This window comes from Delphinus delphis, chromosome 1, assembly GCF_949987515.2.
Source record: "Delphinus delphis chromosome 1, mDelDel1.2, whole genome shotgun sequence".
NCBI classification, from domain to species: domain Eukaryota; kingdom Metazoa; phylum Chordata; class Mammalia; order Artiodactyla; family Delphinidae; genus Delphinus; species Delphinus delphis.
Window position 1 is genome coordinate 95,845,306 of NC_082683.1, and position 69,263 is coordinate 95,914,568.

Genomic DNA, 69,263 nt, shown 5'->3' on the forward strand with positions numbered 1-69,263 from the left:
AGCATGAAGCACTTTTCTGAAGCAAACTCTTCTTTTCTCCTTCCATTCTCATTAGAAGGAAGGGAATCAATGCATCGTTGCGTCTACTTTGTGTCAGGCTCTATACAAGCTCCAAATCAAAAAAAAAAAATTGGCTTAAGTCACAGTCCCTGTTCTCAGGCAATGTACAGTTTACCGGCAGAGACAGACATTTAAACCAGCAATTAGAGTTCAGTGTGGAAAGTGCTGATGGAGGAGAACACTGAATCCTGTAGGAACAGGGATTTTAAAAGTCAGTACATTTAAATTAGCTGGGGGGAGGTGGAGGAATGTCCGGCAGGATAAACCAAACCCCAGTGGCTTAATGCATATTTATTTCTTGCTTATGCTTCACGTCCACTGTGGTCAACAGGCCCTGGTTTTCATGGTCTGTCAGAGACCCAAACTGATGGAGGCTTCTGCCTGGCACCTGCTCTCAGTCATGACAGCAGTTGGAAGCAGATATGGCCACTCCCACACTGGCTTTTAAAGCTTCTGCCTAGAAAACGTGTATAATTTCCACTGCATTTAATTGGCCAAAGCAAGTCAGAATGTTACACGTAAGTTCAAGAAGGTAATGAAGCTTCCCTAAAAGGAAAACAACCAGAAATCTTTGGTGACCATCACTAATGCTTCCCACAAGGGTTATCAGCTGTGGCTCCTCTAGGCAGGGGCTTCTCAGCTTACCTTACACAATGAATAGGCATCAGGCAGGCTTAGTTGGCCAGAGCAAAAGCATTCCAGGCAGGGGCACAGCAAGTCCAAAAGCGTTAAGATAAAAGAGAACATGGTGCTTCTGGATAATTTATATTTACAAATTTATATAGCATCCAGCCATCCTAAATGTTTTAAGAACACTGGCTTACTCCTTACAAGGTCCCGGTGAGGGAGGGTTCATTTGTCAGAGAAAGTACAGAGGCACAGGAGGCCAGGGTTTACTGTAGCAGAGCCAGGACCCGAACCCAGGTAGCCTGACTCTAGAGTCTAGGGAATTCAGAAAAGCTAGAACCCAGTGCTCCGGGGCAGGGAAAGAGGCGGGCGCCTGCCAAGAGATGTAGCTGGAAAGGAAGCAGAGGTCAGATTATGAAGAATTTTGTAAACTGGAGGAGATTGTCTTTTTCCCGAGGCCTAAGAAGCCATTAGCCATATTCAAGTAGGGGAGTGACATGAGCAAGCCTGCACATTAGCAAAATCACTGGCTAAATGTCACTTCCTTCCCTCTCCCCTACCATCCACCTGAACTCCTTAAATCCCTTTGTATCCACATGGCTCATTGTGCCACCTAGTCCTGCAGCTGAAGGATAAGGAAAATGCAATTTCTGTACCAAGTCCAGGTGTTTTCATAAGCCCTTAAACTGTCTTTAAAGGCAGATCCATGCCCATACACATCAGAGTCCCTCACTCCACCCATCCCATCAATGAAATAACTCTACAAATTTTTCTTGAATCACATAAGTTATTTCCTTCTGAACTGGAAATGCCTTAATCCAGTTGCTCAACAATGAATACAAATGAATTTCCCTAATACTTTTTGGGGACCTCCTCCACCAACTTCAAGTCAGCGATCACAAGTTTTTTGTTTTAAAAAGTTCTTATTGACGCTACTTGCACAAACCCATCACTAGTCTACTAGTTTCACACTTGTGCGATCTCTGTGCCTCTGGGATGATAGGGCATCCACTTCCCTTCTTTCCTTGCAGGGAACCACCGTGAGAGTGTTCTCTTCTTGTCCGTCTTAGAATTAGAGTTAGGGGCAGTTGGGACCTGGGGGAGCCACATCTCCTGTGGAATGGATCTGTTCCTCAGTGACCTTCCCTGCTTTCTTGGTTTTGGATAACCGTTAAGTGGATTTTCCCTAACAAACATAATGACTAGAAAAATTTGGAACATGTGATTTTTCTACAGTCTATCTGGAATTCAGGTGCAATATGGACCTATGCTTTTAAAACCTCTCCTTTACAATTGCCATGGTGCTCTCTTCTGTCATCACTTTTTCCCAGGATTCTTTTCTCAGGGGACTGCAAGGCCAATTTCCCATTTCCTTGCCTCTTCCCTGTGGTGAACAGACTCTAAAATGGCCCTCATAATTCCACCTTCTGGTACTCAACGATCTTGTGAAATCCTCTCCCCCTGAGTGTAGGCAGGACCTATGATTTCTTCTAATAAACTGCAGCAGAAGTAATGGGATGTCATTTCCTTGATTATATTACATAGGACTGTAGTGTCCCTCTTGCCAGGAGACTCTTTCTACCTTACTGGGTTTGGGGAAGCAAGGTCATCTTTGTTGGGTCACAGGATATGATTTGAATTTTAGAAGATATTGACAAATTGTCCTCCAAAGTAGCTATACCAATTCACAAGTTCACCAGCAAGAAATCCTTATCAATTTCCCAAGCTTTGCCAACATTCACAAACTTTAAGTTTGTTCCTCTGAAAAATGGTCCTCTTACTGGTATAATTTGCAGTTTCTTGGATTATAAACATTTTTAAAACTTTCTTTGGCTATTAATAGTTCTATTTCCATAAATCATCTGTTCATAGATTTTTGTCCTTTTTAAAAAAAAAGAGTTGCCTCCACAATGAGGTATCACTTCACACCAGTCATAATGGCCATCATCAAAAAGTCTACAAATAATAAATGTTGGCGAGGATGTGGAGAAGAGGGAACCCTCCTACACTGAAGGTGGGAACGTAAATTGGTGCAGCCTCTATGGAGAACAGTACGAAGGTTCCGCAAAAAACTAAAAATAAAGTTACCATATGATCCAGCAATCCCACTCCTGGGTATATATCCAGAAAAGACAAAAACTCTAATTCAAAAAGATACATGCACCCCAATGTTCATAGCAGCACTATTTACAATAGCTAAGACATGGAAGCAACCTAAATGTCCACTGAAAGGTGAATGGATAAAGAAGACGTGGTATATAGACACAATAGAATATTACTCAGCCATAAAAAAGAATGAAATAATACCATTTGCAGGAACATGGATGGACCTAGAGATTATCATACGAAGTGAAGTAAGTCAGACAAAGACATATATATCACTTATATGTGGAATCTAAAAAATATACAAATGAACATATTTACAAAACAGAAACAGACTCACAGACATAGAAAATAAACTTATGGTTACCAAAGGGGAAAGGCAGTGGCAGGGGATAAATTAGGAGTTTGGGATTAACAGACACTCACTAGTATATATAAAATAAACAGTAAGGACTTACTGTATAGCATAGGGAACTATATTCAATTAAAAAAAAAAACCTGGGCTTCCCTGGTGGCACAATGGTTGAGAGTCCGCCTGCCGATGCAGGGGACACAGGTTCGTGCCCCGGTCCGGGAAGATCCCACATGCCGCGGAGCGGCTAGGCCCGTGAGCCATGGCCGCTGAGCCTGCGCGTCCGGAGCCTGTGCTCCACAATGGGAGAGGCCACAACAGTGAGAGGCCCGTGTACCGCAAAAAAAAAAACCCCAAAAATCCCAAGTTGCCTTAATGAGAGTTCTTTACATGGTCTCTATACTGGTCCTTTATCTCACTTGTCATTTCGTCACAAAAAATTTTTATGTGGAATAATGTTGAATTTGTAAATCTTTCCATTTATAGCTTTTTAAAATGTCTTAGAGAAATGTTTCCTACCCTATGATTCCAAACATTCATACGTTTTCATTAATACTTTATGTTTAACACTGGGCCTTAAACTCCAGATGACTTAATTTTAGTGAATGGTATGAAGTATGGGTCTATTATTATTATTTTTAATAAATTTATTTATTTCTATTTATTTATTATTTTTGGCTGTGTTGGGTCTTCGTCGCTGCGCGCGACCTTTCTCTAGTTGTGGTGAGTGGGGGCTACTCTTTGTTGTGGTGCGCAGGCTTCTCATTGCGGTGGCTTCTCTTGTTGTGGAGCACAGGCACTAGAATGCATGGGCTTCAATAGATGCAGCGTGTGGCTCACGGGCTCTAGAGCACAGGCTCAGTAGTTGTGGCACACGGGCTTAGCTGCTCCGCGGAACGTGGGATCTTCCCGGACCAGGGCTTGGATGCATGTCCCCTGCATTGGCAGGCGGATTCTTAACCACTGCGCCACCAGGGAAGCCCAGGGTCTATTATTTTAATGCTAAGTAACTGTCCCACTCCTATATGTTGGTTAGTCTACCAGTTTAAAATATCATCTTTATCACATATATAAGGGTCTGTTTCTGAACGCTAGTTCTGTTGAGTTCATAGTACCACACAGTTTTACTTATCTTCACCAGGTCTTCACAGGGGCTCTAGTCTCATTTAATACACTTGTCATCTACAGCCGTGCAATCTCACCTTTATTTCTAGTACTCTGAAGGGCTGGGCGAGAACCTCTAGCCCTCGAACTCAGGTGTGGGGTGGGGGAATGTCAACGTTGCAGTGATTGAAATAACATGTCCTTACTCTCCTTTGGCCTTTACTCCCAAGAGACATCCAGCTGGACACCAGTAACTGCAGTGCTATTTATTGAAAAGAGCAGAGAAAGTACAGGCCCCCCTAGGGACAGGATGGAACAAAACAAGCAGTGCAAGTATGCCTCCTGCTCAGCATATTCTCTTGTTGCCCCACTGGGCCATCTTGTTGTTGATGGGCATCTTAAGGAAGCGGTCAGACTGCATGTAGGCAGCTATTTTCTCCAAGGCCTGAAGGGAAAGCACACCAAACCTTATAAAGACTCTAGCCCAGCCCAAAGCCCCATTCCAAAACAGCAACACTCACATGCTGCCTGACTCCACCCCCAAGGCCCTCACCCCTGCCATTTCTTGTAGACAGTGCCTTCAAGGTATAGAAGCCAGGGCCTTCCCAAGACTTAAAGGCTTAGAGGTGTCCAACCTTGATCCCTTTAGGCAAAAGCTGGTGTTGGGCAAGAATCTACCACAATGGGGTCCCTTGGGGCCCGGGGAGAGTCTGTTTTTGTAAGAGAAAGGTGCAGGGAGCATCACCTCAAAACGGCGCATGAAAGCCTTCAGATTTGGAAATTCATCCAGGCACGTGGGCTCAAAGATATGGTTCTGATCTAACACATCATAGGTGAGGAAATCCACAAAGGTGAGCTAGAGGAACGATAAGATCATCAGGTCTGGGGAGTTCATTAACACCTGCAGAGATAGAAAGGGATCCCCTCCTTTTCCTTTCTTCCTACCTTTTCCCCTGCAAACCATGAGTATTTCCCCAGGAACAAGGAGAACTGTTTCAGTTGTCCAGGTAGCTGTTCCAAGTACTGAGGCTTCAGTTTTTCCTGGGAGAGAAGTAAAAGGGAAAGTGAGAATAGCTGTCATCATCTGCATGCGAATGGAGCAGAAATAACACTTGGGTTCCTCAATGCTCCTTTTTCTTGATGCCTTCCTGCTGAGGAAACTCACGTGGTCAGCGTTGTAGCAGAGTTGTATCAGTTGCATGCGAAAATCCATTATTTGGTTCTCCATCATGTCCACTCGAATCTTTTCTTCTTCAGTCTCACCACCTGTAGGCCAAACTGTCATTTGGCCTTATCCACCCCCAGGTGAGCAGCCCTCACCTCACCAGCCCTACCCCACTCACACATATTGTGCTTGCGGGCGATATAGCGCAAGATGGCGTTGCTCTGGGTGATCTTGTTCTTACCGTCCATGAGATAGGGCAGCTGGAAGGAAAAGGAAAGGCCAAATGAACAACCCGACTCTCTCTTGCCTACCTGCCTCTCTCTCCTGGGAAAGATAAGACTTGCAGGGAAGTGAACAGTAGAGAGAAGATGCTGTGTCAGGAGAAAGAAGAGAGTAAGTAAAAGTTAGTAACTGAGTCCACACCTGATTCTAGACAGGGGTGCTTAATCTGTGTGTGTGTGTGTGTGTGTGTGTGTGTATGCGTATGTGCACGCCATGGACGCTTTTTTTTTTTCTTAATTATTTTTGGCTGCATTGGGTCTTCGTTGCTGCACGCAGGCTTTCCTTAGTTGTGTCTAGCGGGGACTACTGTTCGTTGCAGTGTGTGGGCTTCTCATTGTGGTGGCTTCTCTGTTGTGGAGCACAGGCTCTAGGCGTGTGGGCTTCGATAGTTGTGGCACATGGGCTCTAGAGCACAGGTTCAGTAGTTGTGGCCCACGGGCTTAGTTGCTCCGTGGCATGTGGGATCTTCCCAGACCAGGGCTCGAACCCATGTCCCCTGAATTGACAGGCGGATTCTTAACCACTGCGCCACCTGGGAAGCCCTGGACCCTTTCTTAGAATAAGGTTTTTAAATGCATAAAGCAAATTACATATATTTACACGATTTATATAATATTAAAAGAACAAAATTGTAAGAGTAATATGTGCCTATGAATGCATTAAATAACAAGAGGTAATAACTATCATACTTTCAAAATATGATAAGTGTAAATAATATTTATTTATAATATCTGCAACACATTAATATAATACAAAAATATCCATTTTCTACTAGTGACAAAGTCACAGGCATGGCTAATAATCAAGGTCACTGACTGCCTATACTCACAACAGAAGGAATTGTTAACTTTTAGTTAGTGGAAATGAAAATGTAATTTTTTCTCCATCTAAGTTCAAGGACCCCTGAATTCTACCTATTCTATCCAGGTTAAGAGCCCATATTCTAGATCCCCCTAGAATAGAGAGGAAAGGAGCAAGGATATACTTGAAGACCTTCCCTTCTGTCCCCTATTCTCCTAAAGCCACTTACGTTAGGAAAGTCCAGGTCTAGTTTGAATTTCATATCCAGCCACTGGCTTTTATCATAGTCAGGAGCTGTAAGAGAGAGAATGAAGTGGGATCCAACCTCCTTAATATCCGACCTGAGGAGAGTGGAAAGATCTAAAGACACACCCTAATTCCAATACCTCACATACCTAGACCCCCAAAGCTTAACTATTACTCATAAAGTGTTAAGACAGGGTTGGGCTATGGCAGAGAGAGAATCCCCAGATCACTCCCCACACTGGACGCGGCAGAGAGCTCCCAGGTGACTGGGGCAGAAGTCCCACCCGACCTCGTCGTGATGCCACCCTCAGGGCAGAAGAAGACAGGGACATTTGGAGGGCCTGCTCGGCTTAGCGCGGCGTCGCACTGCCACCCAGAGGGGCATTACCTTCCCCGCACGTGTATCTTTTCTCTTCATAGGCTGTCTCCGTGAACTCCAGGAGCATGCGGATGGCATGCGCCAGCTGGGGAGTAAAAAAGTTCCCCGTCAGCATCTGCACAGCTCCCAACGGCACCCCCAATCCACGCCCGCCAATGCCCCGCCCCCTTCCGGCCCACGGTTGCCCAGACGCTGCATCCCGCCGAGCGGGTAGTTAAACGGCTCCTGAGACCTACCACGTTGGGCTTGCTGCCCTCAGCCCCTCTCCCCCAGGCCAGCGTGTCCAGAGGCGGGGCAGGGGTCGGCCTCAGCGGCCCGGGAGCTCGGCTGGGGCCGGCCGCGCTGCGTTAAGCGTCGCGGCGTAGGAAGTTTGGCCCCCGAGTAAAACCCCTTCTCTCGGAGACCACTGACCGTGAGCCCCCGGCCACCTCCGCGTCCGTCTACCAGACCGAGCGGCTTGTCAATTGAGACGGCACTCACCCCGCGAATATCCCAGTAACCCAAAATCATGGTTGACTTCGACGACATTTCGTTACTGCGTGCCTGCCTTCGCGGACTGGGGATAGTTGGCTAACGGGAGGGGCTTTATACCCGACGTAAGTAGGTGTCACCAACGTGCGCGCCTGACTCCGCCCCCATCGTCGTCTTCCCCTCCCCCCCCCCGAGTGTCCGCGTGGCCACGCGCAGGCGCGACTGCTGCAGTCCCTGGGGTTGGGGGCGGACCGTCCCCGGGCTAGGCAGGGGAGGAGAGTGACCCGGACCTGGGTTTGGGTCTCTGCATTCTCCACGCGTGAAGCGGAATTGTGTTTGTTTACTAGTGCCAATTAGGGTGGGAGGAGCCCTAACAGCCTAGGCGGTGAGGGCCCTGGTTACCCCCGGAGAGTGCGATTCATGCCATAAATATTTATCTAGCGGGTGTGGGGGGTTTGGGGGGAGGTGGGCAAGAACCAGGAGGCGACTGAGACTGACCACCAGGGAATCTCTGTCTTTGGCGTGTGCATTGAGGATGGATGGAGAGGAGTTCGGAGCTGCTCGTTAGGTGTCTGGCCTGGCCTCTACAGCACAGCTACTTAGAACACAGAGCCCCTGTGTTCTAAGACCCCCTAGCCGGGGTTCGGGAACTCACATTTCCCCCTTAGTTTGGCTGAAGCAAAGATGAGACTTTTTTTTTTTTTTTTTTTTTTTTTGCGGTACGCGGGCCTCTCACAATTGTGGTCTCTCCCGTTGAGGAGGGCAGGCTCCCGGATGCGCAGGCTCAGCGGCCATGGCTCACGGGCCCAGCCGCTCTGCGGCATGTGGGATCTTCCCGGACCGGGGCACGAACCCGTGTCCCCTGCATCGGCAGGCGAACTCTCAACCACTGTGCCACCAGGGAAGCCCAGATGAGACTTTTTAAAAGGACAGTTCACTAAAAGAAGAAAGGAAAAAAGTACAAACACATTGGGACAGATGCATTTATAATGCCTGATTTCTCCTCCTAAGATAACAGGCCAGTTACAAATTAACTTGGGTATAAGACTAACACTTAAGGAACACCTATGATATGCTAGTCAATAGTCTAGGTATTTCACGTATGTTACTAATTTATTGCAATTTAAGCTTCACAACAACTTTGTGAAGTAGGTTTTATGCCCATTAAGATTATTGAGGCCTGGAGAGGTTGGGTGAGTTGCCTTCCTAGGTTCAAGTTTCCATGGGTGGCCTGGGATTCAAACCTAGGTCTGTCAGCCCAATTTGTGTTAGTTCCTTTGCACTTGGATATCCAGACAGTCTCACCTCATCTCAGTCCTTGCTGGGAAATCTGGGGAGCATACTTTTTTTTATCTGGTTCTGGAGGGTTTCCCTGTTTCTAGGACTCCTTCAGCTCCATGAAGCCCCAGAAGGCAATGTGTCAATATCTCCTCTCCCTGTTCCCGCAAATTAACTTTTCTGGTTAACTTTTGCCCTTGAAAGTCAAACCTTAAGGGTCTCACTTTTGTTCTATTTTGTGAGGGAAGATGTTTGCTTTCTTATTCAGTGTCATCAGCTAAGAGAGATGATTTTCGGAGGCCAGGAACTTGAGGGGATGACATAGGCAGTCGAAAAATACAATATTCTGGCAGTGTTAGGGTCATGGACAAATTCAATTAAGAGAGACTAAGGGAAAATCTTAAGGACCCTTAATCCATAAGTACATCAAGCCTTATCTGTAGACTAAATCAATGAAAGTACAACCGGTTTTGTAGGGAGGGCAGTCTGTGACAGTTCTGAGATTAAAGAAGGCTATGTATACTAAATATCAGAAGCCACAGACAGTACAGGCTCTTCACTTAACGTTTGAGAGAAAAGGAAGCCAGAGAGTGAAATGACTTGCCAGAGTTCACACAGGCAGTCCAGTGTTCCAGTCCAGCGTTCCCTACGCTCTGCCACTAAAGAGACAAGCTGGGGAGGGGGCTCAAATTTAGCTCACCCAACAGGAGGGGACAAAAGTATTAGAAGAGAAAGTTGCCAAGTAGAGCGTGGACCACCTGACACGCTTTTTCAGTGCGTCTCTGGATCATCAGCCAGTATGGCTGATCAAAACCTACCACTGTCAGCCCCGGTACTCCTTGCTCCTGTGAAGTGTTGTGTCCTCAGCTGTGCTGGGTGCCTTGGAATATACTGGAAGAAGTGTACACAGAAGGATAAAGATGTCAAGGATAGCCTTATTTTGGAGTTTGTTTATAAAGTAAGGAGAGCTTGGACCATAATTCTCAAATTCTGGCTCAGCTCCAGTGAATTCCCGCTCACATTCAAACAGTCTGGCCCAGTGATGGATGTAGGGCTGCTGCTGTTTCATGCCCAGTGTCCCAGCTCTTCCTGACTCTCTGCCTTTGGCCCCCATCAGGGCCAGAGGAAGCTGCAAGAGAGGCGCATGACAAGCTTGAAGATACTTTTATTGGGGAGGAGGGGGGCTAAACAGAGTCCTGACAAACCTAGGCTTAAGTGCTCCAGGCTCAGGAAAGAGATGCAATAAATAGGTGGCAACTGGGGAGAGCTCTCAACACAGCGAGAAGCGGCACCATTTGTCTCAACCTCTGGGCTTGCTCATCTTCTTTGCTGTGTGAGCTGGGGTGTGGGGTTCGCTGCAACCTGGGGGCCTGAAAGAAGAATTCTCGGGGCTCTAAAGAGTTATCATATCCGCCATCTTGCTTGTGAGAAAGTCTTGGTCTTGGAGGTGTTTGAGTTGCTGCCTAAGGGTTCATCTGAGGAAAGAAAAGGTTGAGGTGAGGCTGGTGGCAGGTGAGGGACCCCAGAGCTGATGCCAACAATCAGCTAGGAGCTTCAAGGCATGCCTGAGCACATGAAATCAAGCCCCTGGGGGACTGTCCTGTGGCCAGACCTGACACATTGAGTGCCACCCCAGGGTTGGGGCTGCTGGCTTGTCCACCTGACACTCTCACTCAGGGATCATCCCACATTTCCAGCGGGGGTCAGGATCCCAGGGTGGCCTCACCCCCAGCATCCTTCTGACAGCCTCCAGCCGTGCCAGGACCTTTGGGGCCTCCTGGGGACACAGCATCTGTAGCTCCCCAGGTCTCATGTGAAGCAGCTGGCGCCCCGTCATGGACCCGAGAGTCTTCACTGTGCTGGGAACAGAAACAGCAGAAACTGTCAGTGGTGGGGCGGAAGGACTGGGCCTGGGTGTCTGTGTGGAGAAGGGGCTGTTTGGGCTTGGAGACTGGGGTGACAGAAGAATTCACAGAAAGGGTATCTGGAGGCCAGGGAGTAAGATAAACATATTGGCTGAAACTAATTTCATAGCTCCTGAGGTTGAAGGGAGAAGCGCCCTGGAAGAGACTCTTGTGATGGGGAGGGGTGCCTGATTATTATCTGAGCCCTTTACAGAGGTAAAGCCGTGGGACTTGGCACTCACACAGTGGAGAAGTTCTCTGCCTGCAACCAGGCTGTGACCTCCTCAGGCCTTGAGCTAAGTCGAAGCCCTGGAGCCTAGAATCAGGGGAAGTGGGGGTCAGAGGCCATCTCATCTCAGAGCCACCTACAGCCACCATCATCTGGGTCCCTTCTCTGGGCTTCCGTCAGATCATTTGTCTCACTCCATGGTTCGCTTGTCTGATAGGCACAAGGCTTGTTCTCTGCTCTGGTCCCATGAATAAACTCAGGATACAGTAAGCGTGTGATAATACTGATTAAGTTGAACCGGGACCATCTCCTCCACTTGTCACTGGATCCTCCCTGCCCCCACCTTTGACTCAGGCTTTATAGCTTCTGAATAGTCTAGGCTGGGTAGTACCGGAGGGAACGACTTGCTCTGGCTTCCAGGGAACCCCGACTGCAGGGGCTCCAGGATGTTGCTGGGGATGTAGCCGCTCCGTCCCATTTCATTCTTCACCAGCCACCACCGTTTACTCTGGTCCAGAACCTGCCAAGAGTCACTCCAGCGGTGACCCAAGCCTCTGTCCGACCAGCCTTGCCCCTCCCCCCCCCCAGGCTTTCTCCCTTCTGGCCCTTCCCCACCTTCCCTCTCCCTCTCTAGGCCACCCACGCCATGCTCCCAGTAGCTCCCACCAACCACCACCTCCTTTTATCAGCTCAAGCCCATGCCTCACCTCCAGTACCTCTCCCTGGACCACAGTCAGTTCCCGTGGGTTCCTAGCTTCAAACTCATATAGGACTTGCATCTTCACGGCTGGCTTGACAGGTCCGGGTCTGGAGGGCCCAGGGTGGCGTCCGTGGTTGTGTGTCTCCTCTTGAGCCAAGTGCGAGTTGCTCCCTAACCTAGGGCTTCCCCCGCTACCCCCGGAGACAGTCAGGATGGCCGGAGAGTGGGGCCTCAGAGACTGGGCCCCTGTCTCAGCCCCAGATACCTCCCCGTTGGAGTCTTAACGGTGACTTTTGGGCTTCCACAGATTTTGAGGGCAGGTCCTTCTTAGGTGGGCTTGGGGTGTGGGCTTCTATAAGCAGAAGGGGTCTGAAATGTTGATTTCTCAGGACTCTTCCAGCAGTGGAATTTTCTGCATCTCCTTTGAGCACTTAATACTCAAGCTCTGGGAAATCAGAGGTACGTGTGGAGAGTATTGAAAGAAGAAGGGATCGGAGCCTAGGAAGGTGAAAAACTGCCTCTTCACCCAAGGTAGGGGAGAGATGTGCCTGTACATGTATGTGCCTGGCTAGAAGAGAGCCCGGACGTCAGTGACATGTAGGATCCACAGATCCACAGATCAGCCCTGTCCCTCCCTCCCTGGGACCCTACGGTCCTGACTAAACCCAGGGCGTACCGGGGGGAAGTAGAGTCTTGGTATCTTGAAGGCTCCTGTAGGGGTAGAACAGAGTACGAGCAGGATGTCAGCCAGCGTGGTGGTAGGGAGGTGGGGTGTGAGACCACAGACCCCCTTGCACACAGCTGCCTCATATCCCCTCACCTGTCTGCCCACCACACAGAACCCACCTACCACTTAGGTGTCACGTGACCATGGTTTGGACTGAGATAGTGGACTGAGAAAGCCCAGCCAGAGACTAGGGCTTTGAATAGGACTCTGTGCTAAGCTCCCCTTACCTCGTAGGAAGGTTCTGGAAGCTGCCAACCGTCATAGAATGTGGGTTGGTAGGGCAGGGGCTCACTGCCTGTCCATTTGGACCTGGGGAAAGAACAAGGCTGAGTCCACTCTGTGCCAGGCTGTGGGATGTGGAGAGGGCGGAGATGACAGGGCCTAGCCTGGGGAATCTTCTAGGTAGTGGAGGACGTGGCCCACGTGCACTGATCAAAGGCCCCGGGACACCCACATAGGAGCGAACAGCTAAGCATGTGCAAATCCCACAGTGCAGGTATCCATGGGCCAGCCTCACCTCTGCCCGTGAAAGTGCAGACATATCAACACCAGAAGAGATGAGTACTTTATCTCACTGATGGGGGGTTTGACTGAGAGTGGTAGAACCGCAGAGCGTTAGGGCTGGAAGACCCCCGCGGGGTCTAACTGGTTAGAGTTCCCAGCAGCAGATCCCTTTCTAGCGGGTTAGTACGTGGAACTCCGCCTTGTGATCCCAGCACAGCACTCTGGCCGGCTCTAGGGTGGGAGCTGGTACTTGCCACTCAGCCTCCCCTTCACCCATTGCCTAGCACGCAGGAGGAGCAGCACACTGTTGGTGGTCTCCAGTCATGCTCTGCTTGCCGGCCTGGGGAATGCCAAGTCCCCTCTTCGAGGAAGTCCCCTCCCTACCTCTCGGAGGCAGAGGTGAATGCTTCCTCTTTGCACTGCTGCTGAACTCCAGACACCCTGGATTATTGCTCCTCTCACGCTGAATGGCACATGATTCTCACATGTCTGTGTCTCTTACTTACGTTGAACTCCTTGAGAGCTGTATCCATAGTACAGTGCATGGGACACAGGAGGCAGCTAATTTATTCAACGGGGACAAGTAAGTGATTCCCCCTTCTGAATCGTTTTTATCGGCTCCTTTTCTTTGCCCTAAAAACATACTCAGGTCTTCCCTTGACTCTGTTACTGTGCCCTTTAAGCTGTCATTCTATTCCCTTATCTTCGTCCAGTTTTTTGAGGACGTGTCCACATGCCCTGCCTGCATTTTCTTACCTCTGGTTCTTTCATTATGCCTTGCAACCTGACTTTTACCTTTGCCATTGCTCTGTTGAAACTAGTTCTTCTAAAGTCCTGATAATCTGACTGCCAGATCCAGTGGCCTTGTATGGTCTATATCCTTCTGGATTACCACAGAATTTAGTGTTATTTATAGTTTTGGGTCAATTTGCCTAAAATCAAATAACCTGAATAAAATTTACCTGAAATTTAACTATTTTGAGAGTTTTTACAACTCTTTAGTTATTCTATTTTCTGTGTTTCTGTCTTTCATCTCATTCATTCGTTCATTTTTGGTTACTTTAAGAAATGAGAAAACATCTTAGGCCACATCTGACTTAATTTTATATTTAAAATAATAAACAGAGTCAGAAAATAGAATTGAGGTTACCAGGGGGCTGGGAAAAGAGAGGAGTGGGTACAGAGTTTTGGTTGATTGTGTAATGGGTACAGAGTTTCTGTTTGGGATGCTGAAAAATTTCTGGAAATGGATAGTGGAGATGGTTGTACAACACTGTTAATGTACTTAATGGCATTGAATTATACACTTAAAAATAGTTTAACTAACTTTTATCCTATGTATATTCTACCACAATAAAAGAAATTGATTACATTAAGTTATAATTTATGTCTTTAGATGAATTGGACACAAAAATCCTTTAATGGGGCTGAATTGGAAAAAAAAACCCTGCTCATTAGGCAAAAAGAATCCTAGAACCACTGGTTTTTTTCCCAGTTGATTTCTCTTTCTAAAACCCTCTTCTTGGACTTCCCTGTTGGCACAGTGGTTAAGAATCCGCCTGCCAATGCAGGGGACATGGGTTCGATCCCTGGTCCGGAAAGATTCCACATGCCACGGAGCAACTAAGCCTGTGCGCCACAACTACTGAGCCTGCGCTCTAGAGCCCGCGAGCCACAACTACTGAGCCCGCGTGCCACAACTACTGAAGCCCGCACGCCTAGAGCCCGTGCTCCGCAACAAGAGAAGCCACCGCAATGAGAAGCCTGTGCACCGCAACGAAGAGTATCCCCTGCTCGCCGCAACTAGAGAAAGCCTGCATGAAGCAACGAAGACCCAACACAGCCAAAAAGAAATAAATAAATTTATATAAAAAACCCCAACCCTCGTCTCTCTTGGTTTTCATGTTCTGCTTTTTTGTTTCTCCTTTTAACTCTCTGGAATTTCTCTTTGCCTCCTTAACCATGTTTCCTTTCACCACCTTGAAGTTTCCCCAGGCCCTTCTCTCATGGGGAGAGCAGACCATGCTTGTTAAAGTGAGCTCTGGGGCTCCCACCACAGTGCTTACCTCCAGGTGGCCCCAAATATCACTTCTGTACTGACTGTTCTCAAACTCTTGTAGCCAGGTCGGACCTCTCCCCCAAAGCCCAGGCCACCCTGTCTCTGCGCAGGTTCCATTGACACCTCAGCTCAGCATATCCAAGCTGGTTTCATCCTCCCCTCCCCACAGCTGTCATCAATTTGGCCTTGCCGCCCAACTGCCCATCTCACGGTTCCACCCGCGTGGAATATCTCTTTCTCTCTTAGCTCCTTGGCTGCTGGGTTGCAACTCTTATTGATGTTACATTTGCAGCATCTCTTACATCAGTAATTGTTAAAATCTGGGCAGGAATTGAGACAGAGTTTTCACTTTGTCCTTGACAAAAATGAGAAAAATTTTACTAGAAGTTTGCCAACTCTCCTTCCTTGGGAAGAATTGTTCTTTTTTCTGAAATAATGCTTTCCTTCAGTGGTGGGTGATGGTAAGTGGTGGTTTTGTTTTGTTTTCATTGTTTGTACTTAGCCTAATTAAAAGTTGGACACTCCAGGTAGAGTCCTTCAATTTGTTTTGAGATATTTCATAGAATAGAGGTTACCAGGGCCTGGGGAGTGGGAAGAATGGGTACAGAGTTTTGTTTAATTGTTTAATGGGTACAGAATTTCTGTTTGTTTTAAGACACAATGTAGAGCCTGCCACCTTCTGCCCTGTGTGTCCTGCCCTATGCCCCCACGTCCCTTGCCTCTGATTCAGTTAGGCTTTGTCGTCACTTACTGGCTGGTGGTCCAGGCTATGCCCAGCCCCTTCCAGAGGTTACTCTCAGGTGGGCTTAGACAGGACTGCAGCAGATCAACGGCCTTGGTGGTGAGGAGGGGTGAGATCACTTGGACTGCTAGGCCAGGCTCAGGGCACTGCTCCAGGATCTGGGGAGGGACAGAAGGTTTCAGGAAGCCTGGGCTCTTGCAGGGCCAGACAGGAGTGGGGAAGGGCCTGGGGTCCCTGGCTTCCCACTTTTGCAATACCGCGTTGCCCCAGGCCTGCTCCTTCCTGCCCCCACTGGTGTCCTTGGGGTTAAGGACAGTGCATAGTGGGGATGGCATCTTGGGGTCAAGGAGAAGAATGTGCTGAGGTGAGCAAAGGGCAGATCCACAGACTCCCTCTGCCCCCTACCTCCCACCCAGGCCTCTGTCTCATCTTAACTTCAGCATGTCCCTCTGCACCACCCTGTCCTCCCCCGACTCACGGAGTTCAGAGTTTGGAAGAGGAGGTGTACGAACACAGGGGCGCCTGTATCCTGCAGCATCGTGGCCAGGTTTCCCTGAGGATACAGGGCGAAGCCTGTTACCACCCTTCCTCCCACCCTACTTTCACCAGGACCCCAGGGCCCCATTGTTCTGGGCCTTGATGGGGAGCCTGGCATTTCTCCAAAAGTCCCAAGAGTGGGAAGAAGCTGGAGAAGCTTGGGATGTCCATAAGACAAGAGAGGAGGGGACTGCTGAGGTGGGGTGGGGGGAAGGGCTGGGGAACTTGTGGGGAGCCACATACCAGGAGGTTGAAGCTGTACTTGATCTTCTGGAAGCAGTCGATGTAATGTGCCTCTGTTATCCCTGTAGAAAGAAGTGGGAAGGTGGTGGGTCACAGATCATCCCAAGACTCTCCCCCCACTCCTCTCCCCTGGCCCTCAACACTCACCCCCCTGATGCTTTATCTGTTTCTTCCTCTGTCTCTTCTTCTTATGACTGGTGTTTGACTGGTCCTCCTTCAGCTTTTCCATGAATAGCTCGATGTCTCTTAGGACGTGGCTCAGCACCTCCTGGACCCCAAACAACCCATGGTCTGAGTGGGCAGTTAGGCCCACCCTGGAACTCCCAACCCTGACCCCCCGCCCCCTCCTACCACAAGCCTGAGCCTCAGGCCCAGCCCAGGGTCTGACCAAGGCTCCGTGTCCCTCCTCAGCCCAGGCCCTGCCTTGGTCATCCTGGCACCTGGCTCCTTGGGGTGATGGAGACGACTGGTGTCCTCCCTTGGGCCAGGACCAAAAATCCTCAAGGAGCCCAAGACAGTCTGCAGTTACCTGATCCCGTCCTGGGTCCCCGGGGGATGGGGACCTCCTCGAAGGAGGCAAAGTGAAGGCACTTGAGTTTTGGATGATGGAGTGGTGTGGCAGGGGCCTTGGGGATCGTGGTGTGTCTGCAATGGAAGGGAACCATGGCCCAGAACTTCTTTGACCTTTGACGGGAATCCTCTCCTCCCACTGGCCCCCACGCCCAAGCTTACTGTGCTCTGGGGTCATCCAGTGGTGCTGCTCTGGAGGGGGTCTGCACTCCAGAGGAGGTACCTGCTCCTTAGGGATCGGCCTTTCCAGAAGAGGCCCCCTGCATCTGTCCTGACCTGGGAGAAGGGCTCCGAATCGGGGCCTGTGAGCACATGGTGGGGACACAGCTTTGACAGGGTTCTTGGGACAGAGGCACTGCCCACCCTTCTGCCCTAGGACCCAAGGGTACCACTCCCTCTCTCCAGGAGCCCGACCAGCCCTGCTCCCTGGTCTCCATCTGAAGCCTTCCCTGACTCTCCCCTGCCTCATCTGCCTGCTCTCTGGGGCCAGCCCCTCCCACGTCAGCCTCTGAGGCCAGCCTCCAGTGTTCACTGGGCCCCGCCCCAGCCCCTTCCCCATGCCCATCTGTGCCCTATTTCAGCCTGGCCCCTCCCCAGGTCTATGCCTATGTTATTGGGCCACAGGCTCCTGGGCTCCCCCAGATGTGGGGCAGACCTGAGCTCTGAGGTCCTGCAGGTGGGCTGGGGCAGAGGCTGCCTACCTTTGCTCTAGCTCCTCCTCCAGAGCCTTCTGCAGGCTGGTCTTCAGTTGCTCTGCCTGCAGGAAGCAGCAGTCAGACAGGCTGGGGATGGGGGGTCGGGGAGGAGTGGGGGGGTGATGGCTGTTGGATTCCACACCTACTCACCCCCACTTCCTGGCACTGGAAAAGCAGAGTGTTAGTGGCTGGCAGGCCTGAATCCTGCACAGTGATGGACAGGACAGAGTTGTAGGAGCAGGTGTTGAGTGCCACGTCCATGTCCTTGATGCCGTCCAGGCGGTAAGATTCCAGTTCCTCCTGGGCCAGGCAGAGAGGTCAGCTGTGAGGTCACTGAGAGCCAGGCTGACTCCTGGGAGCTCCTGACCTGGGTTGCTCCACCCTTCTAGTGGTCTGGGATGGGGCGTCGTCTCCCCTGATCCCTGTGTCTCTGTCCCCCGTTTCTTCCTAGTCCTGGGTATGTATTGTGTATGGGGAGGGGTGGTTGCCATGTGGGACATGCATCGATGGTGTTCACGCCTGGTGCTCGCTTTCCCACGGCCTGGGTCAGCTATGATCCCTTGCGGGGAATGGTGGGAGGCTGACCTTTGTCTCGATGTCCAGCAGCTGGAGCCGGCCATCCCTGACCTGCAGGAGCAAGTCCTGGCTCCACACCTGGCCCTGAGCGTCCATTTCCTGCAGCTTTTGCAGGGTATCCTTGGGCTCCTGGACTCTCTGCGTCCCCAGCTTACATGTCAGCAGGTGCTGAGGGGAGAGGAGAAGATGCAGGACTGGGAGAAGGTTTGGAGAAGGGGATCACAGGTGGGAATGCGCAGGGCTGGGGGGTGGGGGAAAGGCAGCAGAGGGGGAAGACATGTCCCTGGCCTCCCTGTTGGGGAGTGCCAGGCCATCCCTATAAAGAAAACTTCAGGGGCCTGTGTGATGGCCAGAGGCAGTCAGGCTAGGAGGGGGCTCCCAAGTCAGGGTCTGAGGGGCTGTAGGAGGGGGTTTAGGACTCTGGAGGAAGGACAGTCATGGCCTTTAACAGTCCAGGCCAGCTGAGGTGGCTAGATCGTGGTAGATGTGGGCTTCAGCTACCCAACAAATAAGTCTGAACTCCTCTGGGTGGGATATATATAGGATGCTCAAATTCTGTCCCCGGCTTCCTTTGCCCTCTTTGGAATCACCATCCCAGCCTGGTCCATCTCCTCCCTGACCTGGCGTACCTGTCTCCGTGCCTTTTCTCATGCTGTTCCCCCTGCCCAGAAGGCGCGTTCCACCTCTGCTAACCCACCACCTCCCAGTCTCTCAGGAAGAAGTCAAGCACCCCTTCTCCCTGATTCTTGCCCAGAGAAGTCCATACTGACCTCTCTCTCCACTCAGGCCCTTGCCCCCCGCTAGTCTGATCATTCCAGCAGTGTTTTTATCCTTGAGGAGACCCCTCCCTTCTCCTATCCAAACGTTGCCTTCACAAGTGACAGTCCTGCCCCTCACCCTCCCCTCCAGGCCCTGGTTGGGGGGAGGTTGTCTGCCTCCTGCCCCTTGATCCCACAACGCCGCCCTCTGCATAGCTCCCAGCTCCTCTCCCAGTTCACATGGCTGGCATATTCAGGAGCTCTGACAACATGACCAAGTGCCCTGGCATCCTGGACATGCCTCTTCTTGCTCTTGCCTGCTAAACCTAACCGAAGCCGGTTCCTAACCCCTATCCCTCCATGAAGCCCAGTGCTCCTGGGCCCAGCCCAGATGGCTGGGGGGCCCTGACCTCTGCCGCCCTCTGGAGCCCCCAGACGGTTGCTCCAGCATCCCTCGCTGCTTCTTCTGCTTCTCCGGGAGGGCCCTAGATCTGCTGCTGCCCAGGGGCGGTTTCTACCCCAGACCTTCAACCTGACCTGGTGTCTTCTCTTCTCCGCCACACCCTTCCAGTCTGAGCTTTCTCTGTGGTGTCAGCAACTCTCCAGGCAACTAGAGGTGGCAGAGCCAGTGTTGTCTTCCCACGCAGGGCCAGAGCTTCCATTGTAGGCTCTAAGCTGCGCAGGCCTGCCCCGGGGAGCTCAAGCCCAGAAAGCTCCGCTCTCAGACAGTGGTCCTTTCAAGTCCTCAAACAGGGACCGCTAACCTCACACAGTCCTTCCTCCAGCTGTGGCAGATCCTGGGGCAGGGGGTGGACTGGGAGACAGGCGGGGATGGGGTGGTGGCAGGTGCCTCCTGACCCATCCCTCTGCTGCTTGTTCCTGCCCGGGGATAGGACGTCCACCACCTCAACCTCTAGCCTGGTCTTCCCTGCCCATCTTCCTTCCCCACATTCAGCAGATGCTCAGTTAGGCTTGCTGGACCCAAGCCCACCTGCTCTGACTGGGTCAGGCCATTGGCTTCTGTGGCAGAGACTTATCTCAGATGTCTGTTTTTTTGTCAGGGCGGTGGACACACGGGAAAACTTGGGTTGAATCAGGAAACTGTCTGGGGCCCCCGGGTTACTCACCTCCACCCTGAACTGCAGGTGGGTGGGCTCTGAGGTGAGATTCTGCAAGTACTCCTTCCGGTGCACTGCCGTGGCCCAAAGCAAGGGAGTGGGGGCAGAAGAAGGAGGTGAGACATATACAGCAATAGGGGTTGGTCAACTTGGCGAGGGAGGGAATGGAGGGCAGGGGGTTCAGGGAGCTCAGTGGGAGGGAACGGGAGAGGGCACTGCAGGGACAGCTTACAGTAAATGGCTCTGCTGCTGGGCCGGGACATGTTGACACTGCTGAGATGACTCCCTAGAAGCTGAAATGAATGGAAGAGACAGCAATCAGGGCTGGGGAGAGGGATACTGGGGCAGAGCTGGGCAGGACAGCTGTTGCAGCCCATCCCTGACCCGGGTCTGAGGCTTGGACCACAGGTCTTTCTGGATCCTTCTCCAGACATACCCTCTGCTGAGGAGCCCTCCGTCTTGGCTGGGCCTTGGAGGCCCCCAGGCAGGCTCCCAGCTTCCCATTATTTGGCCAGTAAAGCTCATTCCAATGGGCTCAGGAAAGCTGGGTGGACAGGAACTTGGGACCAGATCCCATCCTGGGGCTGAGTGTAAAATATGCCAGATGGGTGTGCCTAGCTTCTGGAGGGAAGGAATTAGGGTCTGCAGCCTTCCCTGCCAAAGCAAGCCTCTTGTCCAAGCCTGTTTCAATTCCTCAAATTAGGAGGAGGCCAATGCTGGCTCTTATGCTGGGGACCCGCTCAGGAGGGGTGTGTGTGTGTGTGTGTATGCACATGCATTTGTATGCACGTTGATGATGGGCTCTGTAGGATGTGTCAGTGATCTGCACTTTCCTGAATGTCTTACTAAATCTTCTGTCTCTTTGCCTTTCCATTCTCTGAACCCTCTTCTCAGAGTCCCTCCCCACACAACCCTTTAAATTCCAGCTCAAGGGAATAGACATTTTTCCAAAGAAGATATACAGTTGGCCAATAGGCATATGAAAAGATGTTTAACATCACTAATTATTAGAGAAAAGCAAGTCAAAGTCAAAATCACAATGAAGTATCACCTCACTCCTGTCAGAATGGCTATTAACAAAAAGGCAAGAGAGAAAAAAAAGTTGGTAAAGAAGTGAAGAAAAGGGAACCCTTGTGCACTGTTGGTAGGAATGTAAAATAGTGCAGCCACTGTGTAAAACGATATGGAGACTCCTCAAAAAATGAAGAATAGAACTACCATATGATCTAGCAATCCCACTTCTGGGTATTTATCCAAGGAATATGAAATACACACCCCTGTGTTCATCATGGAATTTATAATAGCCAAGATATGGAAACAACCTGAGTGACCATCAACAGATGCAGGATAAAGGAGATGTTGTATATACAATGGAATTAACCATAAAAAAGATAAAATCTTGCCATTTGCATGGACCTTGAGGGTGTTATGCTAAATGAAATACGACAGAGAGAGAAAGATAAATAACGTATGATTCCACTCTTTTGTGGAATATAAGAAACAAACAAACGAAACAAAATATATAAACAGACCAAACCAAACGAAAATGTAGATGCAGGGGACACAGTAGTGGTTACCAGAGGAGAAGGGGCAGGAGGGAGGGGGAAATGGGTAAACGGAATCACTGTGTGGCGATGGATAGAAATTAAATTTTTGGTGATGAGCATGCTATAGTGTACACAGAAGTAGAAACATAATGTTGTGCACATGAAACATATAATGTTATAAACCAAGGTTAACTCAATAATTAAAAAAATCTAAATAAATAAATAGATTCCAGGTTAAGGATCACCTCCTCAGTGAAGCCCTCCTTGACCACCCCACTCCACCCTTCCCATCATCCTAATGCCACACCAAACCTTGTACGTTCCTCTCTAACAAGAGCAGCCACCCTGGTTAGTGCTGTGAGCCTAATGCTAAGTGCCTTATGAACCTTATATCATTTAATTTTCACTACCATCGCTTATACTTCCTTGGCCCTATGTGCTGAGCACTGTTCTACAGATGTTACCCCCATCAACTCATTTAATCCTCAGAACAACCTTGCTGGGTGGGTTCTGTTATTATGCCATTTACCAGATGAGGATGCTGAGGTTCAAAGAGGGTAACAGGCCTGAAATCTCAAGTAAGTATTTGATAGAGAATGAACCCAGCCGTGTCTGACTGCAAACTCCATGCTTTAACTGTCTATATATGTGCCTCTGTCACTGGGCTGTGACCTCCTGAGGACGGACTTATCTTGCCACTGCTGTCCACACAGCGCCCTCCTGGCATAGAGGGGGTCTAGAATATGTATATGTTGAAACGGAATGGAAGTAAATGAGGTGCGTGTGTATGTGCAGGGTGGGGCGGGAGTTAGCTGAGTGTGTGGGTCAAGGTAATGTGTCACTTTAATGATGTAGGTATGCATCATGAATAGGGTGTCAGTTCCGTGGGTGTCCGTGCATCTGCGTGGTGCCTCTGAGTTGTCCAGAAACCTTGGAATATCCTGGGCAAAGTGTCAGAGAGCAGCCCACGCCCCTGTTACTAGGACTGTTATGAAAGTAGCAGAAGATCTGATAAGATGACTCAGTGCTGGGGAAATGGTTGCTAGTAAACAATTAAGGGATTGTGGCTGGGTCTCTGTTTTCCTTTTTTGGGAGGAACCCTTTCCCCACCAAGGGTAAGGGGGTACTAAAAGTCTGCTCTCCCTCTCCCCAGCTGCACCTCTCAGGCTGCAACACTTCCTGCTTCTAGATCCAGAAGACAAAGAAGAGAAAATGAACGGTGTTTCGGTTAGCTCCCCGCCAGCCGCCTCGCACAAGGATGGTCCCTGTGGGTCTCTGTGAGCAGGTTCAGGGAAACATCTGCTGCTCAAGATCCTGATGACACAGGCAGGGGGTGGGGGGGATCCTCAAGGTGGGGCGTGGGGATGGGGGGATGAAAGGTGGGGGGTGGAGGAGCGGGGGCCTCCTTGCCCCTGGGAAGGGGGGATCTCTGGCAGCCCAGTTTCCCCATTTAACCCCCACATTTAGGGACCTGGAGTGGGGAAGGAGTTCGGGTCTGCATCACGGACCCTGGGAGAAGCAGCCCAGGATGCGACTGGAGCCCTGCTTCCTGGCTGGCTAGCTTGGCCGAGTCCCAAGCTCTTCTTAGGCTGCTCGTCCTGGCTACATCTGACAATGGGCAGGAGGCCCTGGCCTGGAAGCCTCACTGAGTTGCATCCGGCATCCCCCGCGGCTTGGGTGGGCCCTGATCTCACCGAGGGCCAGTCCCTTACCTGGGTCCCAGTGAGGCCTGGTGGCTGGTCCCCCCGAAGGCGCAGTTGTTTGAGCTGCTGGTCTGATGCTGGTGGTGGGAAGGCAGTGGCTTCTCTGCTAGAGGCGCAGCCACAGGCAGAGGCCCTGTGATCAGGTGAGCCCTGACGGCGCAGACAGGTCTTAACGCTGGTGAGGCCATGAGGCAGCCACACCTGTGCTCTTTGGACTCTGATGGGTGGGAAGGCCTCCTAGGCCACCACCTGCCCAGCACCAAAGCCTGGGCCTGTGGCAATGCCTGCGCCGACATGTGTCCCAAGCTTAGCCAGACTCCTGCTTCCCAGCTTCCTCCTCTGCTTGCCTCTGCCATTAGTGTGTGGCCCCCTCTTGCCTCCCCCTTTGGGTACCTCCTCTCAGGCCCCAGGTCAGCAACAGGCACCAGGGTTGGGACCAGAAGGAGAGGGCACCCATGGTTCGGGAGAGTCTGGCTTCTGTGGTCAGGGCACAGGCGGCTGGAGGTGGGCCCCGGCCTTGGGGGCAGCTGTGGGCTGGCACGTGTGCCTGTGTGCGCTGCGCACGTGGGTTCGTGACCGTGTGTGCCCAGGTGGTACCTGCGAGCAGGATGCGGAGTTTGTGAGAGCAGATGAAGGCTGGGGGCCGGGACCACCATGAGCATTAGGTGGAGGGATAAGACTTCTTCCTAGCAGGGCCCACCTCATTCTGCCCTTTCTTCTTTCCCCTCTGACCCAGCAGGGAGCCCTCTCCCCCATCCGCTCTTTCCTGCCCTACCCTACCCCATGCCCTCAGACCTCTGGTTGAGCCTGGGTGGCTTCAGCAGAGATAGGAAACTGAGGTCTGCCTCTGTGCCTATTCGTGAACTTACCCAGTCCTCGTGCTTCATGGTGTTTAAAAGCCTTCCTTGGCACCCAGGCTGCCTGCCCTCTGGGGGCTCACAGTCTAACAAGGGAGGTAGGGTGTAAACAGGGAGCGAGGCAGGAGGGGAGAGGAGGGAGGGAAATGCCCGTGTCCATGCGGTGGTGGGTCTCGTGGGCAGAGACCCGGGACCCGTCGGGTTAGGATCTGTGCTGGAGAGCCCTGTGGTCTGGGGGCAGAGCCAGCATGCCCACCCTTCGCTTCCTTGGGTCCATTCCAGGAGATCTCAGCCTCCTTCCCTGCCCCCACTCCAGCCAACACCTCCCTGGATGGCCTGGAGTCCAGGAAGGGGGTGCTGGCTGGGGGCCTTCCCCACCTAAGAGAGTCCACTGGGCAGCCAGCTTTAGGGGCCCAGGGATCAGGTGGCTGCTGAGCCAGCCCCCAGCCGTGGCCACATGGGACCAGCTCTCCTGACCTCCCTGGCTGTTCTGTTCCCTGGGTCTCAGCCTCTTGGTCCTTCAGCTTCTTTCCAGAAAGGACAGCCTGTCCCTTCGTTGCCTCCTCCAGTCCCGGCCCCAGCCCCGGCCCAGGTGCCCAGCCAAGACTATGTCTCTTATCTTACTCAGCTCAGGCCAGGCCCTGCCCTTCCCACAGGCTTCTCTCCATTTTCGCATTCAGGGGCCAGCACAGCTGGCACTCTCATGGAGGATGGGGGAGGGGGCTGGGGGAGGGGCGCAGCCCACTGCAGAAATCCACGTGAAATCTTCAGGTGGAGAAACCAAGAGCTCCATCTGCATCCTCAGCGTCTTGCATCTGCAGGGGCCTGTAGGAGTGCCCTTGGGAGCAGTGTGGGTATCCTCAGACAGGAGCCCTTTGCAGCTTGGGTGGGGCTGGGCCTGGGGCTTCTTCAGTGCCAGGCATTGTGGAACCACTCCGGTAAAGAGGGGCATTAGGAGAGATGGAGAGGCCAGGCCCCTCATCCCTGGGGACTGGGGGACCAAACTGATGCTTCTGCACAAAGAAAGCTCCAAGTGTCAAAGCAATTCTTTGGCAAAGTAATCCTGGCTGGGGCACCAGGAGCCAGGACACAGGTGGGAGGGGAAGAGATTAGGGACTCATTTCATTCATTCACTCATTCATTCATTCATTCACTTATACATGCACTCCACAGCTATATACTGAGGGCTTCCTCTCTGCCAGGCACTGTGCTACATGCTAGGGACACCTTGGAACTCAGCTTGAGTTCAGTGTCTCCCTCCAAACCGCCCAGCCTCTCCTCCCATGTTCCCAGCTCAGCAAAGGCACCAACACCAGCCAAGCATGCAAGCAGGGCACTGGGGCCACCCCAAGTCCTCCCTCAGCCCCTGTACCTGGCCCATCACCCATCCTGTGGGTCCCATCTCCTTAGCAAGTTCGTACAGATCCATCTTCCTCCCACCCCACCGCCGGGGCCTGAGTGTCCCCCACTTGTCAAATTGTCTGTCTGTGACGGTGCTGGAGTCTCCTACCCTCCCAGCCTCCAGTCTTGTTATTAGTTCCCCTCCTCCTTGCAGACAGGGGATCTCCCTTAACTGGGAATCTGATCATTCACTCCTCTGTCTAAAACCCATCACTAACTCCCCGCTCATCTCAGGATAAAATCCAAATGCCTTATCGTGGCACTTAAAAAAGATGCACAAATTTATTAAAACTTGAAGATATCTAACAATTCATTGGATAAATTCTTATTAATTGTAGGAAACCTAGAAGATCCAGGAATTCAATTTCAAAGGATTTAGAAAGAATTCCTTCTAAAAGCTTTCACTATTACATTCTTTGTTAAACTGGGACTTGGATCCCTTTGGGCATCATTTCGCCCCTGAACCATTGCCTTGATAAATTAGTCAGCAGCAGCGCATGAAATGATGGCTAGATGAGAGACTCGTATTCTCTTACCCAAATGTAGCAAACAGCGCCATAGGTCCTACTTAATGGAATAGGAACTTCATGAACTTGAGGCTTCTGCCTCTGATTATGGCCTTATCTCTCCCTACTTGTGCCACTTGCACTTTACACTCAGCTTAGAGAATGATTTGTGATTCCTCGACACGTCATGCCTTGGTACCTAGCTACCCGCTGTTCTCTCTGCCCATGGGAAAAGCCCACTATGCTTCATGTCTACCCGTAAGCTCTGCCTCTTCTGGAAGCCTTCCCACTGCCCAAGACTGGTGGGGACTCTGGCCCTGGCTTCCCAGATGCCTTGTACACGTGTCCCCCCACTACTGCAGGTGTCACCTTGAGGGGTATGTCCCCATCAGACTGGAATGCCTGAGACCCCAGGGTAGTTTATTACCACAGTCTATAGAGGAGAGGAGGACCTGTGGACAAATACATACACTGTGGCATCCCAGGCACAAAGGACCATACTCTGTTTGGGGGCATCAGAGAAAACTTCCCAGAGAAGGGGATGCTGGGGTCAGTGCTTAAAAATCACGTAGGAGTTTGGCCCAGCAATGAAGTGGGAAGGGAATGCCAGGTGGAAGGAGTAAAAATCCTGTTGGATGGATGGGTGAAATGGAGTATTAGAAACTGGGAATGGCTAGAGTGTGTCTGTGTGTGTGTGTGTGTGTGTGTCTGTGTGTGTGTGTGCACGCATGTGTGTTTGAGTATGGCAGGCAGGTGGTGGCAGGTGACAGGGGATAAGTGTGTCTTTATCATCTGGTGGTAAGTGGAGTCACTGAACGCTTTTTTTTTTTAATTAATTAATTTATTTATTTGGCTGCTTTGGGTCTTCGTTGCTGCGCGCAAGCTTTCTCTAGTTGCGGTGAACGGGGGCTACTCTTCGTTGCGGTCTGCAGGCTTCACATTGCAGTGGCTTCTCTTGTTGCAGAGCACGGGGTCTAAGTGCACGGGCTTCAGTAGTTGTGGCTCGCAGGCTCTAGAGCGCAGGCTTAGTAGTTGTGGCGCAGGGGCTTAGCTGCTCCGCGGCATGTGGGATCTTCCTGGACCAGGGCTGGAACCCGTGTCACCTGCATTGGCAGGCGGATTCTTAACCACTGCACCACCAGGGAAGCCCCTCATTGAAAGCTTTTGCACAAAGGTGTGACAAGGATGTCGTTGGTCCCTGCCTCCCGAGAGGGCCCTGCCACTGGCTTGTTCTCAGGGCATAGAGAGAGGCTGCTGAGGAATGGTGGGTAGGGATGGACCCAGGTGCACAGGTTTTAGACTGAAGGGGCCAAGGATCCCCTTCAGGCTACCCTGGCCTGGCCCGGGAAACAGGCCTGGGCTTCTCGGAAATTCCAGAGCAGACCCTGATCGGTAGTGGGGATCTCTGGAGGGCTCTGGGGGAAGAGAGCTCTGCTTTCCTGAAGAGCAGTGAGGGAGATAGGCCAGGGCTCTGGTTATTTGAGGAGAGAGGCCTATTTGTGGCTGAAAGGCCTCCAGTGGTGGGGTGTCAGCTAGGAGCACCTCAGGCTCGTGGAGCTGAGTGCCAGAGCAGCGTGCAGCCCGAGCTCTGGCTGGCATCCTGCACAGACGAGGCACGGCCTCCACGTCAGATTGGGGGCCTGGGGCCTAAGTCATGGTGGTCACGGCCAGGGGCTGGTGCCTGGCCCCCGGGCTGCTGGGAGTCACAGAAACAGACCCCATCTCTGCTGCCCCCAGTGCTGGCATGCAGGGCAAATTACTTCTATGAGCCAGACAGAGTAAATAAGGGCGATGACATCCCTGCACTTGGAGCTTACATTCCAGGGGTAGAAGAAGCAGACAGATATAGAGTGGGGTCCAGGGAGTAGCTGGACGGGCCGGCCTCGCTGGGAGAGAAGGGGCCTGAGCCATCGGGAGCTCCCGCGCGCACGGCCTCTGCCCTGGTTCTCTGGAGCCTCCACCTCCCTCCCGGCAGAGGCCGAGGAAGGAAAGAGGTCTGGCAGCAGGAGGAGGCTGGGAGGGGGTGATCTGAGGGCAAATGGTCAACTCTGTGGGGCCTGTGTGATGTCGGAGGATTAAGTTTTCAGGGAGGAAGGCTGGGCCTTAGGCGTTCCTAGAAACAGCCCCATCCAGGGACTGGGAGACTGGGCTTAGAATCTCAGGCCTGCCCCCATTTGCCTAGCTCACCCTGAGTTCCTCAGTCTCCTAACCCCCCAAGCCCAAAGCCAGTTCTCAGGCCTTGTTTCTCCTTCCTTCTCCTAACTGTCCATGGCAGCAGGATGTTTTTCTAGGTGACAATCTAGATGACATTCTCAGTACCCCTCACCCCACTTCTGGGCAATTGGTTCTGCCTCCATATCCAGCCTTGGATCCGTTGGGTGACACTCCAACACATGCCTCCTCTTCCCTCCCCTCCATCTTGCATCCCACCCCTCATCCAGGGAGGTAGGTGGTCCCAGGGGCCCAGATTCATCCAGCCTCCCCTTACCCAGACAGCCCTGGTGGAAAGGCCCTCAGGGACGTCTGGAAAGCTCCTCACCAGAGGCCTGAACCTTGGACTGTGATTCAGAGCAGGCTGCCAGAAAACCTGGCGTACAGAGGAACCATGGGTCAGGACGGGGAGGGCTGCTTAGGAAGGGGCAGTCTCTAAGAAGGGCCTTTCCTTGATGATCTCAAGGGAGGGGACGGACATGGGCCCAGCTCACTGTCCCAAGAGGGACAGCAGCCTGGGTCGCCCTCCCTGGGCCTGGCCTGGCCGCCTGTCATGGGTGTGCAGGGGAGCGGGCTCACCCAGCGCCTCTGTCATGCACTTCTGCTCCTGTCTCCATTTCAATCCACTGCCCAAGGTGAGCACGATGCAGCCATTCAAAGCCGCATGTAAAAGTCTACTCAGTGATGCGCAGGAAAGTTCACAGTGCAGCGTTAGACGGAGACAGCAGGCCACACGGTGGTAGATACTGTGAGATCCTAGTTTTGTGAAATAAACAAAGAAGTACATAAATTGAAATCATATAAATGAAAACAGAAAAAATCTAAACAAAACTTTTAATCATGTAAATCGAAACAGAAAACATTGCAATCGTAAATCTAAATCTAGAAAATGCTCATGATTTTGTATTAGGTGAAAAAAAGCTTGTTACAAAATGGTAATACTCCATTTTGTAAAAAAAAGAATTGTAATCACGAAAATCTAAACATAGAAATAAACGTCAGCATGTGAATCTAAACATTTGTTCGGCCTCCATTCTGTGACAGGCACCTATCTGTTGAATGCTCACAACAACCCTTTGAAGTAGGTTCTGTTATTTTCATCTCCAGGTTAGACAGGAAGAAACTGAGGCACCAGGAGGCGAGAGGTAATTTATCCTGGGTCACAGCCCAGAGATGGCAGGAGTGCCATTGGAACCTACGCAACTTGGCTTGAAGAAAAGGTACTTGAAGAAACAATGTCAGGTATCTTCAGGGCTTTTTTGCAGGGCGGCTTCTTCTTTGTGCTTTTCTGTGTTTTCCAACTTTTCCCCAAAGAGCATGTTACTTTTGTATTCATTGTCTCTCCATTCCTTCTCCACCCCATGCAAAATAAATGGGAATTTTTAAAGTAACAAAACAACACAAAAATGTCCAGGAAGGTGCTCCTCCTGCAGCCCTGGGACTCAGTCCTGCCCAGGGGTGTCTGCTGGTGGGTGAGCTCAGTAGCCTGGGGCCCCAGGAGAGCCAGCGGGAGGGCTCAGCCCTCCCCTCTGCGCTGTGTGGTCCCCGAGGGTCCCAAAGGCCTTGGGCTGTGCCCCTGAGGAATCTCAGGTCTCTCCATGGAGGCCACCCAGCACTTGGGCTGGGGCCAGGCCATACCCTGGTTGGCCTTGAGAGGTGCTGGACATGCTGTGCTGTCCCTCCTGAGCCTTGGGCGGGGGTGGGGGGGGAGATGGGTGGGAGCCTAGGGCCAGCTGAGCAGTCTCCGTGGTTTCTTGGCCCTCACACCCGTGCCACATAGTCCCACCCCACATGGCTCCTCCACAAGAAGTAAGGTGCCCTTCTGCAGCATCCAGCTGCTACTGGGACCCTCTTAGCGACCAGGCCCTCACTACCTCTCCAGCAACGCAGGCCGTGTGGAACCCTCCACAGCCCAGAGCAAGGGCCGCAGAGCCAGAAACACTCAGTGTGAACCCTAACTCTGGCTCTTAGCTGTGTGGCCTTGGAACCTGAGTTCGCTGAGCTTCGGGTTCATGGTTCATCAAAAGGGCTGATGATGACGGGGAGGATGACGCAAGACAACATAGGTCACATGTCTGGAGCAGGGGAGGGGCTCCGTAAATAGGCTTCCCAGCACTGGCCTCCCCGTAAGTCCTTCTTGCTGCTCCCAGCTCTCCCTGCAGAGCCACACGGAACAGACCTGATACCTCCAAGATGTCTCTTCCCTGGCAGGTCTTCCCCAGCTCCCTTGGCAACACCAGCATAGCACGGTGCCAGGCAGGCTGCCACCTTGGTCTCTGCAGAGCACTGTCTCGAGTACCTGGCTCTGTGGGAATCCCTGGGAAGCCTGGCTGAACATACAGAGTCCTAGACTCCACCCATGCAGAGTCCAGGAACGAGTCCCAGAGTCCAAAGTTTTACAGTCTCTCCAGCGGTTCGATGGGAGCCAGTGGGCAATGTCCTGCCTTAAGTGTGTCAGCCAGGAGAGACCGGTGCTAGGCTGCTACCTGACCAGCTTGGGCCTGAGAGGCTGTCCTTCTGGCCGCTTCCCACCCTCCCCACTCAGTCCCCCCCATGGGGTGCGCTTGTGCCACAGACAGGCAGCATCCTTCCAGAGAAGAGTCCCACCATGCTCTGCTCTGAAACTGGACAGCAGCTCAGGCTGGAACCCCAGCCTGCCCAACTCCGACCCAGAATATTTGTCCAAAGAGAGGTCTGAGCGCCAGCGTCACTGGGCTCCCAGAATGAGCCCGATGAGCCTGATCTGTGGCTGCACTGACCTCCCCAGCAGGCTGGCAGGGCCGTAACCTTGTGCAAAGAGCACAGAACTCAGGCCACCAAAGACCCTGCCCTGAGAGGCCTTCCCTGGATTCCAGAACAAGCTTCAGAGGGAGGGGCCAGCTGTGGAACAGCCAGTGGGGGGGCTGCCCCTTGTCCTGGGACTGGGATCCAGAGGCCTGCAGAGAAGATGCTGGGCATCTCCAGCCCTGAGGCTGACCGTGTCCCAGGGAGAGTGTGGACAGCTGCAAGGCCCCGCGGGGTGGGGGTGAGGGGGGCGGGGCGCTGAGCCCCAGAAGGGCAGTGGTGTCTGTGACTCAGGGCAGGCACCCACTGTACCAGGCCCTTCAGTCCTCTCAGAATGTGGTCCCCTGGGCTGGAGGGGGCCTTAGGGAGATCCACAACCCCTTAATTCCTGGCCCCCTGAAACACTCCCTTGGAGAATGTGCTCACAGTCAAGGCAGTCCCTGTTCCAGCCAGCCAGCCCCGACTGTTAGAACATTCTTCCTTAGGCCAGTGTCAGGCCTGCATTCCTGGAACAATCACCTAGTGTGTCTCCTCTTTTAAGGAAAGCTCTTCACAGGTTAAGAGATAGTATCAAGTTCTCCCGGAGCTGCCTAAATAGTCATCAGTGCCTGAACCCCTGGGGGCAGATTTAACTCTTGGAACCTCAGTTTCCTCATCTGCAAAATGGAGACAACCATGGCTACTACTTATTGAACGCTTGCCCTGGCCTGACACTGTACTAAGCATGTCCCACGCCCCGAACAGCGGTGATTTAGTAAGAACTTTTCCTCACCCTTGGCCAGCCTCCCAGGCCGACCTCCGCGCTGGCTGGGAAGAGGTGTGGGCTCCCTCTGCTGGTCAGTAGGTGAATTGCAGACAGGAAAGGCGAGGACACGGTGGAATCATAGGCAGTCTTGGTGAGTGGGACCTCAGAGGTGGCCTGGCCCCGCCTGGTATCTTACAGATGAGGAAACTGGGGCCAGGGCTGACACCTCATTGAATGAAGTTTGCCTGCATGGCCTCTGGCTTGGGGAGCTACCCCGCCTGTCCCCCGCAGGGAAGCCGGGCAGTTCAGTCCTAATGGGCTCTCTGACTCCTCCACTGTCCCGCACCTTTTTATCCCATCCACCTCACTCGGTCTGGGGCTGCCCAGAGGAAGCGCAGGAACTTGTGTGGTGGGGAGGACACAGCTGGGCACAGACACAGGGCAGAGGCTGAGGCCCCAGTTATGCCCTTCCACCAGCAAGCTGCAGTTCCAGGGAAGGTCCTGAAGGGCAAGGCAGGGGTCAGGAGGGGTGGGTTGTGGTGTCCATCCAGAGAACACCATCCCTGGGGAGAATAGGGGCCCCAGAGGGCTGGGTCTCCCAGCCTGTGCCCCTCAGGGACACAAGTGGGAGCTTCAGGGACATCTATGTCCTGCCTGGATTCGCTTATCTACCTGTTAACAAAATTGGCAGGTGAGGCTCAAAGGGGCTTCCAGTTAGGCGCACTAGCAGACTTGGAAGATTCTGGAAACTTTGCCGCTTCTCCATGTTTGCCATTTATAATAGTGGCTTTCATTTATTGAACATCTCTTTGCCAGGAGCTGTGTGATGTGCTTTACGGGTATTATTATTTTTTCTTTCAATAATGCTACAGAGTAGGTATTATGAAGGCCATCTCACAATTGGGGAAACTGAGGCTTGGAGAGGTAAGGAAATGGTTATGTATCTGAAAGAGCTAGAATATGAATCCATGTCCTCTGATGTGAACGCCTTTCCACTAACCACACTGCCTCTAGTTTGTTCTCTCCTCCCTGTCCCTCGGTGGTTGGCTATAGCACCTCTAAAATGAGCAAGACCTTCCATCTCCACCTCCCTCCTCTCTCTTGCCCACTGTCCCTGGGCGAGTGCAGCCACTCCCGAGGCTTCAGCCATGGTCTAGGAGGTGCCTCCACTGATGGCTCAGGCCCAGTCTCTCGGCACCTCTGACCCAGCTCTGGCCATCTCTTGGTCGGCTTTGGCCAATGTCCCCCAAACATTTCGGGCTCACCATGCTGCAAACTGAGTCTGTTCCTCCTCATGCATGTGTCCTTATCTCAGTCTCTGGTCCCACCATCCACTCCCCACATCCAGTCACTGAGTCCTGGGTTTTTCTTGTTTAAAACTCCCAAATGCACTCACGGTTTTCCATCCCTGCTGCTACTGCCTTAATTCAGACAGTCCCCACACCCCTGCACCTCACCCCTTATTCCACCACAGCCTCCCAAACCTCCCACGTGTCTCCTCCCCAGGGATTCTCCCTTCTGCTGCTTCCCCACCTCTGCCCAACAGATCTTCATAAACTTCAGATCTACACACATCACTTCCCTGCTTATAAATCCTTCAGTTACTCCCATTGCTTTAAGGGGAAAAAAATATTTTTTAGCTTCGCCCATGGCTTTTGAGATCTGCTTTCTGCCTTCTCTCCCATTCACACCCGTCCCACCCTAAAGCCATCTGCACAGAAGTAGCTGGAAATCCAGACCTTGCTTCACCTTCTGTCACCCCATCTTTCTAGCCTGATTAATGCCTATTCCTTCTTCCCATCTCACCTCCAACATGCCCTCGTCCTGGAAGGCTCCCTGGATTCCCTTGCCTCTCAGCCGGTTCAGGGGTTGTGGTCTGAGAGGACGTGCCGCTTCTTATATCTCTGTCTGAAACCTCAGTCCAAGATATTGGTGAAGACCTTCATTTTCTCTTCTACTAGGCAAGGAAATACTCGAGGACAGGGTTCTTTGTCTTTTCCGTGTAATACCCACAACCAAGCCAGTGCCTGCCACCTAACAGAGGATCACTGAGTGAATGAATGAGTGAGTGAATGAATGAATGAAGGTAGACAGGAACCAGAAGTTAGGAAAGCAGAAGTGGCTGTGAGTGGAGGGAGTGCCCTGGATCCTGCTCTGAGGAAGGGGTCGGTGTCCCTTGGACACATATTTCTCCCAAGTCCAGCTGCATGTCAGGGGGCCTCCCCCTCTTCGCCACCTCTCCCTGACAGCTGGCACTGCCAGAATACTAGTTCTGTGACGGTAAGGGGGCTGGAGGATGACCTAGAGTTTAAACTGAGACCATCCTTCCCCTCCCGAGGGACCCTGCCAGCCTCCTCAAGGCTTTGGGGGCTGATGGGAGAGACGGAAGTATGAGGTGCTGGGATTGATCACCTGCCCCACCCAGCACTGATTATGCACCGACTGTGTGCAGGGCCCTGTGCTGAACCTCTGAGCTTGCACACATTCCAATGTGAGCATCCTTTGGTCTAGTTGCAGATGAGACTAGGGTGAGCACAAGCCGCAGGGGACAGGAATGAACTCTGGCCGAGTGCTGGAGGACAGATTCGGCAGGGTGAGGACGTCTGAAGCTGGGGCGTTCAGCCAGGAGGTGACACTTGTCCAGATCTTGAAGCAGAGAGAAAAGGCAAGGGCATTGCTAGAAGGGGGATAATCTGCATTGAGGCTGGAGGTCAGGACACACTGGCAAGTGTGCTCTAAGGACAAAGAACAGATGCTTCACCTGGGCCCAAGGTCTGGGGAGGGAGTGGTGGGAAATCGGTTTGGAAAGGGACACTGGAACCAGGTCCTGGAGGACTTTGCCCGGCTAAGGAGTTTGGACTTGAACAGTAAGTAAGGTCGAATGGTGAGACCCACAGGGCAGTGGGAAGGTTGGGCCTGGGGTGGTCTTTATCTTCGGGAGCAATGCCACTCAGGGTGGCCAGGGAGCCCCCAGCGCTTTCCCCAGCCTCGTCAGCCGAGGGGCCATTTTCTCCGAGGCCAGCAGGGGGCAGGACAGACCCACGATGTTTCCTTAGCCCAGGTCTGGGGTGGGGTGGCCCTTCTGGAAGTGGGGAGGAACACCAGGCCCAGAGGAAACAGGCCGGCTGCTTACAGCTCCGTGTGTGTGTGTGTGTGTGTGTGTGTGTGTGTGTGTGTGTGTGTGTGTGTGTGTTGGGGTAGGGGTGGAGGCAGGCCGGCTCCATTCCTTAAAAAGCCAGCGTGTGGCCATTGAAGCTGCCAGGTCAGGTGACCTGATGGGACAGCCCTGGGTTGGGCACCCACCCTTCTAGGGCATACGCCCCACCCGAGTCCAGCTCTCCAGCTGTGCCCCCTGCTTTTGGTATCCCCAGCCCCTCCACCAAATGAGGGAGCCCCAGCATCAGGAAGCATCTGAACTGGATGCCTGAGGGCACCCCAGCTCCTTTAGAATCAAACCAAATCCAGGAAAGCAGCTAGGGAGAAGGAAGTCCCATTCCCCTACTCACTCCCTTCCCCAAAGTGGAGGAAGGAAGGTTGTCGGGACAAGCAGAAGTCATTCACATGCGCATTTGACAAAGATTTTACTCGGTGGCTTCTGTGCTAGAGAGAGGGACACAACGATGGGAGGGCAGCATCCTGGCCCAGACCCCCCAGTGCACAGGGCCAAAAACTCCCACGACTTAGCTGGTAAGGGTTGAGGGGCTATGAACAAGTGCCCGGAAACCCTGAGGAGGAGAGGATGCTTCTGCTCATTGAGGGCTGCAGAAGTTTTGACAAAGGAGGTGATACTGAAGCTTGGCCCTGAAACATGAATAAGATTTTGCCAGATGGAGAAAAAGGAAAGGCATCCTGGATGGGGACACGAGCAGAGCGAAGGCACAGAGGTAAGGTTGTGTTCAGAGAACACTGATGAACAGATACGGTTATATATGATCTTCACCCCCCAGCTTTATGGAGCTATAACTGACATGTAACACTGTGTAAATTTAATATGTACAGCATAATAAATTGATATATGTATATATTGCAAAGTGATTACCAAAAAAAGGTAGTTAACTATATGCTTTTTATGTGGCAATCATCGTGCTGTAACATTTATTTATATTATGTTTCTAATTCTCACATCAACCCTCAAGGTGCCATGATCTCCACTTTATGGATAAAGAGACAGATGGTCAGGGAAGCAAAGTGACAGCCCTGGAAAGAAACTTAGGAGCTGACATCCCAGTCAAGGGCCATGTGACCCTACTCTGCCTCCATAGCACTGGCGTTAAGGTGGGGATGGGTGGGCTGGAGGGATATCACAAAGACCACAAAAGTCCTCTTCCACCAGAGGACCCCACCCTTGGCCCCAGCATCTCTGGCTAGGCTGTGACATCTTTCGGTCAAAAACCTGTTCTCAAACAGCCATCTATTTGCCGGTCTTTTCACTTTTTCTTTTCCTTTCAGAAAAGTTCTTGTGCAAATTCTGTTCTTGTGGGTCAGAGATTTTGTCAGGCCTGGGTCAGACAGAAAGACAAGGAGGAACCCTGGGGTGTAGGGAGAGGAGGAGGGGCTGGACCAGACCCCAGGGTAAGTCCGCCTGCCCCGCCAACGCTTGTGCTGGTATCTAAGGGCTGGCTTCTCTCCCTAGGCTCCCTTTGTCTCCCCTGCCTGAGTGGGATGGAGGTGCTGAGAGAGCAGACCTCCCTCCACGGACCTCCTCTTGCAGATGAGAGAGAGGCCTGCTCCTACAGGGCTTCCCTCCTCTGCAATGGACTGTCCAAGCCTCCCCTCTAGGCCTTGGGACAGCCATCCTCACATCCTCCAATGGCCCCTTCTTAGAAATCACCCAGTGATTCTAAACTGGGGGCTGTCATCTTTTCCTTGCCAAGGGCCCCTTAAAAAATCAATTTATATACATATATTGAATCATTATGTTGTATACCCGAAACTAATATGTTATATATCAATTATACTTAATAAAAAAATCATAAAAATCTGGATAAATAATATAAGATCAGAGGAAGGCATATGAAAATTAAAAGCAGGGACTTCCCTGGTGACACAGTGGTTGGGAATCTGCCTGCCAATGCAGGGGACATGGGTTTGAGCCCTGGTCTGGGAAGATCCCACATGCTGCAGAGAAACTAAGTCCGTGCGCCACAACTACTGAGCCTGCGTTCCAGAGCCTGCGCTCCACAACTACTGAAGCCCGCGCGCCTAGAGCCCATGCTCCGCAACAAGAGAAGCCACCGCAATGAGAAGCCCGCGCACCACAACGTAGAGTAGCCCCCAGTCGCCACAACTAGAGAAAGCCCGCACACGGCAACAAAGACCCAACACAGCCAAAAATAAAAGCTTACTTTTTTTCATTTAATGTCATATCTTGGGCATCCTTTTCACGTTGACACCTGTAGATCTACCCATTCTTTGTATTGACTGCAAAGTCCATTGTAAAGACTCGAGTAACCAGTTCCTTTTTTTGCTGGACATGTAAGCTGCTTCCAGTTTTTACTATTACAGACAGTGCTGAGATGAACAACTATATTTGCAGATTGTCAGCTGATTAAAATTTGAATATATGTTACCAAATTGCCTTCCAGAAACACTATAACAATTTACAGTTCCACCAGTAGTGTATGCGAATGTCCATATTCTTGCATCTACACTAATATGAGTATTATCAAACTTTTAAATCTTTGCCAATGTGATAGGTGAAAAGTGATATGTCATTAAAATTTTTTAAGTGTCTTGAAGAGTGAGGTTGAGCATATTTTCCTATATTTGTTGACTATTTTACTTTCTTCTCTTTTTGTGAATCCCATGTTACTGGCCTTTGACCCTTTTGAGGGAGGGCTATGCATCTTTTTCTCATTGATTTGTAGGAGCTTTTTGTATATTAAGGAAATAAGCATCTAAGATCCATTTTATTATCCGCTATACACTCCACATTTGGAAAAAATTTGTTATATAGAGATTGTTAAGTTATTACTTCTTTCTCCATTTTCTCAATCTGGTTCTGGTACCCGGACCCTCAGAATGCTTATCAGCACGAGATGGTCTGCATTGAGCTGATATAATTCCAGCCGAAAGCAAAGCCTTAGACTTTTTGTTGATCCCAGAAGCCTCCCTGTGGCTAAATGTAGGCTGTCTGTTGGCTTTCTGAAATACTTGAGGAGCCCTAGGGTCTGGGGCCCTTGCGTGGGAGCCACAGCCACAGCTTTGGCCCCTTGGGCGTGGCTCCCTTGAGCAGCAGTGTCGTCTGCACCTGTGCTCATCCCTCGGTGCAGCTGTGGATTCCTATGTTCTGGTGAGTGGGCTGAGTGTTTGCATATTTCTCCTTTGTTTATAGACACTTAGTGATGTGGGTCCCTCTTTTTGTCAGCAGAAAGTCCCTGAGGCAGGACTGAGCCTGCCCCCAGGCCAGGCCCAGTGGGACTTTACTGGTGCTGAGTCCTGGGGATGGAGGAGGGGATGGAGGAGGGCAGGAGGGGTGGCAGGAAGAGGCTCCCAGATGGCCCCAACCCCTCTGGCCTCTCCACTTCCTCGGGGGAATCTCCTCAGAACCACATCCCATTCCCTTAAGGTGGGGTGTGTAGAGCCCCATGCAGGATGAGAGCTGGTTTGCAGAGCCTGCAATTGGGGAGTGGGGTGCTAGACACCAAATATGGAGGAGTGGGGGGGCACAGATTTGGGGGGTTGGGGGCAGGGGGAGGTGGTTTCCAGTCTTTTGGGCACCCTCCCCCAATCTAAAGGTGGTTCCACTGGGGGAGGCACTGCTGCCTCCTAGTCCTGGGGGGGAGGGTGGGAGGGTGGATCTGAGATCCCAGTGGGAGCAGGGACTGGGGGTGGGCAGGGGTGGCGGGAGAAGGAGAACCCTGGTGGAGCCTTTGCAACGGACTTAGAAGCCTCCAGTTTGGTTTGTTCATTTAACCCAGGGCTGACTTTTATGAGACCGCCACATTCCTGGGGATTGGCAAGTGAAAGTGATTAATGGGGCTGGCTATGGTTGCGGGAGCAGCAGGAAGCAGAGGCGGAGGAAGCCCAGAAGAACCTGAGCTGACACCCCGAAGCCCCAGGTTCCCAGAGCTGTGGCGGGTGCTGGGGTGGAAGGGACTTGTGGTCCTGCTGAACCCCGCATCGCCCCCCCGCCCCAGGGCTGGAGAAGGAGATGTTCTCCTGCCTCTTCCAGGGTGAGAGCGCTTCTCTGCCTGGTGAGCAGACCCGAGGCTGGGCGGGGGCAGAGTCAGGGCAGGGTCAGAGGCAAGTCCACCCGGGTTCTGTCCTGGAACCGCGCCTGAGGCATGTGACTCATCCCCGGAGCCTGCGCTTCCTCTGGAAAACAGGACCAGGAGGTAGCTTATAGATAGCGCCTGGTTCCGCTCTCCTGATACCTCCTTATCTCGTGTCCTGATACCTCCTTATCTCGTGGGCTCCCTCAGCCGATGAGGCCTGGGCCCACACGGAGTCTCTGAGGAGGCAGTGAGAAAGCACCACCCCGTCTTCCACATGGTTTACTTTGGTTCTGCAGAAGTTTACCTCACTGAGTAAATACACAAATCTACCACGACGACGAATTTGAACGCTGCTCCCGTGTACAGTGCGACTCGGTAGGTGTATTAACTTCTGTTTCCCTTTCATGCCTGTCAGAGCCAGTGATGATATAAGCAGGTAGGGTAGGGGGTCCTGGAGAAAGAGAACCAGGCATGGCTTTCTTGACATAAGAGAAGCCATTTTTGGCCTAAGGCATTTTGGGATCTAAGTCTGGCCACGATGCTTGCCCTTGAACAGTTCTCAGTAACTAATGATCTTAAGGGAAGTGAGGGAATGCAGGAACAAAAGGAAAGCAGTCAAGAAATAATAGTTCAGGAATACAATAAAGTCCGAGTTCCTCCTCGAGGATACACATTACAATCTGATACCTGTCTTTAATGCTGCAGGAACTAAGGCCCCCACCCAGGTGGAGGACGGAATGACGTTGACCCTCCTGACTTCAGTCAACTAAAGCCTGGACTCTGTTGACCTTTGCCCCAATTCTGTGCTGAATTCTCCTCTGCTCAAGCCCCTTCATGAATATGCATGCACCCCTAGCTTAAAACTTCCCTAATTTGCTGTTCGGGGGGACACGGCTTTGGGAAAGGTCCCCGGTGTTCTCCTTAGTTGCGGCAAGTAACAATCAATCCTTCCTTCTCCAGTCCTTTGGCTTGGTTGTGTCTTTTGATTCAACACCCACCGACAGGTGAACCCCGTTTTCGGATAACAATGACACTCAGAACATGGTGGTGAAGAACGCAGCTTCAGGGCCAGAGCCGGAACCAGACAGATGAGGAGAGGGCCTACCTCACCGGAGCAGGCTCTGTGGGCTGGTTCCACATCTACACATGGGGCCTGGCAGGATCCACTGCTCCTGTGAGGGTCAGAGGAGGGCTGAGGGGCCCTTCTCCTTGTCCCAGCCAGGCCCTGCCTGCCTAAGCTGGCTGGGAGAAGGAGTCTGACTCTAGGCCGGTTGGTCTCATCCAGAACATGCATGGGTCTTGAAATCCCTTTCAGCTCTTAAGTCTGAGACCCGAAACTACCGCTAGCCCCAGGTCTGGGCTGTCCAACTCCACGATCAGTTTAGTGGGCCAGTTCAAAGAGTAGGCCTAGGCTGAGAACTCAGGACACAGCCGTTTGCGGGGAAGAAAGGTGGATCCTCTGGGGTGTCAGAAAAGGCCTAGAACGTGAAGGAGACATGGGGCCCCCAGCTGGAGGTGAGAGAGGAGGTGCTTGAGGGTAGTTGACACGGGACATGTGTGTGCATGGGTGTAGTGGTGTGCGTGCATGTGTACATGTATGTGTGTGTGTGGTTTTGTGTGTGTATATCTTTAAAAACATTTGTTGCATTTTCCTGTTTTTCTAGAGCAGGCCTGGTTGGGGCAGCGTCTGTCCTGGAACTGCCAGGGCAGTATGTGTGTGTATTGGGCTGGATGTGATAAAAAGCGGCTCTCGATAAAGCCACAACAAAGGCCTCTCGATTTCTTTGGTGTTGTTTTGGGGATTTTTTTATGACTCTGCCTCCCATGAAATCAAGAGCTTCTATTTCATTCATTTCCTCAAGGAATGTATTGAGCGAGGCCCAGGAGACTGTACTCTAGGTCAGAGACTGGGCCTGAGGGTCCCAGAGGTAGAGGGATAAGACGTGGCTCCCGTGGCCCCTAAGCCCACAGCCAGCGGTGCCCTGCAGAGAGCGGGGAGGCTCGCTGGGATAGCTTGGGCCGCGGGCTGCAGGGGCCCAGAGGGCTGCTCGTTCTGCCTGGGATGGGCAGCAGGAGGCGCCACCTCCACGGTGGCCTTGAGCCTACAGTGAAGAGTGGATGAGCATCCGCGAGGTCCCCACGATGGAGACAGGCTCCTTGTCCTGAGGTCCCACTTGTGCCAGAGGTGTGAAAGAGCCCGGGCTGTCAGAGAACTAGAAGTAGTGCGGTGTGGCCAGACCTTGGGGACAGAGAGCGTGGAGACAGACAGATGAAGATGTTCATCGTGAGGGTTACTTCTCTGAGTTTTCTGGGGCCTGGCGGAGGAGTCTGGACTTTAGTCCACGTCAGGGGTCACCTGCTCAGCGGCCTGCAGGGCGGGGGGGTGTGAAGATGCCCGTGCAGGAGGCTGCCCTGCGGAGGGCAGGTCTTCTCCCCAAGGTGGGCCGGCACACCCAGTCGATGTGTGGCCCAACTCAGTCTTCAGAGAAGCTGGAAACCCTTATTTTTATGGGGCACTTTTATTTTTAGATGTTAGTAATTAATTCAGATTTAACACATAACAAAACAAAAACACACAGGCAGGTCAAACAGGAAAGGTCTGCGATCCAGATGTAGCTCAGAGGCCGCTAGTGTGACCCCAGCTTGCGATGGGAGGGGAAGCACCCAAGGGTCTGAGTGGGAGCGAGGGGATCAGAGCCTGCTGGCTGTGGAGGCATCTTGGAGACGGCCGTAAGGATGGCAGGGTGCAGGTAAGCCGAGAGACCAGCTGAGAAGCGGAGAGAAAAATCTCCTTCCTCTCTCTTCATACATTTCCCAAACGCTGATTGGGCACGTGTTCCGGGCAGGCACCGTTCTGGGCCGTGCTGCTAAGGGGACGCCCAGAGGTGGAGCTCCGTCCTAGTTAAGAGTACTACAGGCACCCAGAGGGCTCCAGCATTCCAGGTGGCGCGCTAGTGTCTTTGTTTTCTGGATTCTTATGCCTCCTTTAGCCTCATTTCCCCACCTGCTGGCTGAGGTCCAGGCGAACTCTCCTGTTCCCTCCCAGGCATCCTTTCCTGTCTCTGTGGGCCCCGGGGCTATACTTTGGGTTCCAGGTTAAAACCGCCCTCGGCAAAGGCTCCCGTCACAGCCTATTTTCTGCATTGTGCCTCCACTCCGGTTGTGCCCCCCTTCCCTTCTGGAGTTTATCGCTGCCTCTTTTGGAACTCACAGTTTCTCTGAAAGCTCGCCTTTGCACTGTAGCTCTGCCCTGCACGCTCATCCTCCAGTGACTAGATCCCGGTGGGGGAGGGGCCTCTCTCCCTGTTCCCCAGTCTTCGCATCAGCAGGAAAATAGCAGAGCTTTTGCTCTGGACCCGAGCAGACAATGCCTGTATTCATGCATCTAGCTGAGCAGCCAGTCTGGGCCTACGCTAGTCTAGGAGTGCCCACATGAGACCTGGTCCCTGTCCTCAAGGCAGTCCCAGGAGAGGAGAGTAAGGCCTGTCCACCACCAACAGAAAAACCACTTAATGCCTGAGAGATGGTCCCCATGAGCCAATGAGGGCTGTGGGAGAGCAGAGACCCAATTCTTAGTGCTAGGCATTTGACCTGCATGGACTCATGGAATCTCACCACAACCCATTAAGGTCAGCCCTATTATTGTACCATTTTACAGGTGAGGAGACTGAGGCTCAGAGAAGTGAGTAACCAGCCTGAGATGGCATAGCTGTGAGTTGCAGCAGCACTTTGTTTTGACCCCAGGGTGGTTGACTGCCAAGCCCACTTCCTTCATGGGGTTGAGGCTTGGGGCGTCAGCTGACAGCCAGCCTGAGGTGGTGGTGGAGGCTATTTCAGGGGTGGGGTGGGAGGGCTGGGGAGCTGCTGAGGCGCAGCCCCAGTGGCATCTGCTGGACTTTCCTGGAAATGAGGAGTGCTTCAAGCTGACTGATACGTTATTTGTGGGAGAGCCTGGCTGCTGGAGGGGTCCAGCAATGCCCCCACCCTCCTCAGGCTCTCGCCCAGCCCTCTCTCAGGTCTCTGAGTCCACGGCACACGCCTCTCCCTTCTCCTTCCAGACGAAGGATGAGCATTGGATTAGGAGCCAGTGGGTCCTAATCCAGGAACTCACCCATGACCTCGACTCTGGGCCTGTAAAATGGGCGTAAGTACTGACTAACCTGCAGGGACTTAGTAGAGATCAAAAACTTGAAGGTTACAGAAGGAAACTGCTAGAAACCTTTTGAGGTGCGATTCACCACGTATTTATTGAGCACGTACTCTGTGCCAGGCCGTGCACTGGATTTTAGGAATACAGTTCCCAGGAAGACAGACAAAGTTCTTACCTGCATGGGGCTTAGCGTCTACAGGGGAGGCGGGCGTGAAGTAGTGGCCCAGATAAATACGTTAAGTACAAAATGAATCGTGCCCTACAAGATGGTTTAACCGGGACCAAACGTGGGGTCAGGAAGGTTTTCCTGAGGAAATGGGATTTAAGCTTAAGCTGAAGAAGGATGGGGATGGTCAGCCATGTACAGGGCAGGGAAGGGCCCTCAGGTACAGGGCGTGAATGCAAAGCCCTGGAATGGGGAGCGAGCCAGAGGCTTGTGACAGGACATGACGGGGAGGGAGGACCGACAGCTGGGTTAGGCACGGCCTTGCAAAAGGGAGCTAGCGAAGGAGTTTAAGTGACCTAACATCAATAAACCTGATCTCCAACCCTCGTCTCCTTGTCCTGGGCCCCTGGAGCTGCTCTCTCCCTTCTTTGCCCTTGGTGTCCACTCTGTGTGATGAGAATCTGGGCTTGGGGAGGAGGTCTCAGCCCCCGCCCCCTCCCTGAACCAAGGGGCGGCTGATTGAAAGCAGATGCCTTGCCCTGGTGTGGCCCTGGTGGGAGCGGTGAGGCTGGCTCCCCACTGCTGACCTCAGACCTGCACCGCTGGCATGTCCAGGCCGCAGACTCTCTGTCAGCAAAGCCGCATCCGTCCTGCACAGAGACGGTCACTGTGGCTGCCCACACCCTCAACCCAGCAATTTCCCTGCCACGGTGAGAAACCTCCTGTGCTTCTGGGCCAGGGCCCAGCCTCCTCTAATTGGGCCTGGAGCCCCGGCTGCAGGAGGGAGAGATGCCAAGAAGGTTCTTAGAAAGGCACGAGCCTGGGAGAGGTCCCTGTCACCCTTATCTGGTTCCTCAGCACACCTGTACCAGTGTCATGCCAACTGGGGCACCGTTTTCCTATGTGCCTCAGGCTAGGCTCTGGGCTAAATGCTTTAAGTCCTCCTACTAAATCCTCACAAACAGCTCCATGAGGTCCATACTGTTGGCAAGGTGCATGACTGGGGCTCAGAGAGGGTGCGTGTCACACAGCTGGTAGATGGCAGAGCTGGGGTTTGAACCCAGTTATTAGGTTCTAAAGGCTGGGACTCCAGTGGTCCAGTGGTCTCTGGCTGTTCCTGTACCCTCAGACACTCCCCGTGTCTGGTGCTCCTGAGGGAGCCCAGCTCAGCTCCAGGCTGCTCAAGGCCCACAGGCTCCTGGAGGTCTTAGCACAGGGCACTGAGGTAGACCCAGAGAATGCTGCAGCAGCCTCTGCGCGGTGGGAGCCCCTCTCTCGAGCAGCCTGAGCTCTGGGCTCTGTCAAGGGCAGTGTGCTTGCTGTTGATTCAGTTTGAACCATGCCCAGTGGTCCCTTCAGAGAGGGGAGTTACAATTTTGATGGTCGCTTCTGAATCCCCCTGGGAGCACCTCTGGCACACCTCCCCTTCACTAGGTCCTGCCATCACACTCCCCAGTCCCCACGGTGCACCTGGAGGAATTCAGGGATCTCCCAGAGATGCCTCCTGGGTCTTTCAGGAAACCTAGTGCCACCCTGACTGCCCCTCGATCTTAGGCCACCCTAGAAATCTGTCCTCTTTCCTTTGCTCCCACAAGGCTGCCCACCCCTCCCGCAGACCCATCTGTTCCCCCATTACCCTGGTTTCCTTGGTCCATTTCCCCCTCTTTTGTCCAACCCAGCATCTTTGCTGGATCCACTCCTTCAGATAGGTCTTTTTGCTCTCAGTCAGTCGGTCAGTCAGTCAACAAGCATTCATTGAGCCATATGGACAAACTGACAAGAGCTCAGGTGCTGGGGCCAGCCATCAGGGATACCAGAACGCAGCCCTCTCCCGCCCTGTTCCAGGAGCTCACATCTGGTGCTCCTGGAGCATGAAGAAAAGGCTCCCCTGCTTCCCTGGCCTCAGCTTTGGCTTCTCCCTGCCGTCTAGTTACTGAGAAGAAAAATGATGCCCCATGGAGACCACTTTTTTCTTTGTTCTGTGTGAGAGTTACCTTGGTGGTCTGTGGGCAGGTGAATCAGCACTGAGGCTAACCATGGAGGGTGGCCAAGGTGTGCTCTTTCTGGGGACTTTCAGACACAGAGGAGTAGCGAGATTGCTTGTGCTTTAGGGTCTGGAAATGAGAAGTAGCCCCAGCCCCAGCACGGATCCTGGGGAAGGAAAAGGGACTAAACTCTAATCTGTGGAGAGTGGACCCAGGAGCCCTGCAGACTCAGCATGGGAATGGCGACGTATGGTCATGAACAGCATGAGAGTGGGTAGTAACTCCGGGAGCAGGACTGGGGGCGCTTTGGGCCGTACCTGGAGTTATCCTCCTGGAAGATCCATGTGGCCTGTGGAGCTCTGGGTGGCACAGGACCAGATTCTCCTTCTGACCATGTGGGAATAGTGTCAACAGGCAGCGGGACTGGTCAGAGTTCCAGGGCTCCTGGCCCCCTTTGGGAAGTTGACCACCCACTTCGGAGCACATAAGACTTGGGGTTCTTGGACAATTCAAAGGGAGAGGAAGTTTCAGGAGGAAGGTATAGATTTCCTTCAAGTATAGTAGACTGGGTCTGGATGGTTTTAATTAAAATTCCAAAATCAAAGAAATGCAATAGTATTTGTACCCCAGTTTTCTGTTGCCACTCATCAAGGTTACTAAATATAACAGCAGCTTCTATATTCCAAGAACTTACTGTGTGCCACATATGCGCCAAACCTTCCATATACATTATTCTATTTGATCCTCAAAACAAGAGACGTGCTTTGTATCATCATTTTACACGAGGAGACTGAGGCACAGAGAGGTTAATCAACTTGCCCAAAGTCACACAGCTAGCAGAGCTATGAACTGGGCTTATAATCCACATTATCTCTCACTCCAGAGTCCTTCAACCACAGATCCCACCCTACATCTGCATCTAGGGGTTCCCATCTGTGGGGGTCCCAGGAGATCTGGGCCTGCAGGCAGGAGTCCTGGGGTCTGGAGGCCCCGGGGCCTAACATGGTGGGGCCACTGTCAGGTGCCTGTCTCCCACAGCTGGATTCCATTACAGTGTGGATGGCCGCCTTTAGAAAGCAACCTTCTCCTGGGCTGCGAAGGAACAGGGTGACCACAGCCAGTGAACACTGGGGCCCCTTGAGTTTCCATTGCCCGCCCGGCAGGGTTTCACAAACCCGTTGACGTTGACAGGGCAGCCTGTGTGGAGAGAGCAGGAAGCCTGGGGGCCCTGTGGTCTGCTGGCATTGCTCAGAGTTTCCTTAGCTGAGCTCTTCCTGCAGGGCCCTCTTCAGGGCTCTGCCAGGCCAGCATCCCCTGTCCTGAGGGCTGCTTTGGCCTTGTCTGGCCCTGAGAGACAAAGCCTACTGACCCCAGGGTCTCTGAAGGGCCAGGAAGGCCCTGTCCTCTGGGCACTGAGCCTTGGGGGAGCTTTGAGTTTCTGGCGATGGCCTCAGGGTGTCTGAAGGCTCCTGGGGACCAGCACTGTGAAGTGGGGCAGGGACAGTGCTACCTGCAGTCAGAATTCCCAGCCTCCACGCTCAGCTCTGGGGCTGTGACCTCTGGCAGGTGTCTTACCTCCCCGAGCCCCCTTCCCTCATCTGCCTTACAGGGGTGTAAAACCCTTGTCAAACAGGAAAATGCTCTGCAAGTATTAGTGGCCCTCACCTGGCCGTGGCCTGACCTTAGGACCCATTGGTCCTCCCTTGTGGAAACTGCCAAGTCTGAACTTACAGGTTCCCACAGAATAGGGGAAAAGCATTCTAGGTAGAGGACAGCCTGAACAAACGCTCAGAGTCAGGAACACACACACACATGTGTTGAGCTCTTTGTGCCAGGCACTGTCTTAAAACTGTCTTAAATATTTTACATACGTGAACTCATTTTTCTCTCTTAATATCCCTATAAAGTAGATACTAGCTTGCCCCCATTTTATAGCTGAGACAATGGAGGCCCAGAGAGGTAAAGTAACTTGCTCAATATCACACAGCTGGAAGTGGGGAACCAAGATTGTAACCCAAGCAGTCTGCGATGAGAACATGAGTGGAGGCAAGGGCAGTGGGCCTGGAAAAGACATCAGGGATTTGGGCACATCTACCTTGTCCTCTGTGGTAGGGCCAGTGTCTATTACGGTGCCTGGCACACTGTGGGTACTCAAAGGTGTTCCTGAAACCTAGGCTCTGCAGAAGGTGTGGTCGGCTTATTTATCTGGGGACACTGACGTTTTGCACGATCGGGGAAGCTGGACTTACTGGGTTGGGGGAAGCATGGGCCCAGGGCTGAAGCCTAGACTGTCTCATTGCCTCTTTGGCTTGAGATTTGGTCCCTGCCCAAGCCAGTCCTGGGACAGTAGTCTCCTTCTCAGTGGGGCTGCTGGACCCCCACTGGCAGGAGGGCCCACCAGGTGGACAGGCAGGAATTTTAAATAGTTCCTCAGTCCCCCTCTGGACCCCTCCCCTTAGGCCCTGCCTCTCCCCCCTTCCCTCAGGTACTGGCACACTACCTGCTTCCCTCCCTGTGGGATGTTCTTTGCTCCCGGAGCTCAGGGTCTGGGGTGGGCTGGACTTCTGGGGGGACACACACAGACTTGGAGGAGCGTGTTTGCTGCCGGCAGAGGCTGCTGAGAGACCGGCCTGTGTGCCGGGCTGGAGAGCTGGCAGCCTGGTGAGAAAGGACGTTTCCGTGCTCTGTGGCACTCAGACCCCACCAGGAATGTGGCTTTGGGCCAGGATCTCTCTGGGCAAGAAAGGATGACTCGGCAGAAACAGCATCCTGACCCCACAGGATAACTGGAGCCGTTGCATTGGGGGTGGATGCCAGGCGGCAGGGCTGGTGAATTTATGACCCCTCCACCTCAGCCTTCATTTCCACCCTCCCCCCAGCCCGCCTTTAGATGCCCTTCTCTGGGCTGTGGTTTTCAGACTCTCAGAGTAACAACTTTCAGACAGACTGGACGGGGGGGCCCCCAGCTCTTCCCACTCCAAGGGATGGAATTAAGAAATGGTGGGGAGGAAGCAATCTGCCATTGAGGCCCCCAGGTCTGGCCAAGGGCAGGCACCCAGCATGACTCAAGGTGGGGGGCACTGGGCAGTGGAGGGAGCTGGCCTGGGCCGGGCACCGGGGAATTCCAGCTCAGCAGAGCCAATTGGAAGCACATGTGTTTAGACAGGCATGGAAACCCACAAAGCTGCTTTTCCGTTCCTTGAGTCCAGCTTCTGAAAAATGAAGCATCTATCACCAGGAACCCTGGGAAATGTGTCCCTTTGTCACCAAAAGCTTTCATGGAACAGGCCAGTCGCTACTGGGGAGTAGAATGGCACTCTAATTGGTGCTAGCCTTCTGCCCACTTGCACCCCAGGTCCTGAGCAGAAATGGATGATGGTGGTGGTGAAAATGAGGATATTGTTATAGCCCCAGCCGCTGCTGCTGTTAGAATTCATTAAGTGTTCCGCACATACACTGCTAACCATTTTTACCTATTTAATCTCACGCGTTCCTCATAAATACCCTATAAAGTACGTATGTACTGATCTCCTAATTTTAAGAAAGGAAACAGCTTTGCAGAAGATTAACTTGCCTGAGGTCGCCCAGGTACTCAGTGGCAGAATAAGCTTCCAAGTCTGGGATCTTAGTGACTGGCTTGATTCATGACCCCCTTCTTCTGCCCCTTGGGGGAAAGAGGAAGGCAGAGTGCTCATGGCTCTGCCCCCTTCCCTGGGTGCCACACGGTGACAGAGGGTCACCAGGGTTGGCCCATGGAAACACTGACCCCTTTCTGGGAGCCGTTGCAACACTTGGCGGTTTCCCGTGCAAAGCATCTTGGGCTCTTGGGGTCTGGCGAGCAGTGAGGATCCTGGGACTTGGGGCTAGACGACACGAGTCTGCCCTTGACTTACTAGCTGTGCGGCTTTGACACTTTACTCTGTCCCTCTGACCTTGGCTCCCTAACCTGTAAAATGAGAAGGAAGAACACCACGACTTGCCCTCCATTACCTGCCCAGCGAGATAAAACGTAGACCTTAAGGCCACTGCAGCCAGCGAAGCCAGCCAGACAGCAAGCAGAGGGCCTGACGGGGCCGTCCAGAGGGGAAGAGGTAGGCGGGGCTGGCATCACACGGCTTGGCTCCCTGGTCAGGAAACAGGCGGGCAGAGATCAGGAGTTCCTTTCTTAACAGATGACAGCTGCTTTGCATTAATTCATCTGCCTCACAGAGATCACCTGGAGGTGAGGACCCGCAGCAGGATGGCTGCATCTTCCCAGGAAAATCCCACGGGCAGAACTGGTCTAGGCACCAGATGACAGTCAGTTCCTTGCAAGGGCCCTGTTTTCTGACTTCCCTGTTGATGGAATCTCTTGTCCTGCTCTAACATGGGCTTCTGTTAGTTGACTGGTTGCTGTTGCCCCAGCAACAGAGCAATAGTGGAGGAGGTGGCTGCAAACGGCTGTTAAGTCACTTAATCAACTGTGACACGCAGGCACCCTGCCAAACAGGGGTGGTTACAGCTATGCCAGGCTTCGTCACTGCCTGCAACTTAATGTGGCTAAGATGGTCATAAACATGCCCGGAACAGGCACATAGGCCCCCAACAAATACATCTTGGTTGATGGATTTCAGAATCATGAAGACGTTATATTATGTCGCTTACAGTTTTATCCCTGAGTTTATTTTGTTATATTCAAGACCTTGGCAAACCAGTAATTTCCATAGAAGGTGTATGGCCAGGCTATGCCCCCAGTCACCCCACTCCTGGGCTCTTCATAAGGATTTATCAATAACAACATATCCGTTCTGTTTGGGCTGTTATTATGGTTCTATTCTGAAACATCCTGTAGTGGTTATTTTTTGGAAACATCATTTGGCTCATAATTTCTTAGCAACAGAATTGAGGGCTAACAGCCGATGTAACTCCAAGCGAGATGCTTGAACCTCGTGCGTGGGCAAACAAACCCACAGCAGCCAAGTCCGAGCACTCTCTGATTATGGGTTTCATTGTTTTAGGTCATCGAACGTCACCAGCACCCACCACGAGTCAAGCTTGCTTCGTTATATGCCCGAGAGCATTTGCTGTGGCAGCCCCGCACCCAGGGCGCGGGAGAAGTTTCAGTCACCAGGTGCCCAAGGCCGTCGTCACAGCCTCGTCTCCTCCCGGTACAGGTCCCAGACTGTGTGTCTGACTTGGAAGAGGAGGAGGGCGGGGCAGTGGCCCCTCACTCTGTGCGTTCCTGCACATCATGTCTTCACAGCCCGCCCTGTGCAGCGGTATCAGGACTGTCCTGCCGTGTGACAGCCGAGGAAGCGGCAGTTCAAGCAGGTGAAGCCACCAGCCATGGCCACAGTTTGGCAGAGGCAGGATTGGAATCAGGACCTGTCCAAGCCCCCAGCCTCCATCCTTTCTTTGTTTCCTTCCATCCTTCCTTCCTTCATGTCTTCTTTTTCTTTTTTTAATAGTCAGTATTCTTAGTTCAAGGGCTCCTATTGCAAACATAAAACCAAACATGGGCTTTGATTCTGTGAACCTGAATTCACACATCTAGGAAGAGAAAAGGAAACTGTGATCCGTGTACGTGGATGAAAACCAAAGGGTCATGGCTAATCACATTGGAGTTTTTCTTGTTGTTGTTGTTTGTTTGTTTGTTTGGCCCCTCCGCGCAGCATGCGGGATCTTAGTTCCCCGACTGGGATGGAATCCGTGCCCCCTGCAGTGGGAGGGACTAACCGCTGGACTGCCAGGGAAGTCCCTCACATTGGAGTTGTAAAATTTCTACAGCCTAGAACTCAGAAGCCACAGGTCTCATAGGTCATTCTGGCTGTCCCACGGGGTATCTGTACTTTTCTTGAGTTGAGCAAACTTATCAGCCTTCAGCTTCTCGTTGGTGACACTGGTTAACCCCTGAGCATTAAGGATATATGAACGGCTCTGGAAGACTTCGTTCTCAATGCCCTGCATCCCCTTCACCATTGTTGACACTGGTTGAATCCTGGATAGATTTTTCACCATGGATTCAATGAGATCAGTCACATTTCATCCAATAGACCAGCTGGTTATCCTTTTAGCTTGGTGATTTCACATGCACTTTCCACCACTGTCTTGCACGCTTCCTTCCAATTTTCATTATTTTTGTTCTTTCCCATTTCTGGACCCAGTTCCCGGAGAGAAACGCTGGCCACATATACTCCAAACAGCCACACTTGAGTTGCCATGTTCTCTCCAAATCCATCCACGACAGCTGCTGGCATGAATGCCAAGTTCTCAGCCATAAGATAGTGAGACCTACCAGAATCCACATTTGACACCCACTTTCAATCACGCAGTGCTTAAGTAATCCACTTTCCAGGTAACGTATGTGAGAATATCCACTGGGTTGGAAACCACAATTATGATGCGATCAGGGCTGTACTTGATGATCTGAGGAACAATGAATTTGAAGACAACATTTCTCTGCACCAGATTAAGATGACTCTCTCCTTCTCACTGGCGCACGCTTGCAGCTACCCTCACAATCTCTGAATTGGCAATCACAGAGTAAACTGTATCTGCCACAAATTTAGGTGTCTGAAGAAAGAAGTCCCCATGCTGCAGATGCATCATTTCTACTTTGAGTTCATCTTTTCAAACATCCACAAGGGCAAGTTCATCAGCCAGGGACTTTCCCAGAATGCAGATGTCACATGCCATACCTACATGTCCAATACCCACTACAATGATTTTATTATTTGGGACTGTTGCCTCTTCTGTGACCAGCGCAATCAGTTTTTCCTTAAGAGATGCCGTTGTGCACAGGAGAGAGAAGGCTTTGAGGACAGGTGTAATGGTCATGCAAAGGATACAAGGTCAGCCATGTGTCTAGCCTCCTCTCTTTCTGTTCATCCTGTTCACGCATCCAAGTCCATAGGGACAGCTAGGCCTTCGTGAGATGTGTGATCTCCATAAGGCTGTTCCCCAGAGTGTAGCACATGAGGGCCATTGCCGCACGCCAGGTCCACAGGGGAGCCACTGACCCCAGCATTCACAGGCAGCGTGGGGCCTGCCTGCCACTGGGGCTCGTAATCCCTTTTTTATTTTGGTCCCTCCCCAAGGCTGAGACCATGGTTCTCCATGGTAGGAATGCAAATTAAAGTAATAGCGACCACTTGTTACTATGAGCCAGGAACTTGATTTATATGCCTCTATTCACTCCTTAAAACTTTATAAGGACATTTACAGATCAGGAAGCTGAGGGTCAGAGTAGTTGAATGACTTACCATAAGTGTCATAAAACAGGTTCTTTTGGTGACACCCGCAGTCATCCTCCTCCCCCTCCCACAGCTCTGTTACTCATGAGCGGAGCTGGATTTACTGAGCAACCCTGGATGCTTAAGCTCTGGGTCCCCTGACTCACAGCTGCCCCTTCCAAGCCCTAGAAGTCTACTCATATGGCCACATATCTTTGTGAAATTTGAATAAATAAGATGTTTTAATTTTTATCTTCTAGAGGAGAGCCTCCCTCAGGTTCCACAGAACCTGGATCACCTGTTCATGAGTGTACCCCTTAAACATCCTATCTAAAAGCTTGCTTCTTCCTTCTGTCTCCTTTCCCTACTTTATTTGCTCTCCTTGGCACTTTCACTAACACACCATGTACTTTAGGTATTTATCTTATTGACTGCACATCGTAGGCTCCACTCACTAAGTGTTTTTGGGTGAATGAGGGCAGCCATTGTCCTTACACATACAGCCATCCTGTGCAGTAGGTTGTTTCCATATTATAGAAAAGATATAAAGATGTGAGAAATGACTTGTTCAAAGGCACCCACCAACAAATCCAGTCCCCGTTCTCCTGCTCTGAGCTACCTTTGGACTTAGCCATGTCTAGATTTCCTCTGGCCATGACATCATAACTTACTCATAGACCAGATATCTCCCTGGTATTTCATCCTTGACTCCTCCCTCTCTCAACAAGCTCCCCCTACCCTCCAAATACTATTGACCGCCTCCCAAATATTTCTCAGACCCAATCACTTCGCTCCACGGCCCCCACCACAAACAGGGTCTTCATCAGCTTCCTCCTGGTCTCCCTGCCCCTGGTCTCTTCCCCCTACAGCTTCCAGAGGCTAACCTGATCAAGTCACTCTCCTGCTGGAGAATTATCCCATGGATTCTTATTTCTTAGAGGTCAGATCTGAAATCCTCAGCCTGACCCACAAGACCCACATTGGCTTTTATTTTTTCCAGTTCCTCAAACTCACCATCTCCTTCCTGACTCAGAGCCTTTGCACATGCTCCACCCACCCTCAGCGGCTGAACATTCTTCCTCTCCTCCCTCCCTATCATCCTACTTAATTTCTACTCACCCTTTTGGTCTCAAAGCAGCATCACTTCCTCAGGGCTACCTTCCATGTCCATTCACACTGGGTGAGAGCCCCTGTGAATTGTTTTTACAGCTCCCTGTATATGTCTGCTAAGAATTGATTACAACTGTCATTAAATAAGCTATTGCAGGGGCTTCCCTGGTGGCGCAGTGGTTGAGAGTCCGCCTGCTGATGCAGGGGACACGGGTTCGTGCCCCGGTCTGGGAAGATCCCACATGCCGCGGAGCGTCTGGGCCCGTGAGCCATGGCCACTGGGCCTGCGTGTCCGGAGCCTGTGCTCCACAACGGGAGAGGCCACAACAGTGAGAGGCCCGCGTACCGCCAAAACAAAAAAACCTATCGCGTTGTTTTTTTGGGGGGGTTGATCTGCTGTTGTGACGCCTCCCTCCACCCTCCTCCCCAGACCAGTGTACCTTGCTCACTACTATATCTTTGTATGGTATTGTTCGTTTGTTTGTTTCATATTGGAGTATAGTTGATTAACAATGTTGTGTTAGTTTCAGGTGTACAGTATGTATTGTTTGTTTGGCTTAAGGGATAAAGACATGTATTCCTCTCTCACGTATAACCCTCAAGGTGAGTGTTTCTTATCAGCTAGCGGCAGTGTTCCATGTGGTCCTTTGGGGACCCAAGTTCCTTCCATCCTGTGGCTCTGTCATTCCTAGAGTCGTCATCTGCATAGTTGAGGCTGGGTCATTGCCACATCTGAGTTGGAGCCAGCAGAAAGGGGGAAGAGTTTTCTAGGCTTTGGCTTAGCTCCAATTATCTACTACAGAATAACAAACCACTCCAAAATAGTGCTATAAAATATCAACTATTCCATTATCCTCATCGGTTCTGTGGGTCTGTGAGGAATGCTGGGGATTTTGGACAGAATTCAGGGAGGATGGCTTGTCTGTCTGCTCTACAACGTCTGGGCCCTCAGCTGGGAAGACTCAGGTGGCTGGGGGTGACTCAGATGGCTGGAGGCTGAATTGTCAGGAGACACCTTCACTTGCCTGGTGCTTGGCTAGAAGACTGGGCTCAGCAGGGCTTGTTCCAGGGCACTGACATGGGGCCTCTCTAACTTGGTGGCCTCAGGGGAGTTGGACTTCTTTTATGGAGGCTCAGGGCGCCAAGAGCGAGTGTTCCCACAAGGTAGAAGCTGCCTAGCCTTCTATGCTCTGGCCTCAGAAATCACATTGCTTCCCACTTTCCTCTTGGGTGAAGACTGCCCAGGTTCAAATAGAGGGATCATAGACACCCACCACTTGGCAGGTACAGAGTCAAAGACTTTGTGTCATGTTTTAAAACCATTATATCTGGAGGGGCTCATGTCAGCCTTACTCACATTCCCCTGGTGAGAATGTAGTCATATGGTCCCTTCTAAATGCACAGGGCTGGGAAACGCTGTCCCTAGTCAGGCAGCCATGTGCCCAGCTTCAAGCCCGTTATAATGGAAGAGAGAAAATGGATTTGGGTGGACTCTTTGCAGTTGGCCACGGTCTACTCTGGCTACCAAATACGTGTGTACCCCTCTTCCCACATGCAATACACCTCTCCTCAGGAAAAAACCAAAGTTCCAGTGACTGAATCCACCACTGCCTATTTGTTGAACAACGAAGTGATTGAATGTCTGCAGAGCCTCTGTGTTTACCCATCCATTCTGGATGGTCCATTTCTTAATCTAGAGCCTTATGTCAGCTAGTTCTAAGTGGGGAGGCAAAACCACGTAGCTGTGGCCTGTTCGGAATGAAGAGAAATCTGCTTTTCCTTTCATGTCAGTACTTAATTCAATCTACTTATGGAGCAGGAATCTCAATAAATGTTCATCGAAAAGAGTATCTGTCTCACACAGCACCTAAAATTAATTCCAGGTGGATCAAAGATTCAAATGTAAAAAGTAAGCCCACAAAATGCTAGGGTTCAAAACGGGTAAGAGCAGACAGCTTACAGGAGAAAATAAACAAAAGGCCAATAGTGGTATGAAAAGTCATGTTCTCAAGGATGTGGGGAGACAGAAACTCTCACATGTTGTTTGTTGGCGTTTGAGTTGATCATATTTAGACGGAGGGTTGGCAATATCTTTCAAGGTGTCAAATGTTCAGTATTTTTTACCTGGAAACTCCACTTTGAGGTATTTATTCTACAGATATACAGTATTCCCACAAGTGAGCAAAAGTATATGTCACAAATGTTCAATGTAGGCTTGTTTAGAATAGCTAAGTCTCTGGAAACCACCTAAATACCCATCTATGGGAAACTTATCAAGTAAAGTAGAATCTCATGCAGCTGTTTAAAAGAACACAGTAGATTTATTAGTACTAACAGAAAAGTGTCCAAGGAACAGTGACAGCTGGGAACTAAAGGCATGTTGGAGAACATTATGCATAGTGTAAGCTCACATGTATAAAGAAAGGAAACAAAATAATATATTCATATGTATTAAAAGATACCTGGAAAGATTCATAGAAAGTTTTTTTTTTTTTTTTTTTTTTTTTGCAGTACGCGGGCCTCTCACTGTTGTGGCCTCTCCCGTTGCAGAGCACAGGCTCTGGACGCGCAGGCCCAGCGGCCATGGCTCACGGGCCCAGCCGCTCCGCGGCATGTGGGATCTTCCCAGACCGGGGCATGAACCCGTGTCCCCTGCATCGGCAGGCGGACTCTCAACTACTGCGCCACCAGGGAAGCCCCATAGAAAGTTTTAACAATAGTTTCTTCAGGGGGGAGTGACTTTAAGGCTGGCGGTAGCAGGAAGATTTTTACTTTTTGCTTTATACCCTTTTCCACTATACGGATTGTTTTACAATACCCATGTATCACTTTTATAGGGGAATCAAATTCAAAATAGTGGGTACCTCTAGGGAAGAAGGGAAGGGCGTGGGAGAGAGGTCATAGGGCCCTTTAACTGTACGTATAATGTTATGTTTCTAAAAGAAATTGAAATGGTCAAAACGGTAAATTTTGTGTCAGTGTATCTAACCGCAACAAAATGAGGAAAAACTGTGGTAATCTGTTAAGAATTGATAAAGCTGGTAGGTGGGTACTAGGGGGTTCATTTTGTAATTCCCTCTGCTTTTCTATATTTTAAAAACATTTCACAACTTTAAAAAAGTTTTTTTTCTAAAAAGGATTCATTCAATACACAAGATAAAGTCAATGAAAAAGAAACCAGAAAAATGAAGCAAAAGGAAAACACAGGCAGTAAAACAAACGACTTCATGGCCCACACTTTTTATGAGCAACGTGGTAGATTCAATCACAGCCTCATCGGAGATGTGAACACAACGATTCCCACGCTGAGCTCAGGATGCATCTGAGCCTCCAGGAGCACAAGAGATGGCGTCGCTCAGCAAAAGGAAACGTGCCACCGTGGTGCGAGGCTGGAGCGGGGCGAACGTTAGGGGCTGTCGCAGTGGAGGCAAGAGCTGGCCAGTGCCCTGGCCACGCGAGCTGCCCCCCTCAACCTAAAAAGCAGTGGGGCAGCCCTGCTCTCCTTTCCTTCAGCGGCCTCCCTCTCTGCCCCTTCTCCCTCTCCTGCCCTGGAGAGCTGGGAAAGCAGTGGGCTCCCCGCGCACGCATGCACACCCTTCCCTGCCCCCTGGCCCCTTCCCAGGGCCTTAATCTGCTATACCTGCAGTTCTGTGATCCTTTTTGGTTTCCTTTCTTTTGAAAATACTGACCGCAGTGCCATCCTGACTCTGAGGCTTTGAAACCCTCTTCCTGTGAACTTGAAATGCAGGTGATAAAGAAATAAAGGGCAGAGGGTTGTGGGTTTCATCCGCTGCCTTTGTTCTGGGCACGGAAGCAATGTCACAGGCAGACAGAGGTGGGGTCGGGGCCTGGAGTCTGTCCTTGAGGCTCCGAAGACTGTCCTGGAGGGGCCTATATATCCAGGGGCAGGTGGCTGCCCGGGGTGCCCTGTGAGGTGGTGAGCTCCCTCCCTGTTGCAGCCGGGGTCCCACCTAAACGACTCGTGTCTAGGGTGCCTGGAAGGATTTCCACACAGGGAGGTGCACTTGTTCTGCCAAGTTCCCTTCTAGCTGGGCTCCACGGGCAGTTCTTCGGGGCCCGGTCCTGCTGTCTGTCCTTCCACCAACCTCAGCCATACCGAGGGCAGATCCTGGGCTGCGACAGGCCTACTGCTGCTTCTCTCCAGAGGGGCCAGGAGGCGAGGCACTGCCCTTCCTGCAGCTGCTCTGTGTGTGTGTGTGTGTGTGTGTGTGTGTGTGTGTGTGTGTGTGTGTGGGCATGTGTGCCACTCAGGCCTCTGCAGAGAGAGAGAGTTTCTGGGTTCCAGTCCTGGCAGGGCCTCCAGGACCTGCTGATCAAGCCTCTCACAGTGCAGCGTTTGGATGCCCAGGCTTTCTGGGATGGATGTGCAGGGTGCCTGGCTCCTCAGTGGCCTCGATTTTGTGTTCTCTTTGCTGCCTCTTAGAAACCAAGTGCTGGCAGCCAGCCAATGCATGCGGGGCTCCAAGCTGGAATTCTTAAATCCATCACTGAATTTCAAATTCGGGACACACTCGCTGTCCTTTTTACAGAGAAGGAAACTGAGGCCCCGGAAAGTTGAGTGGCTTGTCCAGACTCCCCCACTGGGAAGGAGTGGAGTTGGGACTGGGCCTCTCCTCACTTCCGGGTCTGCTCCCCAGCTTCTCCATGCTGCTCTGCAGCGCCCTGGGAGGCTGACCGGTGGGACTGCTTCAATGGTACACTTAGCTCTCTGCCTTGACCAGTGGGGAGCACCGCCAGCTTATGGGAGGCAGAGAGGGGAGAGAACAAGGGCACTTATTCCCCCTAATGCCCCCTGTGGGGTTGCCACTGTCTGGCTGCATCCCTCAACTGAGGCCTTACATACTCTCAGGCAGCCTCTTCACTCAGGCCCTTTCTGGTCACCTCCCCGGCCCCGTCAGGCTTAGCAGTGGAACAGACGGTTGCTGTTGGTCCAGGTTCCTGCAGTCCTTTCCTACAGCTTGCCCTTACCTTTGAAAAGAATCTCTTTATTGAATGCTCCTCAAATGGTCCAGTTTGAGTATGTGGTCTGCTTCCTGCCGGGACCCTGATTGAACCATACCATCCTGCAAGCTCATTGGCAAGGACTCCTGGCTCTGCTGAGTCATCACAGATTGCAGCTGGGCCCGTGGTGGGGGCGGGGGGGGGGGCGGCTTTCTAATTCCTTCTCTCTGCCTCTGCTCATACCCTCCCCGCTCCCCTATCTGCTTGCTTTGCCTCCAGCCCTCACCTGTCATTCTTCCCCTGCCAGATGTCTGGGGATGTTTAAGGGATGAGAGTGATGGCTAAGCAACTTTCACGCCTACCCTGTCTACCCATGATACATCCAGGAAGTAGTGCTCTGAGGTCTTGGACGTCACAGGCCAGTCAGACAGACCCTGGGTCCTTGGGACAAGGTGTCTTGGAAGCCAGTGCACAGAAACAGGGTGACTTCACACTGCTGGAAGAGGCCTCTTCCCTGGGGACCCTCGATCAGGAAAGCTCGCCAACTCACTCACTCACTTGCAATGCAGAGGCTGACTCCCTACCAAGCCCACCCCCAAGGGACCTGCATGTCACTTCCTCATGGACACTATCCCTGGCCCTTTGCTGAGGCTGGCTGTCCCACTACATGTTCCCAGCACATCCCATCCCTCCTCGTTTTGTAACCCTCATCACAGCGATATCCCTTGTCCATTGTCTACATCCTCCACTGCTCCAGCCTCTCCCTGAAAGGAGACCCTGTGTCTGCACTGCTGACCGCTGTATCCCCAACATCTGGAACAGTGCGGGGCACACAGTAAGGGTTCAACAGGCGGTTGAATTGAAATGGAAAAACAATATTTCAATCAATACCATGCAGATTATTCCTCTTGTATCTAGGTGGGCACTGGGAGAACAATGACCAGCGTGGCAGGCTGGGTCCTGGAGAGAACGTCAGCCCCAGGAGGCTGGAGGCGGGGCTCTGGTCCCTGCTGTGCCTTATGCTAATTTGGGGACTCTGATCAGCCTCTGGGCTTCAGGTTTTTCATCGGTAGGATGGGGCTAACATTGCCATTAATGTTTTCTACTGCTTCATAACGAATTATCACAAACTTCCCAACTTAAAACAGCACACATTCGTTCTCCGCAGCGTCCATGGGTCAGGAGCTGGGCACAGCTTAGCTCGGTCCCCGGCAAGGCTGCAGTCACGGTGCCTGCCAGGGCTGCATCCTCATCTGGAGATTTTAGCGAGGATGGATTCACTTCCAGGCTCACACAGGTTGTTGGCAGAATTCATCTCCTTGCGGTAAAAGACTGAAATCTTGCTGGTTGGTGAGGGGGCGGGAACTGCTCTCGATCCCTAGAGGCCACCCTTCCTTGCCATGACACCCTCTCTATAGGCCCTCTCAGAACATGGTAGCTTCCATCTTCAAAGTCAGCGAGAAAGGAAGTCTCTAGCACCAGTCTGCTGGTGAGACTGGGTCTTTACAACATGCAATCATGGGAAGGACATCCCATCACCTTTGCCAATATTGGTTAGATACTGGCATACTGGTTATTCCATTCATTAGAAACAAGTCCCAGGTGTTGCCCATACCCGAGGGGAGGGGATTACACAAGGGAATGAACGTGGGGATATGGGGATCATGGGGGTAACCTTAGAATCTGTCTCCTACGATATTAATCTCTCAGAATTCGTGAGAGAGTTAAATGAAAGAAAGCACGAAAACACTTCACACAGTGCCTGGCACTTAGTGAAAACTCAGAAAATGCCATAAAAGGCAGCTAGAAGCAGCTGTTTCTTCTTTGACCCACTTGGAAATAGGAAATGTTGATCCATAATTGGTCCCCAGGCCCCACCGTGTCCTATTGGCTTCCATCGGGCTGCTTCAGCCATTTATATCATCTGTCTGGATCTTGAAGGCAGTTGAATTTGTCACGTGGTATTAGCTAGTATGATCAATAGGTGTTCTTAGTAATAGTTTAAAGTTCTTGGAAGATAAGCTCTGTATCGTATTAACTTTTCTAGCCTCTGGCGCTCAGCTTTTGGGGTTTAGGGTGTTGAGTTTAGTCTGAATGTTTCACAAGGGTTGAGCCACAGCACTAACCAGAACGATTTGAGTCCGAGCTATAGCCCCAAGGGCTCGTGGTAGTTGGCGGGAGGGAGGGAACAGGAGCAGGTTGGATGGACAAGTCAGGAAGGACAAGTAAATACATGTCAGGCCCTGCTATGGGGAGCCCCCAGTTCCTGTTGCCATGTTTGCCCACCTGCCTCCACCCCGGGCTTTCTTCCCTTCTTAGCGTTCAGCTCCCCTCCCACACCTCCACCCGGCCTCGCCCACTCCGAGCAGGGTCTCCCTGGGATCTGGGTGTGGTGTGTCCTGCAGGTTTTAATGGGGGAAGAAAAGAGGGATTCCTTCAGAGACATAGAGCATCTGGGCTGGGAAGAGCCTTAGACCCCTGGGAAGGGGTCAACAGCCATCTTTAGGATACGGGATGAGGACTCATGTCTGTCAAGTGCCTACTCCTGCCTCTGGGCTCCACACTTTACGTATTTCATTTCCTCTGTTTGAATCTTCAAGGTAGATAAACGGAAGCCCAGAGAGGGGAAGCGGCTTCTTCTGGTCACACAGCTGCTGCGTGGCTGAGTTAGAACAGAACCTACGTATCCTGAGCTGCTGGTCCAGGGTTTTCTCTCAACAGTGCTCCTCCCTCAGGGTCTGTGGGTCCCTGGTGTTGCTAGGGCACCCTTGGCCTTGGCCCAGTTCTCTCTACGGAGCTCTGGCTCCCCACCCTCGATTCTTCTTTCCCTCTACCACTGCTTCCAGCACTTTCTCCGCTGGGGGGGCTCCAGACTCCTGCTGACTCGGTAGCACCTCGCTCATCCTCAGCCTGGCACCAGACCAGCCGTGCAGCCCATCCAGGCCCTGAGCGTAGAAATTCTTTCTGAGCAGGGGCAGAAGCAGTTTGAGACTCGCATATCTGGGCAGCTGTTGCCCAACTCGGATCTGTAGAAGACAAACCAGAGGGATCATTTGTGTCATTTCTGGGTCAAAGCCACAGCCCTCAGAGCTGGAGTCTCTTCAGAGAGGCAGAAGGCCCATCTCAGCTGCAGGAGGTGGGTGGTGGGTGGTGAGTGGGGGTCCTGCTGGAGCAGGGTCACCTGCCCTGGGTCAGTCAGATGGGAGGTTCACCCACCCTCCTCAAGTAGAAAAGTGGAGGCCAGAAGCCCAGAGGCAGTGGCCCAGAGGCTAGGACTGTAAGAGCCTGTAAAGGTCTGAAACATTCCTCAAACCCTAATGTAGGATGCTTTTGTTTCTCCCTCTGCTTTCCCTGAAGGAGTTAGGGGTGAACCCTTTAAAGGCATGTCTTCACGGTGGGAAGGGAAGGAGAGCTGGGTGCCTGTCTTCCTTTTGCACCCAGATTAGGTATGGGGAGGGTTGGGGGCAGATGTCCAGGCTAAGAGAAGCTGGCTGTGCCCCTGCACGGGGGAGGCTGCTTGGGCCTGAGCCAGGCCTGTGCTGGGACTCTGTTAGCACTGGAGCTGCTGTGAGGGCTCGGACAGGCTGGCACTACCTCGAAGCCTGGCCTGTTCCAAGAAAACACTCTAAAACCAGTCAGTGACCCGGGGGAAGAACATCCTGCAACCTAGTTTTACTTCCTTTCAAAAGTTACAGCCTCCTCCAGGGTAGAACCTAGAAAAGAAGACAGCACACACCAGACATACACACACACACGCCTCTCCCTCACCTACCATGGAGTATGGGCTGCAGACCCCTCACCTCCCTGGGCCCGTGCCGTGGAACACACACGTGGTCTTGAAGACTCATACGAAGCCCACCCAGTCGCACACAACCACCCACAAACACCCTGTGACTGTCAGCAGCGCGCGGCCACAGAGCCACTCATGACCACAGGTGACCACGCACGCACACGCCGGACACCCGCGCACGTGAAGCCATGCACACGGCGCCCAGTGGGACTTCAGCACACACATCCACACTCACCCGTTCACTGCGTGTGATCACACACAGCCGGACACTGTGACCCACAGGGATTCTGCATCCACACAGTCACGCACAGACCCATACCAGCCCACACACCCACAGGCACACTCAGGCATACTCATGGGTAAGTGGAACACACGGTCATAGGCAACTGCTCACAACCAGACACCGTCACGGGCAATCCCACGGAACACGGAACGACAGGGAGGCCCAGATGGTGCTTTAACACAAGCAGCAGGGGCAAGGGGCTGGGGGAGCCTTGTTCTCTGAAATAGGGGTTGGTTAGGGCCTGGCTGTGACTGAGTCGGGGACAGAGGAGTCCCCCGGTCATCCCTTCAGAGTAGCAGAAACTGGGAAGTTAGTTGGTTCCACTTCCCGCCCAGCCCCAGCAGGGCATTCCTGGGTCCTGATGCAGTGTCTGCAGCCTCCTCGCTCCCTCCCCTTTCGCCCCGCTGGGTTTCTGGCAGGAAGCTTGGACCAACAAGGGACTGCGGTGAGTCAGCAGGAAAGGGCTCAGGGAATGCGAGTGGGTGACCAGTGGGGCCTGCAGCTGCTGAAGCTTCTGAGGGAGGAGCGGCTGCCCTTCATCGTCAGGGGCTGTGCACTGGAGTCACTCCTCCAGGGGAGGGAGGGTTACAGGCACGGGCTTGGGTGGTGACGGCCATTTCTCAGGCAACCCTGTGTGCAAGGAAGCAGATGAAAGGGGCCATGCTCCCCCAACAGGCTGCCCTCGGGCCTCCCTTGCCTGCTGTGGGCTCTGCCCCCGCGTGGTCCTCAGCTGGGCTTGGCCCACACGTGGCCCTGCGGCCCCAGCACCATAGCCTGCTCTCCACCATCACTGACTCATTCATTTCTTCAGCCATTCGTGGAGCACCTACCACACCAAGCTGCATGGTCTGTGCCTTCCCATGGGGAAGGTCACCTAAGAGATGATTCCAGGGCAACGTAGGGACAGAGATGTACACACACTATTGGGAAGCTGCTGGGGCTGGCTGCTTGCAGTCCTTAACCTCCAACCCCTGCAATGGAGGCCAGGATGGCTGTTGATGGCGGTGCCCTTCCCTTAGGGTGTTCTTGACCTCTGACCTCTCCCAAACCAGGCGAGCAGCACAGCCAGGATAGCCCTTTCAGGGAAGGCACGGGTGGGCACGACTGTTAATAATATGGCCCTTTGCATTTTCCCAGGAGTCAGGGAAATACTTTTCCAGATCTGAAGGACAAAATTTTAAATGCTACATCTGAAGGAAACCTTTATAAAACGACTTTCCATCTCCCGCAGCCTGGCAGAGTCCCCACAAGCATTCTCCTTGCTGTCTCAGGGTTATTATTATGAACTTCCCTTACCACCAGACCAGATATGACGATCTTTTCTTGGGCTCAGAGTAGGTGGCCAAAAACACTCATGGAAGGAACACACGCTAATGAGCCCAGACCTCTGGGCAGAAAGATTGGAAAGAGGTGGCAAAAATGCAGAATGCACCCCGGTATGGGGTATGGGGTTTGGGGAGTGGTGGATGCCGCAGGGGTCTCTCTCTTGCTCCCTGAACTCTTCTCAAGAGGCGCATAACTCTTTGTTTCCTCCTTTCTTCTTCCCTGCAGGGCTCAGCTCTTCCACTCCTCTGGGTACTACACCGCATCCTCCCCACATTGTCTGAAGGCTGCATCCCAGTCTCATTTCATCCCCCTTTCCTGGCTGTCCCTGAACTTGAAGACAAGCACCAGCCATGTTCCTTCTAATCTCTTCTAATTGCTCCATGGAAATGATAACAGCAGGAAAGCTATGAAAGTTCTGAAATCTCACAGAGTTCTTACATCCCAGTCTACTATCCATTTGAAAAAAAAGAAAATTCATCACTGCTTCACATATATAATGCAGTTTTTAAAACTCCAGATAGGTGAAATATTTAAATATAAAAAGACACCACAGACACCATGAAAAAAACCCCACAGGTGACCATTTTTTTGTGTTATTTTAGGGTGAGTGAGACATTTTAAGCAGAAAACCAGAAAAGCCTGATATGTTGAACCATAAAAAAATTGTAAAGTTCTGACAACAAAAGCTCTATATACAAAGTCAAAACACAAAGAACAAGCTGGAGAAAATATTTACAACAGACTGAACACGGGTTTATACCCCTAATCTACAAAGAGCTTTCATGAGTTAACAACCAAAAGATAACTCAGTAAAAAAAAGAACAAAGGACCAGCAGGTAATCCATAGAAGAGGAATTATAATTAGTTAATAGGTGTGTGTGTAAAGATGTTCACTCTACCTTACAGTTTTAAAACAAGAAATTAACTCTGTTGGGATACAAACATTAGAAAGATGGGTAATATTTAGTATGTACTGACAAGAGGTGGGTTAATGGGTCTTTTCATAGGCTGTATTGTTGGGAGGAGACGTGGGTAAATCCTTTGTGGAGGGTGCCTTAGCAATGTCTATTAAAACTTGAATATGTAAGCCCTTTGTCCCAACAGCTCTATTTCTAGGAATTTATCCTAGCGTACAGGTACGTGCTCACACATAAGGATGCTCATGGTGCGTTTTGGGGGAGCTGGTGTGAAGCTGCTCCTCACGTACTTATGCTTGGGCTCTGCCCCCTTGGGACTCTACAGGCACCAGGGTGTGGGCGTTACACAGCCCAGAAAACCCACCTGATTTTCCCTAAGCCAGGCCGCTTAGAGCCCACTCACTCTTAACGATGCTCATGTACCCCTGCTGGTTACCTACTCAGCTCCCACTCCTCCCTATTTCCCCTTTCCCAACCTCCTAATTTTTATTGGAAAAAATCCCCTTACTTTGGGAAAGCCATCTGCTCCTCTAACTCCAGAGGTTTAAACCCTCTGGAAACTGCAGAGCTCGGGGTGGAGGGAGACATGACCTAGACTAAATCTGTCAGGACATTCCGACTCCCCACCACAGTGATTGGTTCAGTGATGAGCTCATGACCTAAGCTGGTCCAGTCAGGATGCATCTCAGGAGTTTTGCTGGACAGAGTCTAGGAGAGAGATTTTTCTTTTTCTATGAATAGTGTCATGCGTGAATGTGGGCCCTGAACTGCTCTAGGTCTTTTCACTATAAGGAAGAAAATAATTCTGTGGACAAAGCTAATCTACAGAGCAGGACTGAGCCAAAAGAACCACAGAAAAACGGAACCAGAACCTAATGATATGAAGAAGCTCTGGATCAAACTACACCTGAATCCCCACTCAGCCCCTAGGCTTTTCTGACACAGGAAGCAATACATTCTCTCTATTGTCTAAGCCAGTTGGATAGGAGATGTTTGTGTGCTTGTAGTGGAAGCTCCCCACAAACACAGAGCCCCTCCCCCTCTCTGACAACTGGCTCCTTGTCTCTGTGAGGCTCAGTCTTAGAAAACAAAGGCCTATTAATTCTGCCTAGGAGTTAGGGAAGCCCTGACTTTTTTCTACCCAAGGCTTGATTGCTTTGGCGTGAGTTGGGATGGTGGGCGAAGGAGAGAGAAAAATGCCTCCCCATCTTGTGAGCTTCCTGTAGCAGCGTGGGCAAGTCAGATATTAATATCTCACTGAATTATCTCACCATATTTGTTTCAGCTGAAAAATTAGAAACAGTTCAATTGCCCATCAATAGGGTAACTACTCATGGTCCATCCTCAGCAGCCTTTAGAAACATGGAGGAAATGGTACGTGTACTGCCATGAAAGGCACCCCAAGTATATCATTTATTGAAAAAAACAGGTTGAAGAACAGGACGAGTAGTATAATCACACTTCTGCATGCTAAAATTATAAGTATAGGGGTCTACCTGAATAGAAAAAGTTCTGGAAAGAAGATCACTTTATACAACAATTTTTTTATTATCTCTGGAGGCTGGGATTCTTGAAGGATTAGCATTTTCTATTTTTTTCCATTTCTTTATTGAGTTTTTATGGCCCTGGCATCTGGTCTATAGTTCCCTCTTTCCTTCTGTGGTGGTACCTGGAGGCCTTACAGGAGCTCTTATTGCCTGAGCGTGCAGTTCAACATCTCCACTGCTCCCAGAAACTCCAGGCCTGGCCTGTTCGTAGATCCATACAAGACACCTCCAGGATGGGCAGGACAATCAGATCAGTGCTGAGTTTTCAATTGTTCTTACCCTGGTGTATGGTGCCAAGCAGAGAGTGATAGGGTAGCACGCCAGGGCTGAGTGGTGACCTGCTGTTCGATTTTGTTGGAGGGAGACATTGGCTTGGTTAGTAGGCTGAATAATGATCCTCGAAGATATCAGATCCTCATCCCTTGAAAACTATAGATATTACCTTCTATGGAAAAAAGTTCTTAGCAGACGTAAGGTTAAGCTGGGGCTCCTGACACGGAGGGATGCTTTTGGATTATCCAGATAGGTTCTAAATGCAATCACAAGTGTCCTTACATGAGAGAGGCAGAGGGAAATTTGACACAGATAGAAGAGGAGAAGGCAATGTGACCTGGAGTGATGCAGCCACAAGCCAAGGAATGCCAGCAGCCATGAGGAGCTACAAGAGGCAAAGAACAGATTCTCTCTTAAAGTCTCTGGAGGGAGGATAGCCCTACGGACACCTTGATTTGGGCCCAGTGATACTGATTTTGGACTTCTGGCCTCCAGGACTATAAGAGAATAAATTTCTGTTGTTTTAAACCACCAAGTTCATGATGATTTGTTACAGTAGCCGTAGGAAACTAACATAGCTTTAGAAAGTGAGGCATAAGTGTAGCTCTACAAAATACTCTTCGCTGCTGATATGCCTGCCTAATTAGACACCGCTGAGGCTGAAAAGAAAAGAAGGTTGCTTTCTCTGGATACCCTTGAGAGAGTCCCAGAGACATCTAAGGGGCTCTGGCACTTGGGATGAGGAATCGTGGGGTTCTGTGGAGCCCACCCTTGGCTCTCTACTAGGACTCAGCTGGGGTGGGAGGCCAGAGGGTTTGCCTAGCAACCACAGAAGCATAGCAGGACACCCCACTGTGCCCTGGTTTCTCTTCAGAGCCCCTGTGTGTCTGTATTGTTAGAGTGCAGAGGCTATTAAAAATGTAACAAACATCAACCCTCTGCTCAAAATAACTTCCCACTTTCTAAAAATGGAATTTACCCAGTAGTAACATTTCTCACTCCCACAATAGTAAAATTTCTCACCCCCTCGTGTTCTGTGGGTTTGTGACTGGCCCAAGAGGGAACTACTATTAATGGCAATTTCCACCTGATGTAACACCCTTGATGACCCATCTGCCCATGGAGGGTGACAGTCCCTTGCATAACAGGCCTCTTCCCTTCCTCCCATGGAACCTCTCTAAGGGCATTTCGGTTTTGCTTGCTCTGCTATCCATAGTCTCTCTTGGGACATAAAATAATGACAGTAAGATAACTGTAATAATAAATCAACTGCTTATGTAACTCTTACAATGTGTCAGGCATTGTCTTAAGCACCTTACTTGTATTAACTCATATATTTCTCATGACTATCTTATGTAGTAAGTACTATATTACTGTCCTCATTTTATTGATGAGAAAACTGAGGCACAGAGAGGTTAAGAACTTGCCCAAGGTCACACAGTTATCAGGTAGCTGAGCTGGGGTTTGAACCCAGGATGAAGGGCTCCAGGATGTGTACTCTCCCCTCCTATAGAATGCTGCTGCCTGGAGCCAGCTGGGGAGGCTAATCTGGCCAGTGGCCAAGGCCTTTTCTCGGGGCAAAGTGAGCTGTCTTGGGCAGGACTTAGGCTGAGACTTGGGGCTCACCAGCAGGGGAGCCATCCAGCTTTCTCACGGTCAGGGCCGCAGTGGCGTGTAGAGGCCAGCGCTCCCCATACTCTCTACCTTGGTGTCATCCATCTTCTCTTCCTGTTTGGGGCTTTGCAAAGGCTGTGACCTTGAGCAGGGAGGTGAAGAGGACCAGTGCCCACACTGGCTGCACCCACACAGGGCCAGCCTGGCTGGTTGAGATGAACAGAGCTTAGAACTTGAGTGAGGAGACCTGGCCCCCAGTCCTGGCTCTCCCAGGTTTGAGATGAGGCATTACTCTCTCTGCATCCCAGACTTGCCCTCTCTAAGCCAAGGGATTAGACGTGCTTTGATATGGGAAATCCCCTCATAAATGCATAACTGCTCTACAATCCAAGTTGGTTTCCTGGGTTTCCTGAGAGAGGCAGCAAGCACTAAACAGCAAAATCCAACCCTCGTGTTCTGCAACTCATGTGCTATCACCTCTCCCCTAGACTCTGTTCCCTCACTAGCTAAACAGGGGTTAAAAATGACCCATCTCAGAGTCGTCGCCCACCTTAAAAAGACAGGGCACCAGGCAGCGGGAAACTCCTCCGAAGGTTGGAGCCCTGCCCCCTGGGACCCGCCAGAGAGTGGTGGGTGCTGGGATCCTTGGGAGACGAAACCAGCCGAGAAGGTTGCAAACTGGACAGGCCTGACATTTTTTTGCCCTGCAAAAATAGCACATAAAAAAC

At 51.7% G+C, this 69,263-nt stretch overlaps 2 protein-coding genes, 1 long non-coding RNA gene and 1 pseudogene across 5 annotated transcripts; all 4 read right to left on the bottom strand.

Moving 5' to 3' along the window:
• Positions 1-4,497: 4,497 nt before the first annotated feature.
• LOC132421842 (glutathione S-transferase Mu 3) lies at positions 4,498-7,706 on the bottom strand. The gene is made up of 8 exons (XM_060006677.1): positions 7,600-7,706; positions 7,129-7,204; positions 6,724-6,788; positions 5,590-5,671; positions 5,412-5,512; positions 5,192-5,287; positions 4,992-5,102; positions 4,498-4,691 (listed from the first exon to the last, which is right to left on the bottom strand). The coding sequence occupies exons 1-8, from the start codon at positions 7,645-7,647 to the stop codon at positions 4,593-4,595; spliced, it is 678 nt and encodes a 225-aa protein (XP_059862660.1). The 5' UTR covers positions 7,648-7,706; the 3' UTR covers positions 4,498-4,592.
• A 2,320-nt stretch (positions 7,707-10,026) lies between these two features.
• Positions 10,027-23,648, bottom strand: EPS8L3 (EPS8 signaling adaptor L3). 3 transcript variants are annotated; one of them, XM_060006688.1, is made up of 19 exons: positions 23,490-23,648; positions 20,463-20,523; positions 20,240-20,304; positions 18,364-18,522; positions 17,929-18,078; positions 17,785-17,840; positions 17,246-17,385; positions 17,043-17,158; positions 16,661-16,781; positions 16,514-16,575; positions 16,212-16,286; positions 15,743-15,891; positions 12,656-12,737; positions 12,378-12,412; positions 11,709-11,892; positions 11,393-11,521; positions 11,015-11,088; positions 10,595-10,727; positions 10,027-10,343 (listed from the first exon to the last, which is right to left on the bottom strand). In XM_060006688.1, exons 2-19 carry the CDS (start codon positions 20,491-20,493, stop codon positions 10,332-10,334), a joined length of 1,773 nt encoding a protein of 590 aa, XP_059862671.1. In that variant the 5' UTR covers positions 20,494-20,523; positions 23,490-23,648; the 3' UTR covers positions 10,027-10,331. The 3 variants fall into 3 exon arrangements, with proteins under 3 accessions (XP_059862671.1, XP_059862687.1, XP_059862679.1); XM_060006704.1 differs by lacking the exon at positions 16,212-16,286; XM_060006696.1 differs by lacking the exon at positions 11,015-11,088.
• Positions 23,649-27,101: 3,453 nt separating this feature from the next.
• On the bottom strand, positions 27,102-30,785 carry LOC132421870 (uncharacterized). The gene is made up of 3 exons (XR_009518784.1): positions 30,635-30,785; positions 29,035-29,211; positions 27,102-27,347 (listed from the first exon to the last, which is right to left on the bottom strand). It is a non-coding gene; the product is annotated as an uncharacterized lncRNA (long non-coding RNA).
• Positions 30,786-51,262: 20,477 nt separating this feature from the next.
• LOC132421876 (L-lactate dehydrogenase B chain-like) lies at positions 51,263-52,264 on the bottom strand (annotated as a pseudogene).
• Positions 52,265-69,263: the final 16,999 nt, after the last annotated feature.

Excerpts from the sequence above, each read along its gene's own strand:
- LOC132421842 (XM_060006677.1), bottom strand. The coding sequence starts at position 7,647 with ATGTCGTCGAAGTCAACCATGATTTTGGGTTACTGGGATATTCGCGGG. Across the intron at positions 5,103-5,191 it reads CATGGTTTGCAGGGGAAAAG|CTCACCTTTGTGGATTTCCT; the intron begins GTAGGAAGAAAG and ends TCGTTCCTCTAG. Across the intron at positions 4,692-4,991 it reads CTTTCATGCGCCGTTTTGAG|GCCTTGGAGAAAATAGCTGC; the intron begins GTGATGCTCCCT and ends CTTTCCCTTCAG.
- EPS8L3 (XM_060006688.1), bottom strand. The coding sequence starts at position 20,493 with ATGTCCCGGCCCAGCAGCAGAGCCATTTACT. Across the intron at positions 17,386-17,784 it reads GAGGAGGAGCTAGAGCAAAG|GCCCCGATTCGGAGCCCTTC; the intron begins GTAGGCAGCCTC and ends ATGTGCTCACAG. Across the intron at positions 12,738-15,742 it reads ATAGCCTGGACCACCAGCCA|GTCCAAATGGACAGGCAGTG; the intron begins GTAAGTGACGAC and ends TTCTTTCCCCAG.